This window comes from Heterodontus francisci, unplaced genomic scaffold (assembly GCF_036365525.1).
Source record: "Heterodontus francisci isolate sHetFra1 unplaced genomic scaffold, sHetFra1.hap1 HAP1_SCAFFOLD_91, whole genome shotgun sequence".
NCBI classification, from domain to species: Eukaryota; Metazoa; Chordata; class Chondrichthyes; order Heterodontiformes; family Heterodontidae; genus Heterodontus; species Heterodontus francisci.
Genome location: NW_027140989.1, coordinates 3,652,155 through 3,724,243, shown reverse-complemented (window position 1 = coordinate 3,724,243; position 72,089 = coordinate 3,652,155). Strand labels below are relative to the sequence as shown.

At 45.2% G+C, this 72,089-nt stretch overlaps 3 protein-coding genes and 1 pseudogene across 3 annotated transcripts; 3 read left to right on the top strand and 1 right to left on the bottom strand.

Annotated features, from left to right (window-relative positions):
* The first annotated feature begins 9,799 nt into the window (after positions 1–9,799).
* Positions 9,800–11,189, top strand: LOC137361685 (histone H2B 1/2-like). Its single transcript, XM_068026388.1, has 2 exons — positions 9,800–9,823; positions 10,803–11,189. Exons 1-2 carry the CDS (start codon positions 9,800–9,802, stop codon positions 11,169–11,171), a joined length of 393 nt encoding a protein of 130 aa, XP_067882489.1. The 3' UTR covers positions 11,172–11,189.
* Positions 11,190–12,070: 881 nt separating this feature from the next.
* On the top strand, positions 12,071–13,209 carry LOC137361684 (histone H2A-like; annotated as a pseudogene).
* A 391-nt stretch (positions 13,210–13,600) lies between these two features.
* Positions 13,601–13,912, bottom strand: LOC137361677 (histone H4-like). The gene has a single exon (XM_068026382.1). It carries the CDS (start codon positions 13,910–13,912, stop codon positions 13,601–13,603), a length of 312 nt encoding a protein of 103 aa, XP_067882483.1.
* Positions 13,913–42,875: 28,963 nt separating this feature from the next.
* On the top strand, positions 42,876–43,253 carry LOC137361683 (histone H2B 1/2-like). The gene has a single exon (XM_068026387.1). It carries the CDS (start codon positions 42,876–42,878, stop codon positions 43,251–43,253), a length of 378 nt encoding a protein of 125 aa, XP_067882488.1.
* The last annotated feature ends 28,836 nt before the right edge of the window (positions 43,254–72,089 follow it).

Below are 72,089 nucleotides of genomic sequence, written 5' to 3'. Positions count from 1 at the left end.
AACCCAAAGATGTTTTATCAATACATTGAGAGTAAAAGGATAAATAAGGAAAGAATAGGGCACAGAAAAGACCAAAAAGGTAACCTATGTGTAGAGCAGAAGATGCTGGCATTGTTCTGAATAAATACTTTGCATCTGTCATCACAAAAGAGGGGGAAGATGCATATATTGTAGATAAGGAAGATGGGTGTGAAGTATGGATGTGATCCATACAGAGGGAGAGAGGACATATTAATGGGATTAGTGTATATGAAAGTTGATAAATCACGAGCGCCGGATGGAATGCACCTCAGGCTGTTAAAAAGAAGCAAGAGAGGAAATCGCAGAAGAGCTGATCATCATTTTCCAGACCTCACTGGATACAGGTGTGGTGATGGAGGATTGGAGGACTGCTAACGTTGCACCTTTGTTTAAAAAGGGAGTGAGGGAGACCAAATAATTACAGGACAGTCAGTCTAACATTAGTAGTGGGCAAATTATTGGAATCTATTCTGAGAGACAGGATAAAATGTTACTTCGAAAGGCACAGATTAATCAAGGATAGTCAGCATGGATTTGTTAAGGGAAGATCTTGGCTAACCAACTTGATCGAAATTTTGAAGAATTAAGAAGGAAGATAGATGAGGGTAGTGCAGTTGATGTAGTCTACATGGATGTAAATGTAGGGGGTATGAGTTTGCAGATGGCACAAAGATTGGCTGTGTGGTAAATAGCAAGGAGGATAGCTGTAGGCTGCAGGAAGATCTTCATGGTCTGGTCAGATGGACAGAAAAATGGCAAATGGAATTCAATTCAGAAGTGTGAGTTGATGCACTTTGGGAGGTTGAACAAGGCAAAGGAATACACAATTAATTGGAGAAGACTGAGAGGTGTAGAGGAAGTGAGGGACCTTGGAGTAAATGTCCACAGATCCCTGAAGGTAGCAGGACAGGTCGTTAAGGTGGTAAGAAGGCATATGGAATTATTTCCTTTATTAGCCGAGGTATAGATTTAAGAGCAGGGAGGTTATGCTGGAACTGTATAAATCATTAGTCAGGCCACAACGAATACTGTATGCAGTTCTGATCACCTTATTACAGAAAGGATGTAATTGCACGAGAGAGAGTACAGAGGAGATTCACGAGGATGTTGCCGGGATTGGAAAAATGCAGCTATGAGGAAAGACTGGATAGGCTGGGGCTGTTCTCCTTGGCACAGAGAAGGATGAGGGGAAAACTTATTGAGACATACAAAATTTTGAGGTGCCTGGATAGAGTTGAAGTGAAGGGCCTATTTACCTTAGCAGAGTGGTCTGTGACTGGGGGAAACAGATTTAAAGTGATTCGTAGAAAGATTACGGGGGAGATAAGGAAAAGTTTTTTTCAGCCAGAGGGTGGTGGGGGTCTGGAACTCACTGCCTCAATTCATTCAAAACAAGTCTGGATATACACTTCAAGTGCTGTAATCTTCAGGTCTACAGACCAAATGCTGGAAGGTGGAATTAGAATGGGTGGAAAGTTTTTCATCTGGCACAGACACGGGGTGGGCCAAGTGGCCTCTTTCTGTGCCTTCAACTTTCTTTGATTCTATGATACTATAATTACCCAGCTGTTGTAATGGAATTTGAACTTGTTTCTCTGGACCATTAGTGGAGACTTCATGATTACTCGTCCTGTAATGTCACCACAAAACCACCATACCGCTGTACGAGATTTTTTACTGGTTTGTTCTGTGGATTTCAATCTACACAAATGGAATTGATAATCTATTTCACACTGATAATGTTTGAGATGTTTTTGGCTGGTAAATAATGTGTATCTCAGTCGACTGTATTTTTAAATTCCGCTGTCTGGGTGAGTTCAGGCATCTAATTTACATCACAGTTTGCACTTTCTATCAGCATTACTTAATCTAATACTGTTTTATTTTTGGACTGGCAATGTTTAGATCAATCTGCACTCATGGAATTGATACTGTATTTCAGTTTGATATTGTATGAGTTTTTAGAATGGTATATAATATTTAGATCAATCTGCACTAATGGAATTGATTCTGTATCTTTCCATTTCACAGTGTGGGTGAGTTCTGAACTGGTATCTAATTTGTGTCTCAGGTTACAATATCTTTCAGCACCTTTGAAACTTTCTCTGTAATGAATGTTGAACTTGTATGTAACTTGTATCTCAGGGTACACTATGGGGATGTTTAAACATCCTTTATCATGAATGGATGTGAACTTTGAGTATGGTATTTAATTTAAATCTCAGGGTACAGCATTACGTTAGATTCTGTGCCATTCAATCAATACTGTGTGCCAATTCTATCTGATATTTAATTGATAGCTAAGTCTGCATTATATTTAGATTGACACATTGTATTTCAATCTGTTAATGAGGGTGACTTTGACCTGGGATTGAGGTATCTGACTGTCAATGGGACTGAATTGGGGTGAAATGGAAACAACTTATTTCTCTCCTGCTTTGTTTGATTGTTGGATTGAAAATGTGACTCTGGAATTCGGGATCATTGTGGGCCTGACTACTTCTGCAGTCTGAGACTAGGGAACTGATGAACTGTCTGTCCCTCTGTACTCTGAGTGATAATGTACCTACTGTGTGTGAGAGGAGCTGGCTGCACTGTTCCTTGTGCCTCGAGTGCAGCAACCATCACATTCATCACAATACCTTCAAGTATTTGCCTGTATGAAGAAAAAATAAGTCTTAACTCAAGAACCGGGGAGGTGCAAAATATCAAAGAGGTGAATTTAATTTCGCAATTAATAATCATTAAAAACACCCACAAATGAAAACCAGTGTCAGTATCAGCCTCCACTGAAGTACTGAAGCTCCCAGCTCCTGCATCACAAGTGTTCTGGGCAGATCCATCCAGACAAAACACTGCACTGGGATCGTCCCAACTGCTCGGTGCTCTACACATATTTCCAGCCATCCTGCTTCCTATGCACAAATAAAAAAAAATAAAGCCTCAATTCCTTTCTTCCCATACAGTTGTTCCACCTCCCCTTAAATGCATCGATATTATCGCCTCGACCTCTCCCTGTGGTTGCAAATTCCAGATTCTAACCACTCACTACATAAATACATTTTTCATGAATTCCTCATTGGTTTTATGAATGTCGATTTTATATTTTTGGCTCTTGTTTCAGACACCACCACAAGAGGAAACATATCTGCATGTATTCTATAGAAGCCCTTCACTATTTCCTCACTTTTTTCATTTGTTCATGTGATGTAGGCATCACTGGCTATGCCAGCATTTATTGCCCATTCCAAATTGCCCTTGACAAAATGGTGGTGAGCTGCCTTCTTGAGCTGCTGCAGTCCTTGAGATGTAGGAATTCTAACGGTGCTGTTTGGAAGGGAGTTCCAGGATTTTGACCCAGCGACAGTGCAGGAATGGTGATATAGTTCCAAGTCAGGATGGTGTGTGGCTTGGAGGGGAACTTGCAGGTGGTAGTGTTCCCATGCATCTGCTGCCCTTGTCCTTGTTGGTGGTAGAGGTTCCAGGTTTGGAAGGTACTGTCGAAGAAGCCTTGGTGTGTTGCTGCAGTGCATCTTTTAGCTGGTACGCACTGCTGCCACTGTCCATCAGTGGTGAATGGAGTGAATATTGAAGGTGGTGGATGTGGGCAATCAAACAGGCTACTTGAGTGTTGTTGGAGCTGCACTCATCCAGGCAAGTGGGCAGTATTCCATCACACTCCTGACTTGTGCCTTGTGAATGGTGGACGGGTGTGGGGAAACAGGAGGTCAGTTACTCGCTGCAGAATTCCTAGCCTCTGACCTTGCTCTTGCAGTTACAGCATTTATATGGCTGGTCCAGTTCAGTTTCTGGTCAATGGTCACCAATGGTCAATGTTAATGGTGGGGCATTCAGTGATGGTAATGCCATTGAACTTCAAGGGTAGATGATTAGATTCTCTCTTGTTTGAGATGGTCATTGCCTGGCACTTATCTGATGCCAATGTTACTTGCCACTTATCAGCCCAAGCCTGGATGTTGTGCAGGTCTTGCTGCATCTGGACATGGGCTGCTTCAGTATTTGAGGAGTCATGAATGGTGCTGAACATTGGGCAATCATCAGAAAACATCCACACTTCTGGCCTTGTGATGGAGGGAAGGTCGTTGATGAAGCTGCTGAAGATGGTTGGGCCGAGAACACGAGCCTAAGGAATTCCAGCTGTAATGTCCTGAGACTGAGATGATTGACCTGAACAACCAATAGGTAGGTGGTAGGGAAATATAGGGACAGGTGGAGATGTTTGGTAGGAATATGGGATTCGTGTAGGATTAGTATAAATGGGTGGTTGATGGTCGGCACAGACTCGGTGGGCCGAAGGGCCTGTTTCAATGCTGTACCTCTAATCTAATCAAACCACAGCCATCTTCCTTAGTGCTAGGTATGACTGCAAACAGCAGAGCATTTTGCCCTGATTTCTATTTGCACTGGTTTTGCTAGGGCTGCCTTGTTGCCATACATGTCAAAGGCTGCCTTGATGTCAAGGGCAGTCACTCTCACCTCACAATGCAATGTTTCTTTAACTCTAAAATAAAAGCAAAAGTCTGCAGATGCTGGAAATATGAAATTTAAAAAAACAAAAGTGCTGGAAATACTCAGCAGTTCAGGCAACATTTGTGGAGGGAGAAACACAATTAACATTTCAGGTCTGTGTCCTTTCATTTTACAATATGTTTTATGTCCTGGTAGATAACAGTGCATTCAGTTTGCAGTAATGAAATTAATACTGTATCCTCCAGTCTGACCACTTGTGAGATTTGTGGAGTGGTGTGTAACATGTAGCTCAGTCTGCAGTCTGGTTACATTATTGAGATTAATTCTGTACTTTACAATCAGGTACTGTCTGTCTGTTCTATCTGACATTGAATTTGTAGTTAAGGCTGCTCTCTGGTGAGAGTGACACAGTGCCTTGCAATCTGATAGTGGGTGTGATTTTGGACTGGGATTGATGTATCTACCTGTCAGTGGGACGGAGTTGGGGTGAAATGGAAACAACTTCAGTCTGTCATGCTCTGTGTGACTGTTGGATTGACTGTTAGTCTCTGGAACTTGGGATCAGTGCCGGTCTGACGAGTACTGCTGGCAGTGATTGTGGAACTGATGTCTCTTTTCTCTCTGAATGATACTGTCCTTACTGTGCGTGAGAAGCCGGCTGCACTTCCCCTTGTGCTGAGGCATCATTACATTTATTCTGCTTCCTTCAAGTATTTGCCTGTAGAAAGAAAAAGTATTTATTCTAATTCAGGAAGAGGTGTGGTGGAAGTTACAAGAGAGACCAAAACAATTTTTCAATGAATAATCATTGTGAACAATCACAAAGGAAACCCAGCAATGCAAACAGAGTCAGTGTCTGATTCCATTGCAGACCTGCAGCCCCCAGCTACTGCATACCAGGGGCTTTGGCCGTTTTACAACAATTAAATGACATCCAGACATAATCCGCTGGGACATGAATGGGACTGACCGACGGAGCAGGGACTTTTACACAGGTCAGATTTCCAGTTCCCGCTTCCATGGTCTAACCGTCCAGACGAAACCAAACAGCCGCTGTTTAAAATGTGTCCTTCATACTTCTCACCTGGTGCCTATAATAGATTCTCTTTTTGTAACTCCCCACATTCTGACTGTCCGCTTCTGTTTCCACACTTCACTGTCCAACAACAATACACTGTGGGAACAGGCTGGATCGCTCTCATTGCGCTGGCACGGACATGTTGGGCCGAATGGCCTCATTCTGCGCCGGAAATTTTCTATGTTTCTGTTTGCTGATTTGTTGCCTGAATCTGCGCCTGCACTCCCCTCCCCAGCACTGCCTGTGAGCGGAAGAAGATGGTTTGAAACAGTCGCGAATGGAGAGATCCCGTTCCCGGGGGAAGGAAGCAAACAGCAGCCTCCTTCCAGCAGCACATCGCTTTGGGAGCGTGTCCGCAGATAGACTCAGAGATCAGCATCGAGTCTGGGTTAGTTCAGGGGCAGGCGGGGGCTGTTTGTTAGAGGCGGAGTGGAGAATCAACTGGTCCCGGAACATGGGGTGAGTGGGGGAAGGGAGAGGCCATTCTCAGGCTGTGTGTCGACGGGGAAAGGAGACAGAATGGGAAGAACCTATTACTGCAGTGCAGTCAAACAATGATAATATTTGTATGACTGGGCTTCCTTTGTGGGGGCTCATTATTATTCGAGAGATTAAATTCATTAAAATCCTGTATCTTCTATCTCACCTGTATTTTAGTTATAAACATACTTTTGTTCAAACAGACAAATAATTGAATGAACCAGAATAAATGTGATGTTTCCTCCACCCAGGTTACAAGGAAGAGTGTCACCAGCTCCTTCTCACACACAGTCCGTACATTATCACTCACAGAGTGCAGAGACACAGACAGGTCATCAGTTCCACAGTCTCAGACTGCAGAACCAGATCCAGAGACACATTTTCAATCCATCAATCAAACAGAACAGGAGAGACGGACGTTGTTTCCATGTCACCCCAACTCAGTACCACTGACAGGTAGATTCATAAATCCCAGTCCAAATTCTCACCCACTATCAAATTATCAGTGTGTCAATCCCACAATGGAGCAACCTCTGCTACAAATTAAATACACATAGAACTGACACATGGTTCCCTTTTCAAAGTTATAGAATTAAGGGCGGTGCAGTGGTTAGCACCGCAGCCTCACAGCTCCAGCGACCCGGGTTCAATTCTGGGTGCTGCCGGTGTGGAGTTTGCAAGTTCTCCCTTTGTCTGCGTGGGTTTCCTCCAGGTGCTCCGGTTTCCTCCCACATGACCAAAAGATTTACAGGTTGATAGGTAAATTGGCCATTATAAATTGCCCCTAGTATAGGTAGGTGGTAGGGAAATATAGGGACAGGTGGGGATGTGGTAGGAATATGGACTTAGTGTAGGATTAGTATAAATGGGTGGTTGATGGTCGGCACAGACTCGGTGCCCGAAGGGCCTGTTTCAATGCTGTATCTCTAAACTAAACTAATATAATCTGAGATTCAAGTTAAATACCAGCCCACTATTTACACATGTTATCAGTTTATTATCAGTATTAATTCCCATAATGTGTCCAGACATATACATTAGATACAAGTCCAAATCTCAAGGGCATAATCAGATTGAGAGATTCTGAAATATCGTATAACCTGAGATACAAACTCAGATTCCAGTTTAAAACTCATCCGGATTGTGAAACTAAAAGATACATTATAAATTTGATGAGTTTAGTCTGAGCTATCAATTACATACCAGTCCTAAAACCTCATAGTGTCAGATGGAAGATACTGTACGATTCCAGACTGAGCTCATTTTACACACAAGTCCAAGATTCTCCCTCAGAGTCAGACTGAATGGCATTGATCAAATTGATTAGTACAGCCTGAGTTACACTTGCACATCAATCCTGTATCAGATTGAAAGATACATTATCTTTCGCTATTATGTTCACAGTGACAGATATTTAATACTTGGCAAAACTTCAAGCATATTGTCTGCTTAAAACCAACCACATCTGTTGCCTGTTGCTGTGCTTACATTTTATGCAGAATGAATCCAGACTTGCAAACAGACCCAGGGACGGAAGGTTATATAATGAATCCCCCACTCACACAGAGTACCAGATACTGACAGATAAAGTGATGCTGATACACATGCTCAGTGCCAGATGCTGAAAAGTATAGGTTGATTATTGGACTCACTCACAGTACCTCAGCCTGAGTCATCTAAAGCAACCTAACACACAAATAGTAGCACTGAGAGATTGAGAAAGAGTCCAAAACTCACATAGAGTACCAGACACTGACAGATACAAACTGAAAACTACACGCACATGGATATAGGATTGGCTAACTCACAGAAAACAGAGAGTGGGGATAAATGGAGCATTTTCAGATTGGCAAACTGTAACTAATGGAGTGCCACAGGTACAGTGCTGGGGCCTCAACTATTTATGGTCTATATTAATAACTTGCATGAAGGGACCAAGTATATTGTTGCCAAATTTGTAGATGGTACAAAGATAGGTAGGAAAGCAAGTTGTGAGGAGGACACAATGTGTCTGCGAAGAGATATAGATAGGTTAAGTCAGTGGGAAAATATTTGGCAGATGGAGTATAATATGGGAAATGTGAGATTGTCTACTTTGGCAGGTAGAATAGAAAAACAGAATATTATTTACATAGAGAGAGACTGCAGAATGCTGCTGTACTGAGGGATCTGGGTGTCCAGGTACATGAATTACAAAAATGTTAGCATGAAGGTATAGCAAGTAATTAGGAAGGCAAATGGAATGTTGGCATTTTTAGCAAGGGGAATGGAGTTTAAAAGTAAGGAAGTTTTGCTATAACTTTACAGGGCATTAGTGACATCCCAACTCCACACAGTTTTGGTCTCCTTACATAAGGAGGAATATACTTGCATTGGAATCAGTTCAAAGAAGGTTCACTCGACTGATTGCTGGGATGTTGGATTGTCTTATGAGAAAATGTTGAGCAGGTTGGGTCTATACTCACTGGAGTTTAGAAGATTGAGTGGTGATCTTATTGAAACCATTAAGATTCTCAGTGGGCTGGACAGGTAGATGCTGAGAGGACGTTTCTCCTTGTGGGGGATTATAGAATTAGGGGCCAGAGTTTAAGATAAGCAGTCTCCCTTTCAAGAAGGAGATGAGGAGGAATTTCCTCTCTCAGAGGGTTGTTCATCTTTGGAAATCTGCTCTCCAGAGGACTGTGGAGGCTGGGTCATTGAATATATTCAACGCAGCCATAGACAGATTTTTGATCTACAACAGAGTCAATGGTTATGGGGGCAGGCAGGAAAGTGAAGTTAAGGCCACAATCAGAACAGCCATGATCTTATTGAGTGGCAGAGCAGGCTTGATGGGCCAAATGGTCTACTCCTGTCCTATTTCGTATCTTCTTATGTTCTAACACACACACACACACACACGCACATACACAACCAATGTGTGGCGGATCTAGAATTAATCCCACTTTCATACACAATACCAGTGACTGAAAGGTACAGAATTAATCCCACAGATAGATCAGTACCACCGACAGTTACAGAATGAATCCCATGCTCAGAGTCAGCACCCGGGATAGAAAGATACACGTGATTCCTACCCTCACATAACAATATCAGACTGAGTTACAGAATGATTTCCACATTCATACTGGGCACCAATGACTGCGAATTAATTCATCCCACAATCACACACACTATCAAAGGCTGACAGATACAGAATTAGTCCCACACTCCTATGTAGTAGCAAAGACTGACACATACAAAATCATTCTCAAATACTCCTACAGTACCTGGCAGATTCAGTGACTGCCAAACTCACACAAATTACCAGAGACTGACAGATAAAGAATGAACTCACACACACACTGAGATACTGCCAGATATAGCTTGAATTCCACACATACAGAGCCACTGACAGATTCAGACTAAGACCCAAATCACATAACATTCCAGAGACTGACAGAATGAATCAAATACTCACACCCAGTGCCACTGACAGAATGTATTCCACGCTCACATACAATACTGAAGACTGACAGATACAGAATGTGACTCACACTTGCACAAAGTACCAGCGAGTGACAGGTACAGAATGAATCCCACATTCACACATGACGTTAGAGATGGACAGCCAAAAAACAATAAGACTGCCAGAATAGATAGAATTCACATAAAAATTCTAAAATATGGCAGAGAAGCACTCTTGACACAAATACATGTCTCATTTCCCTCATCTGGAAGGAGGAGAGCATGACAGGGGATCGCCGTGGTGCGGTAATTGTGATCATCTTTTAAAAAAGTTGACAAGACCGACTGTGTTAACGATAGAGGGGTATCCCTGCTGTCCACCACAGGGAGGGTCATCACAAGAGTCCTTCTCAACTGCCCCCTCCCCGTGGCTGAAGAGCTCCTACTGGAATCACAATGTGGATTCTGTCCATCAACAGGCACAGTGAACATAATCTTCAGAGCAAGACAACTTCAAGAAAATGTAGGGAGCAGCAGCAACCTTTATACATAGCCTTCTCTGACCTGACAAAGGCCTTCGACTTTACCAACCGAGAGGGATTATGGAATGTCCTCCTCAAACATACTGCACTACTACATGCAAGCTGTAATCCTTGCCAACGGATCTATCACTGACCCAATCCGAGTGCAAACTACGTCAAGTAAGGCTCTGTCATCGGCACCAATGCTCTTTTCCATCTTCCCTGCCGCAACACTCCACCTCATCTCCTCACACTCAAACACAGTACCTGACAGAGACAGAATGAATCCATACAGCACCAGAGACTGAGAGTTCCCAAATTACATAAAACACTCAAACACAGTAGCCTAGACTAAAAAGGAAATTAATTGCACACTCACATGCAATAGCAGAGACACAACGACACAGAATCAGTCAATAAGTGTCCTCCCAACAACAGCCAGGACATTTCCAGGAAGCTCTCCACAGGGAGCAGCTCTTCCAATAGAAACTGGGGCTGGAGAGAGTCTTTGTGAAATATACTTCCTGATTGCAGTAAGGGGATTTGTGATTGGTTGCAAATATTTAATCTGATTGGATGGCGAAAGAGACCAAATGTCGAATTACAATATTAAATCGTTGGGACGTCATTCCAAATCACCCAATCACAATCTTTACTTTCCCCATCCCTCATTAGCATAGAGCTGTGGGATTGTCTATTTAATCCGCACTCGGAAGGGGTTTGGTTTATTTCTGTGTCTGAAATTGAAACTAAAGATGGTTGAGGAGAAGAAGAAAGCAGCTGCTAAGAAGGGCGCCAAGAAAACCTTAAATAAACCGTCAGCAAAGGGTGGCAAGAGGCGGAGAAAGTCGAGGAAGGAGAGTTACTCCATCTACATCTACAAAGTGATGAAGCAGGTTCACCCCGACACCGGCATCTCCTCCAAGGCCATGAGCATCATGAACTCGTTTGTGAACGATATTTTCGAGCGCATCGAGGGTGAGGCTTCCCGCCTGGCCCATTACAACAAGCGCAGCACCATCAGCTCCCGGGAGATCCAGACCGCCGTGCGCCTGCTGCTGCCCGGGGAGCTGGCCAAGCACGCCGTGTCGGAAGGGACAAAGGCGGTGACCAAGTACACCAGCTCCAAGTAAAACTGCACAATGGACTGAAAAACATCCCAAACACAACGGCTCTTTTAAGAGCCACCCATAATCTCTCTGAAAAAGCTGCATCCGAACATCTCTATGAAATCATTTTAAGACAATGTGTAACATAATAAATGTCCCACTGCTGTGTTTTTGTCTGCTGTGCCATAAACCGAACTCAAACCCATAATCCGCTCATCCGCCTTTACTTTTTTGCTTAAAGCTGTTATTGTGGTTTTGCACAGCCACTGAATGACCGCATTAACAGCTGCTTTCAGCGGTAAGAGTCAGACCTCAGTCCCTTCATTCTATTCCTGAAATGTGAACTGATTCATCATTTTATTGACAGCAACTCTCCGCACTGTAACAGCACGGAATGGGATTATTACACAGCAGACTACGGGCAGTTTGAGGACTCGATCCTGCTTCCTCTTTTCAGAGAAGGACACTGGGCTCTGTTTGAAGATAAACTGAATGTTTCCCCTCAGGGAAATGCTGTGAACAGGGATTTAGTACCTCCCGGGACAGTTTGAAAGCAATTGTAGAAAGATCCACAATTTAAATAACATTTTCAACCCGCGTCTGTAATTCGTGACGGAAAAAGTTGAATAAAACAAAATAAAGAGAAGGGATTTTAAATATTTGTTTAAGGATGACATTTATTTAAATCCGCTCCTTTCTGACAATGAAATTGGCGGTCTTTTTGAAATTAACAAATTTTCTGCTTCTGATGTTTTGGCGGTAAATCCCGCCCACTTCTGTTTGTCAGTTACCTGATTGGTGAAGAATATAGGCAAATGAGGTCAATTAAGTACCGGCCAATGGGGAGAGTTTTCAGTCGATAAGTAAAGTAAATGCGGCGGAAAATATCCATTCTTTGTGAAAGTCGTTGCGAGATTGTGGAAATGTCTGGAAGAGGAAAGACCAGCGGCAAAGCTCGGGCCAAGGCCAAGTCTCGATCCTACCAGGCTGGACTGCAGTTACCGGTGGGCCGTGTTCACAGGCTCCTGAGAAAGGGCAACTATGCTGAGCGTGTGGGTGCCGGAGCCCCGGTCTATCTGGCTGCTGTGCTTGAGTATCTGACCGCTGAAAACCTCGAGCTGGCCGGTAATGCGGCCCGGGACAACAAGAAGCGCCGCATCATCCCCAGACACCTGCAGTTGGCCGTCCGCAACGATGAGAGCTCAACAAGTTGCAGGGGGGAGTGACTATTGCTCAGGGCGGGGTGCTGCCACATATCCAGGCCGTGCTGTTGCCTAAGAAAACCAGCGCTTCGAGCTCCCAGAAAAAGTAAAGCGGCCAAAATGTCACCTAATAAACCAAAGGCTCTTTTCAGAGCCACCCACAGTCTCTGTGAAAGGGCCTTTTACTGTTTGATTCCAAAATGTCAGTAACAGGACCGAATGAGAACTATTTCAAATGTTTAAGCATCTGTTTCAGTGATTTCCCACTGTCACCCCAAAGCCTGTCTAATTTATTACTTCCACACTGAGTGAGTTATTTGTCCCGTTACAGATTGCTGAATAGAGTCTGACTGCCATGTACAGATAAGTAGACAAAAAAATTACAGATTAAAACTTCGTAATATATATAATCCATCAAAAGATTTTTTTTTCCCGCTTTTATCAGCACAAAGTCCTGGCCCGATTTTCCAAACAGCTTTAAACTAATGCCAGATTTACCATTAATTCGCTTCTTTCCGACACTGAAATTGACGGCCTTTTCGAATTCAAACTTTCTGCCAATTTAAGCCAGTGATTTGCTGCATTTTCTAGTTCGAGGCTCTGCGATTGGTTAAGACATGTGAATGAGACGTGGGTGACCAATCAGAAGTGGGCTCTGGATAGCGCGGGCTCAAACTGTGGGAATTCCAGGTCCCTGAATGATTGAGCTGAAACTGATCAGTTTCACATACCCTGTCAGTTTCAGTGCAGGAAACACCGTCTCGGGGGAAATAACATCACAAGTGGGTCTGGTTCCAGTGACCGATTCAACGGCTGCTGCAAAACTCCTGGATTCCCTCATGGCAGCGAAATCATTTTGAAATTCTATGAAAACAATGAGTGATTCTGGAGGAGTGATGTGGCTTTTCACTGAGGGCATGTGTCGACTGGGGAAATAACTAAGTGTAGAGCCTCGGGCACTGTTTACACAGCCTGTTTAGAAATTCGAATCCACTGCACATCCTTGCTGCAAATGAAATGTAAAATTCGGGGATTCCAGTATTTTTTTATCCCGAACACAGCAGATTGATTGAACAAAGAATTAAAAGCAAACTACTGCGGATGCTGGAAATCTGAAATATTTCAGATTGATTGAACTGTTCTGAACAGCCTATCCCAGCTCCCATTTCTCGGTCACTGCTCTCTCTGTGAGGCGGTGGGTGGCTCTCAGAAGTGCCTTTGTTGTGTGTTTGCTGGAAAGGGTCAAATTGTTCAACCGCCGAATCCGCAGAGAGTGCGGCCCTGCCGTTTCAGAGCATACACCGCATCCATGACAGTGACCATCTTGCGCTTGGCGTGCTCAGTGTAGGTGACTGCATCCATGATCACATTCTCCAGGAAAATCTTCAACACCGCGCCAGTCTCCTCATAGATCAAACCCAAGATCCGCTTGACCCCGCCACGGCGAGCCAGGCGGCGGATTGCTGGTTTGGTGATACCCTGGATATTATCATGAAGCACTTTGCGGTGCCGCTTTGCTCCGCCTTTGCCCAGTCCTTTGCCTCCTTTACCTCTGCCAGACATGATGATTCTTCACTCAGATCACTTCACAATATAAGAAGCAGACTCTTGCAGGCTCTACTTTACACAGACAGCCCGGACCTGCCTGAGAATGGCAGAGAGAGCAGGAAGGGGAGGAGACAGAGTGAAGATTGAACAGAGAGCAGATGGGGAGGAGACACCCAGAGTGACAGACAGAGAGAGAACGGCCCCTCATCTTTCAGATCCACCTCCAGTTTCCTCTGGTTCGCCAATTTCAAACCCTTTATTAACAGTGGAACCGAAACCCAGCTCTCCACACAAACCCTTCCAGACTCGGCCTTCATAGTCAAGGCTTTCCAGAAAGCCGGAGCATTTAAATATGGTTCCGCTACAATTAACACTCAGTAATATTCCCACCAAAACACAGTCCATTCTATAACAAATAACCTACTCAGTAACATCACCATTTCCACAAACATCCGCTTCCAGTAGGTAACAAACACCTTATTGCAGCTGTTTGGGGAATCTCCTGTGTTAAGATTGGAGTTGGAAAGCGGCCTTTACCCGGCAGTGTTACCGTCTCACACTGAATCTGCCAGACATCCTGTTGATCTGCCTCGTTCCCCACTGTCTCTCTTGACTATTACATGGCACGGGTAGTATTTCAGAAAGTACTGCAATGGAGGGAGTGCTGGGAACTCCAGGCCAATCCTGGAGGGATGGGGGAAATATCTTTAGAAATTCCCTGAAGAGAATCGTGATATGACAGGTCTCCAGGGACAGACCAAGGAGAGAGTGTGGACATTGAATGGAAACATGGCAAAATGAGTTGGGGATTCAGGAACACAATCCTCTCTGATAGGTTACAGCCTCCCCTCTGCTCCTGCTCTTTACGAGACACTTTTCCAGTTTAAATTTATGGACAAGGTGGGTTAGTTGCTCTCAGGGTGGGTGGAGGGAGAGGAGCCTCAGTGGCCATGGGTGGGACAGGGAAAATGGAGACAGAGAACCAGAACTCCGGTCACTCCCCAGCGATGTCTGCTGGAAAGTATCTGTGGATCGGATGATGCCGGGGGCCCATGGAGAGGGGAAGGGGGTGGGGTGATGGAGTGAGGAGGTGGAGAGGGAGTGTTCGTGGTGTCACAGCCAACCCCCTGCCCAAACCAAACTCCCACATCCCAGCATTATATTGTCCAATTCCTGGAGGCGGAGGATGGCCATTCCCGTTGGATGAATTTCTAATTTTAGGCATCTTATCCTGATAAAATCACCAGTTCTGAAGGAGGCCATTCTGTACTTATTCTCAGGTCATCGAGGGGTCATCTTTCCCTTTTCAGCTCCTGACTGCTGGTATTTTTGCTGTTAAATATGAAATGCAACGTATGTTCGCAGCTGTTTCTGCCCTGTTGCAGCCAAAGGACCATAGAAATGGGGGTCAGCCATTTAGCCCCTCGAGCCTGCTGCACCTTTCAATTAGATCCTGGCTCACCTGTATCTTAACTCCAGCTACCTGCTGTAATTTCATAAACCCTCAGACCGTCACTGGATAAACATCTCTCAATCTCAGTTTGGAAAGTGTCAAAGATAGAACAAAGATAATTACAGCACAGGAACAGGCCCTTCGGCCCTCCAAGCCTGCACCGATCCAGATCCTCTCTCTAAACATGTCGCCTATTTTCTAAGCTTCTGTATCTCTTTTCTTCCTGCCCATTCATGTATCTGTCTAGATACATCTTAAAAGACTCCATCGTGCCCGCATCTACCACCTCTGCTGGCAATGCGTTCCAGGTGCCCACCACCCTCTGCGTAAAGAACTTTCCACGCATATCCCCCCTAAACTTTTCCCCTTTCACTTTGAACTCGTGTCCTCTGGTAATTGAAACCCCCACTCTGGGAAAAAGCTTCTTGCTATCCACCCTGTCGAGACCTCTCATAATTTTGTACACCTCAATCAGGTCCCCCCTCAACCTCCGTCTTTCTAATGAAAATAATCCTAATCTACTCAACCTCTCTTCATAGCTAGCGCCCTCCATACCAGGCAACATCCTGGTGAACCTCCTCTGCACCCTTTCCAAAGCATCCACATCCTTTTGATAATGTGGCGACCAGAACTGTACGCAGTATTCCAAATGTGGCCGAACCAAAGTCCTATACAACTGTAACATGACCTGCCAACTCTTGTACTCAATGCCCCGTCCGATGAAGGAAAGCATGCCGTATGCCTTCTTGACCACTTTATTTACCTGCGTTGCCACCTTCAGGGAACAGTGGACCTGAACACCCAAATCTCTCTGGACATCAATTTTCCCCAGGACTTTTCCATTTACTGTATAGTTCACTCTTGAATTGGATCTTCCAAAATGCATCACCTCGCATTTGCCCTGATTGAACTCCATCTGCCATTTCTCTGCCCAACTCTCCAATCTATCTATATTCTGCTGTATTCTCTGACAGTCCCCTTCACTATCTGCTACTCCACCAATCTTAGTGTCGTCTGCAAATTTGCTAATCAGTCCACCTATACTTTCCTCCAAATCATTAATGTATATCACAAACAACAGTGGTCCCAGCACGGATCCCTGTGGAACACCACTGGTCACACGTCTCCATTTTGAGAAACTCCCTTCTACTGCTACTCTCTGTCTCCTGTTGCCCAGCCAGTTCTTTATCCATCTAGCTAGTACACCTTGGACCCCAAGCGCCTTCACTTTCTCCATCAGCCTGCCATGGGGAACCTTATCAAACGCCTTACTGAAGTCCATGTATATGACATCGACAGCCCTTCCATCATCAATCAACTTTGTCACTTCCTCAAAGAATTCTATTAAGTTGGTTAGACATGACCTTCCCTGCACAAAACCATGTTGCCTATCACTGATGAGCCCATTTTCTTCCAAATGGGAATAGATCCTATCCCTCAGTATCTTCTCCAGCAGCTTCCCTACCACTGACGTCAGACTCACCGGTCTATAATTTCCTGGATTATCCCTGCTACCCTTCTTAAACAAGGGGACAACATTAGCAATTCTCCAGTCCTCCGGGACCTCACCCGTGTTTAAGGATGCTGCAAAGATATCTGTTAAGGCCCCAGCTATTTCCTCTCTCGCTTCCCTCAGTACCCTGGGATAGATCCCATCCGGACCTGGGGACTTGTCCACCTTAATGCCCTTTAGAATACCCAACACTTCCTCCCTCCTTATGCCGACTTGACCTAGAGTAATCAAACATCTGTTCCTAACCTCAACATCCGTCATGTCCCTCTCCTCGGTGAATACCGATGCAAAGTACTCGTTTAGAATCTCACCCATTTTCTCTGAGTCCAAGCATAACATTCCTCCTTTGTCCTTTAGTGGGCCAATCCTTTCTCTGGTTACCCTCTTTCTCCTTATATATGAATACAAGGCTTTGGGATTTTCCTTAACCCTGTTTGCTAAAGATATTTCATGACCCCTTTTAGCCCTCTTAATTCCTCGTTTCAGATTGGTCCTACATTCCCGATATTCTTTCAAAGCTTCGTCTTTCATCAGCCGCCTAGACCTTATGTATGCTTCCTTTTTCCTCTTAGCTAGTCTCACAATTTCACCTGTCATCCATGTTTCCCTAATCTTGCCATTTCTATCCCTCATTTTCACAGGAACATGTCTCTCCTGCACGCTAATCAACCTCTCTTTAAAAGCCTCCCACATATCACATGTGGATTTACCTTCAAACAGCTGCTCCCAATCTACATTTCCCAGCTCCTGCCGAATTTTGGTATAGTTGGCCTTCCCCCAATTTAGCACTCTTCCTTTAGGACCACTCTCGTCTTTGTCCATGAGTATTTTAAAGCTTACGGAATTGTGATCACTATTCCCAAAGTAGTCCCCTACTGAAACTTCAACAACCTGGCCGGGCTCATTCCCCAACACCAGGTCCAGTATGGCCCCTTCCCGAGTTGGACTATTTACATACTGCTCTAGAAAACCCTCCTGGATGCTCCTTACAAATTCTGCTCCATCTGGACCTCTAACATTAAGCGAATCCCAGTCAATGTTGGGAAAATTAAAATCTCCTATCACCACCACCCTGTTGCTCCTATATCTTTCCATAATCTGTTTACATATTTGTACCTCTATCTCACGCTCGCTGTTGGGAGGCCTGTAGTACAGCCCCAACATTGTTACCGCACCCTTCCTATTTCTGAGTTCTGTCCATATTGCCTCACTGCTCGAGTCCTCCATAGTGCCCTCCTTCAGCACAGCTGTGATATCCTCTTTGACCAGTAATGCAACTCCTCCACCCCTTTTACCTCCCTCTCTATCCCGCCTGAAGCATCGATATCCTGGGATATTTAGTTGCCAATCATGCCCTTCCCTCAACCAAGTCTCAGTAATAGCAATAACATCATACTCCCAGGTACTAATCGAAGCCCTAAGTTCATCTGCCTTACCAACTACACTTCTTGCATTAAAACAAATGCACCTCAGACCACCAGTCCCTTTATATTCATCATCTGCTCCCTGCCTGCTCTTCCCCTTCGTCACACTGACTTCATGATCTAGTTTCTTACAGGCTTTTGTTACTACCTCCTCACTGCCAACTGACCTCAATTGGTTCCCATCCCCCTGCCACATTAGTTTAAACCCTCCCCAACAGCGTTAGCAAAAGCACCTCCAAGGACATTGGTTCCAGTCCGGCCCAGGTGTAGACCGTCCAATTTGTAATAGTCCCACCTCCCCCAGAACCGGTCCCAATGTCCCAAAAATCTGAACCCCTCCTTCCTGCACCATCTCTCAAGCCACGCATTCATCCTGACTATTCTTTCATTTTTACTCTGACTATCACGTGGCACTGGTAGTAATCCTGAGATTACTACCTCTGAGGTCCTACTTTTTAACTTGGCTCCTAACTCCCTGCACTCTGCTTGTTGGACCTCATCCCGTTTTTTACCTATATCATTAGTGCCTATGTGCACAATGACAACTGGCTGTTCACCCTCCCCCTTTAGAATGTTCTGCAGCCGATCTGAGACATCCCTGACCCGTGCACCTGGGAAGCAACATACCATTCGGGAGCCTCGTTTTCGACCACAGAACCGCCTGTCTACTCCCCTGACAATCGAATCCCCTACTACTATAGCCCTTCCACTCTTTTTCCCGCCCTTCTGAGCAGCAGAGCCAGCCACGGTGCCATGGACCTGGCTACTGCTGCCTTCCCCTGGTGAGCCATCTCCCTCAACAGTATCCAAAACGGTATACTTGTTTTGGAGGGAGATGACCGCAGGGGACTCCTGCGCTGCCTTCCTGCTCTTTCTCTGCCTTTTGGTCACCCATTCCCTTTCTCCCTCAGCAATCCTAATCTGTGGTGTGACCAATTCACTAAACGTGCTATCCACGACCTCCTCAGCATCGCGCATGCTCCAAAGTGAGTCCATCCGCAGCTCGAGAGCCGTCATGCGGTCTAACAAGAGCTGCAGCTGGACACACTTCCTGCACGTGAAGGAGACAGGGTCATCAGCCATGTCCCTGAGCTCCCACATTGAGCAAGAGGAGCATGATATGGGTCTGAGATCTCCTGCCATTTTTAATCTTAAGTTTAAACTTAGTTAAATGAAAAAGGAACGAAAAGTTTTTACCAATCACAATAAAACCAGAGAAATCGAAAAAGCCTTACCTTATAAACACCCCACCGAGTCCTTTTTTTTTTTGGTTAGAGGAGGAGGGCGGGTGGGAGACACTACAAGTGTGGTGTCTCGGGTTCAGAAACCGCCCAAATATATAGTGTTTTACTTACCCAGCAGCCCCCTGGCCTCCGCCGAAAAACAAAAGGAAATTAAATTTATTTTCAAACTGACTTTCCCAGCTGCTCACTCGCTCACACGCTGCTCCCGAAAAAGCTGCTGCACTGAAAGGAAAGTTATTTTAAACCGCCCAAATATATAGTGTTTTACTTACCCAGCAGCCCCCTGGCCTCCGCCGAAAAACAAAAGGAAATTAAATTTACTTTCAAAATGACTTTCCCAGCTGCTCACACGCTGCTCCCGAAAAAGCTGCTGCACTGAAATTGACCCTCAGGTTTATCTGATTTTTCGGAGAGAATTCCAGGTTCCCACTACCCTTTGTGTGAAAAAGTGCTTCCCGACAATATTCCTGAAAGGCAGAACTCTAATTTTTGAGTTCTCTCCCTTTGTTGTGGAACTGCTTGTTTACAGATCAGACCGAAGTCCACACTGCAGAACAAACAGCTGTTCCTCTGATCCTGTCACTTCAGCTTTGGATTTGAAGCTCATGCCTCTTTCCATGATGATTCTTTGTGCCCTATCTCTGTAAATGGTTATGCCTGTCTTTTTGTGGGGTATGTCAAACATTCTTTTTTCCAGTCCTACTCAGGACCCCACCCCCAGCTCTTTTTCCGGTACAATGATGACTGGATCAGTGTCATTTCCTGCTCCCGCTCCGAACTGGAAAATTTCATCAACTTCGTTTCCGATTTCCCCCTCACTGTGGTTGACAGGGCTCTCAACCCTTTTTATTATTTTATTTTATCTTTTTTTTTAACCATGTGCCTGCCTTAAACTTGGTTTTTCAAGTATGTGCTTTTGGACAGAACTATTGATTATTCTGTCATTAACACTCACTCTGCGTGAATATTTTGTCTTTCACTACACCATTAGCACACTCCCTTTGCCTTTGCCCCATGACCTCCTTGTCAGTTAATCTCTCCTGCCCTCTGCCCTATTACACACCTTCCCTTTTGTTCTCTTCCCCACCTCCCCCCACCCCCGCTTCACTTGATTAAAACCTATTACATTGAGTGCGGGACAAATTCAATCCATCGTTTGTACTGTATGAGATTAATTTTGACACACTTTCTGGTACATTATGTGACAGTGAGTTTAATTCTACATCTATCTGTCTGTGGTACTGTGTCTGAGTGTGAGATTATTTCAGTGTCAGTCTATGAAACTAAATGTGATTGTGTGATTCATTCTGCATGTCAATCATGAGTATTGTATGTGAATGTGTGGCAGCTTCTGTATCTAGCTGCTACTGTGGGTGAATGTGGATATCATTCTGTATCTGTCTGTGTCTGGAACTAAATGTGAGTGTGAGATTCATTGTGTATGCATCAATCTTACAGTCAGAATGTGACTGTGTGATTCATTCTCTATGTGTCAGTCTCAGGTTCTATAGATGCCAGTGGTTTTAATTATGTGTCTGTCATTGTATGTGAGTCATTTTATAGTCTCACTGTATATCTGTCAATCTCTGGTTCTTTCTGTGAGAGTGAGATTAATTCTCTATCTGCTGGTCTCTGAAATTAATTGATTTTGTGACTCACTCTGTGCCTGTCAGTCTATGATACTGTGAATAAGAGGCGAATATATATGGTGTCTATCTGAAGTTGGTATCGAGTATGATTGTCGGATTCATTGTGCATCTATCAGTATCCAGACTGAATGAGAAATAAGGTTCATTCTGTACGTGAAAAGCTCTGGTATTCTATGCAAGTGAACTCGAATGTACCTGTCAGTCTTTGACACTGTATCTGATTATGGGATTGACTCAAGACCTTTCAGACTTTGGTACTATGCATATGTGTGGTTTAGGTTCTGCATGTCAGTCTCTGTTACTCCATGTGAGTGTGGATATCCTTTATGTATCTGTCAGTCTCTCGCAATGAATGCAAGTGTGGGATTAACTCTCTTTTCAACAGTATCTGGTACTGACTGTGAGCATGTGACTCCGACAGTATCTGTCAGTGTTTTCTATTGTATGTGAATATGCAATTCCTCCTATGTCTTTCAGTGCCTAGTACAGTGTGTATGGCATTCATTCTGTACCTGTCAGTATCTGGTACTGAATGAGATTGTGGGATTCATTCTGTTGTCTGTCAATCTCTGCTAATGTACATGAGTGATATCTGTTATGCATATATTATTTTCTGGTACTGGAAGTGTATATTGTATTTATTCTTTACTTGTTAACCTCTGGTACCGCGTATGAGTATGGGTCTCATTCTGTATCAGTCATTTTCTGGTACAGTCTGCGTGTGCATATCCAGGGCTCATTTTGCATTTGGCAGTCTCTGGTACGAAATATGCGTTGCAATTCATTTTTTATGTGTCTGTCTCTTGGACAGTCCATTACAGTAGGAATAATTTTCTACCTCTCAGCTGCTGGTTGTGTCTGCAAGTGGACATTCTGTATCTATGTGACGCTGGTGCTGTATGAGTGTGGAATTCTTCTGTACCTGTACTTAATATGTATCTACGGGATGGTATTGAGAACTATTTGTTTAATGCCATAATGTATCACCATTTTCTTGTCTCACTAGTATTTTAAAATATAGATCACTGCACATTTTAACTGTGTGTATTACTGAGTTGTGGTTTGAGCTTTTTGGACGAGTATTTAGTCTGGAACTGTATGAACACATTTGTGAATGACAACATATATTTCAAACTCAAACATGGCATGCTCAGTATTATCAGAATCATTCAATTGATATGATCTCATTCAGTAAAGCTCTTCGAGAGATTATTGATCCTTGAATAAGCTCCACATTTCGATTGTTCCCATCCCCTGCAGTTTCCTTCCCCATCCTACACATCCTAAATCTTGCCTAATCGCATCATAATTTCCTTTTCCCCAGCTATAATTCTTGCCCTGCGGTATATACCTGTCCCTGCCCATCTCTAAGGTAAACCTAACCGAATTGTGATCACTATCACCAAACTGCTCACCAACTTCTAAATCTAACACCTGGCCGGGTTCATTACCCAGTACCAAATCCAATGTGGCATCGCCCCTGGTTGGCCTGTCTACATACTGTGTCAGAAAACCCTCCTGCACACACTGGACAAAAACAGACCCATCTAAAGTACTCGAACTATAGTATTTCCAGTCAATATTTGGAACGTTAAAGCCCCCATAACCACTACACTGTTACTCTCGGTCCTGTCAAGAATCATCTTTGCTATCCTTTCCTCTGCATCTCTGGAACTATTTGGTGGTCCATAGAAAACTCCCAACAGGGTGACCTCTCCTCTCCTGTTCATAACCTCGGCCCAGACTACCTCAGTAGACGAGTCCTCAAACGTCCTTTCTGTCACTGTAATACTCTCCTTGATTAACAATGCCACACCCCCCCCCCTTTTACCATCTTCTCTGTTCCTCGTGAAACATCTAAATCACGGAACCCGCAACATCCATTCCTGTCCCTGCTCTACCCATGTCTCTGAAATGGCCACAACATCGAGATCCCAGGTACCAACCCATGCTGCAAGCTCACCCACCTTATTCCAGATGCTCCTGGCGTTGAAGTGGACACATTTTAAACCAAACTCTTGCTTGCCAGTGCCCTCTTGTGTCCTTATAACCTTATCCCTGACCTCACTACTCTCAACGTCCTGCACACTAGAACTACAATTTAGGTTCCCATTCCCCTGCTGAATTAGTTAAACCCCTCCGAAGAGCACTAGCAAATCTCCCCCCCCCCCCCCCCCCCCCCCCCCAAGGACATTGGTACCCCTCTGGTTCAGGTGAAGACCATCCTGTTTGTAGAGGTCCCACCTACCCCAGAAAGAGCCCCAATTATCCAGGAAACCAAAACCCTCCCTCCTACACCATCCCTGCAGCCACGTGTTCAACTCCCCTCTCTTCCAATTCCTCACTTCGCCAGCACGAGGCACGGGCAACAACCCAGAGATAACAACTCTGTTTGTTCTCGCTCTAAGCTTCCACCCTAGCTCCCTGAATTTCTGCCTTAAATCCCCATCTCTCTTCCTACCTATGTCGTTGGTGCCTATGTGGACCACGACTTGGGGCTGCTCCCCCTCCCCCTTGAGGATCCCAAAAACACGATCCGAGACATCACGTACCCTGGCACCTGGGAGGCAACACACCAACCGTGAGTCTCTCTCGTTCCCACAAAACCTCCTATCAGTTCCCCTAACTATGGAGTCCCCAATGACTAATGCTCTGCTCCTCTTACCCCTTCCCTTCTGAGCAACAGGGACAGACTCTGCGCCAGAGACCTGTATCCCATTGCCTCCCCCTGGTAAGTCGTCTCCCCCAACAGTATCCAAAACGGTATACCTGTTGTTGAGGGAAACGGCCACAGGGGATCCCTGCACTGCCTGCTGGTTCCCTCTCCTTCCTCTGACGGTAACCCATCTACCTTCTTCTTTTACCTGAGGTTCATAGATGTGGTCACCCCACAGCTTAAGAGTATGCAGGGAGAGAGGGAATGGGTGACCACAAGGCAGTCAAAAAGAATCAGGCAAGTAATGCAGGACACACTGAGCGCATCTCACTCTCCAACAGGTATTCAGTTCTGAATACGGAGGGCAGTGATGCTTCACCTGGGGAGTGCAGCCAAATCCAAGTCCATGGCACCATGGGTGACTCAGCTGCAAAGGTGGGTACAGGGAAGATTGGAAAACCCATAGTGATAGATGATTCAATAGTGAAGGGAACAATCAGCTGTTTCTGTGGCCACAGACGTGAATCCAGGAATGGTGTGTTGCCTCCCTGGTGCCAGGGTCAAGGATGTCATTGAGCAGTTACGAAGCATCCTGAAGGGGGAGGGTGAACAGCCAGCATTTGTGGTCCACATCGGAACCAACAACATAGGTAGAAATAAGGATGTTGTCCTGCAGTCAGAATTTATCAAGCGTGGTAAGAAATTAGCAAGCAGGGCATCAAAAGTAGTAATCTCCGGATTATTCCCAGTGCCACGCGCAAGTGAGTACAGGAATAAAAGGATAAGACAGATGAACGTGTGTCTGGAAAGATGGTGCAGGAGGGAGGGCTTTAGATTCTTGGGACAGGTCGCACGGATTGCAGTTGAACAGAACCTGGACAGAGTTCCTTGCGGGACATTTTGCTAGTGCTGTTGGCGAGGGTTTAAACTCATTTAGCAGGGGGATGGGAACCGGAAGGTAGAGTCAGATGGGACAAAATCAGAAATGAAAATAGAAGGCAGAAAATTAATGGATGAGTCTGGAAGAAAGAGGAAACAAAGGTTAGAAAATTTAAAAAGAGTTTGGCAGTGCTCAAGCATATCTATTTCAATGCAAGGAGTATAGAAAATAAAGCAGATGAGCTGAGGGCACAAATAGACATGTGGCAGTATGATATCACAGCTATTACAGAAACATGGCTTAAGGAGGGACAGGAATAGCAGCTCAACATTCCTGGTTACAGGGTTTTCAGATGTGATAGGGAGGGGGATAAGAAAGGAGGGGGGGGGTGGCAGTTTTGCTCAAAGTAACTATTACAGCTGTGAAGACGGATGATATGTTGGAAGGTTTATCAAATGAGGCCGTATAGATTGAGCTGAGGAACAAAAAAGGGGCAATCACACTGCTGAGAGTGTGCTATAGACCCCCAAACAGGAGATAGAAGAGCAGATATGTAGGCAAATCTCTGAGAAGTGCAAGAACAATAGGACAGTAATAGTAGGGGATGTTAACCACCCCAAAATGAACTGGGATACTTTTAGTGTGAAAGAAATTGAGGGAGCAGAATTCTTGAGGTGCATTCAGGAGAACTTTTTTAGCCAATATGTAGCAAGTCCAACAAGAGAGGGTGCAGTTTCAGATGTAGTTTTAGAAAATGAAGATAGGCAGGTGGAAGGAGTGGAAGTGGGAGAGCATTTTGGTGGTAGTGATCATAATTCAGTCAGTTTTAACATAACTTTGTAAAGGACAAGGATAGAACAGGAGTTAAAGTTTTCAGTTGGGGCAAGGACAACTTTACTAAGCTGAGGAGTGAGTTAACAAAAGTGAACTGGAAACAACTACTTGAAGGTAAATCAATGTCAGAGCAGTGGGAAGCACTCAAAGGGGAGATTCCAGGGGTTCAGAGTCAATATGTTCCCAAAGAAAAAGGGTGGGAAGGCCAAATCTAGAGCCCCATGGATTTTATAAGGTAGTATTATTAGGCAGTAACGGAAAGCTTATGCCCGACTCAGAGAACTCAATACTACTGAAAGCCGAGAGGTGTATAGAATGTGGAGGGGGGGAAATCAACATTGAAATTAGGAAAGCTAAGAGAGGGCATGAAAGAATATTGGCAATCAAAATCAAGGTTCGCACAAAGATGTTTTATCAATACATTTACAGAAAAAGGATAACTAAGGAAAGAGTAGGGCCCATAAAAGATCATGAAGGTAACCTATGTGTAGGGGCAGAAGATGTTGGCACTGCTCTTAATAAATACTTTGCATCTGTCTTCACAAAAGAGGGTGATGATGCAGATATTGGAGTTAAGGAAGAAGGGTATGAAGTATTGGATGTGATCAATAGAGGGAGAGAGGACATATTAGTGACAGGACATACAAATAGCATATTTGTAAGTTGATAAATCACTAGGGATGGATGAAATGTACCCCACGCTGTTAAAAGAAGCAAGAGAGGAAACAGCGGAAGGTTTGACCATCGTTTTCCAGACCTCACTGGATACAGGTGTGATGCTGGAGGATTGGAAGACTGTGAACATTGTACCTCTGTTTAAAAAGGGAGTGAGGGATCGACCGAATAATTACAGGACAGTCAGTCTAACCTCAGTAGTGGGCAAATTATTGGAATCTATTCTGAGTGACAGGATAAAATGTCACTTCGAAAGGCGATTAATCAAGGATAGTCAGCATGGATTTGTTAAGGGAAGATCTTGTCTGCCCAACTTGATTGAAATTTTGAAGAATTAACAAGGAAAATAGATGAGGGTAGTGCAGTTGATGTAGTCACATGGATGTAAACGTCGGAGGCATGATCAAGAAGTTTGCAGATGACACAAAGATTGGCTGTGTGGTAAATAGCAAGGAGGATAGCTGTAGGCTGCAGGAAGATCTTCATGTTCTGGTCAGATGCACAGAAAAATGACAAATGGAATTCAATCCAGAGAAGTGTGAGGTGATGCATTTGGGGAGGTCAAACAAGGCAAAGGAATACATGATTAAGAGGAAAATGCTGAGAGGTGTAGAGAAAGTGAGGTACCTTGAAGTAAATGTCCACAGATCCCTGAAGGTAGCTGGACAGGTCGATGAGGTGGTTAGAAGGCATATGGAATCCTTTCCTTTATTAGCCGAGGTATAGAATATATGAACAGGGAGGTTATGCTGGAACTGTATAAATCATTAGTTAGGCCACAACTTGAGTACTGTGTGCAGTTCTGATCACCTCATTGCAGAAAGGATGTAATTGCACTAGAGAGGGTACAGAGGAGATTTACGAGGATGTTGCCGGGACTGGAAAAAGGCAGCTTTGAGGAAAGATTGGATAGGCTGGAGCTATTCTCCTTGGCACAGAGAAGGCTGAGGGGAAATCTGACTGGAATGTACAAAATTTGTGGAGTCTGGATAGAATTGAAGTGAATGGCCTGTTTACCTGAGCAAAGAGATCAGTGACTAGGGAAATAGATTCAAAGTGATTGGCAGAAAGATTACAGGGGAGATGAGGAAAAGATTTTTTAGCCAGAGGATGGTGGGGGTCTGGTGGAATTGATACTGTATTTTAGTTTGATATTGTATCACTTTTTAGAATGGTATGTAATGTTTATATCAATCTACACTGATGGAATTGATTCTGTCTCTTTCAATATCACAGTGGGGGCGAGGTCTGAACTGGTATTTAATTTGTGTCTCAGCTTACAATATCTTTCAGCACCTTTGAAACATTCACTGCAATGAATGTTGGACTTGTATGTAACTTGTATCTCAGGGTACACTATGGGGATGTTTAAACATCCTTTATAATGAATGGGTGTGAGCTTTGGGTATGATATTTAATTTAAATCTCAGGGTACATCACTAGGTTAGATTCTGTGCCATTCAATCAGTAGCTTGTGCCAATTCTATCTGATATTTAATTGCTAGCTCAGTCTGCATTATATTAGACATGCAGAGAGATCTGGGCGGACAGGTCCACAGGTCACTGAAAGTGGCAACGCAGGTGGATAAGGTAGTCAAGAACGCATATGGCATGCTTTCCTTCATCGGTCGGGGCATAGAGTATAAAAATAGGCAAGTCATATTGCAGCTGTGCAGAACTTTAGTTCGGCCACACTTAGAATATTGCATGCAATTCTGGTCGCGACACAACCAGAAGGACGTGGAGGCTTTGGAGAGGGTACAGAAGAGGTTTACCAGGATGTTGCCTGGTCTGGAAGGCATTAGCTATGAGGAGAGGTTGGATAAACTCGGATTGTTTTCACTGGAACGATGGAGGTGGAGGGGCGACATGATAGAGGTTTACAAAGTTATGATAGGCATGGACAGAGTGGATAGTCAGAATCTTTCTCCCTGGGTGGAAGAGTCAGTTACTAGGGGACATAGGTTTAAGGTGAGAGGGGCAAAGTTTAGAGGGGATGTGCGAGGCAAGTTCTTTACACAGAGGGTGGTGAGTGCCTGGAACTTGCTGCCGGGTGAAGTGGTGGAAGCAGGTACGATAGCGACGTTTAAGAGGCATCTTGACAAATACATGAATAGGATGGGAAAAGAGGGATATGGACCCCGGAACTGCAGAAGCTTTTAGTTTAGGCAGGCAGGCTTGGAGGGCTGAATGGCCTGTTCCTGTGCTGTACTGCTCTTTGTTCTTTGTCAGATTGACACATTGCATTTCAATCTGCTAGTGGGTGTGATTTTGACCTGGGATTGAAGTATCTGACTGCCAGTGGGACTCAATCGGGGTGAAATGGAAAAAACTTCTTTCTCTCCTGCTTTGTTTGGTTGTTGGATTGAAAATGTGTCTCTGGAACTTGGGATCAATGTGAGTCTGACTATTTCTGCAGTCTGAGACCAGGGAACTGATGAACTATCTGTACCTCTGCACTCTGAGTGATAATGTACCTACTGTGTGTGAGTGGAGCTGGCTGCACTGTTCCTTGTGCCTCGAGTGCAGCAACCATCACATTCATCACAATATCTTCAAGTATTTGCCTGTATGAAGAAAAAGATATATCTGATAACTCAAGAACAGATGCGGTGCATAATATCAAAGAGGTCAATTTAATTTCTCAATCAATAATCATTAAGAACATCCACAAATGAAAACCGGTGTCATTATCTGCCTCCACTGAAGTACTGAAGCTCCCAGCTCCTGCATTGCAAGTGTTCTGGGCAGATCCATCCAGACAAAACACTGCACTGGGATCGTCCCAACTGCTCTCTGCTCTACATATATTTCCAGCCATCCTGCTTCACATGCAAATTTTTTTTTAAATGAAGCCCGATATGTATATCCCTCGAGTCCTTTCTCCACATACAATTGTTCATTTGTTCCACCTCCCCTTCAGTGCATCGATACTATTCACCGCAACCTCTCCCTGTGATAACAAATTCCAGATTCGAACCATTCACTGCGTAAATACATTTTTCATGAATTCCTCATTGGTTTTATGAATGACGATTTTATATTTTGGCTCTTGTTTCAGACGCCACCACAAGTGGAAGCATGTCTCCATGTACTCTATAAAAGCCCTTCACTATTTCCTTACTTTTTTCATTTGTTTGTGGAATGTAGGCATCACTGGCTATGCTAGCATTTATTGCCCAATCCAAATTGCCCTTGACAAAGTGGTGGTGAGCTGCCTTCTTGAGCTGCTGCAATTCTTGAGATGTAGGAACACCAACAGTGCTGTTTGGAAGGGAGTTCCAGGATTTTTAGAAGGAATGGCGATATAGTTCCAAGTCAGGATGTTGTGTGGCTTGGAGGGGAATTTGCAAGTGGTAGTGTTCCCTTGCAACTGCTGCCCTTGTCCTCCTCAGTAGTAGAAGTTCCAGGTTTGGAAGGTACTGTCAAAGGAGCTATTGTGTGTTGCTGCAGTGCACCTTGTAGATGGTACGCACAGCTGCCACTGTGCATCAATGGTGAATGGGGTGATTGTTGAAGGTGGTGCTTGGGGGCAATCAAGCAGGCTACTTGGGTGTTGTTGGAGCTGCACTCATTCAGGCAAGTGGAGAGTATGCCATCGTACTCCTGACTTGTGTCTTGTGAATGGTGGATAGGTTTGGGGTGACAGGAGGTAAGTTACTCACCACAGAGTTCCTAGCCTCTGACCTGCTCTTGTAGCCACGGCATTTATGTGGCTGGTCCAGTTCAGTTTATGGTCAATGGTAACCCCCCCCCCCCCACCCCCCCAATGTTGATGGTGGGGGATTCAGTGATGGTAATGCCATTGAACATCAAGAGGAGATGATTAGATTCTCTCTTGTTTGAGATGGTCATTGCCTGGCACTTATCTGACGCGAATGTTACTTGCCACTTATCAGCCCAAGCCTGGATGTTGTCCAGGTCTTGCTGCACCTGGGCATGGGCTGCTTCAGTAGCTGAAGAGTCATCAATGGTGCTGAACATTGCGCAATCATCAGTGAACATCCCCACTTTCGGCCTTGTGATGGAGGGAAGGTCATTGATGAAGCAGCTGAAGATGGTTGGGCCTAGAACACGAGCCTAAGGAATTCCAGCTGTAATGTCCTCAGGCTGAGATGATTGACCTGAACAACCACAGCCATCTTCCTTCGTGCTAGGTATGACTCCAACCAGCAGAGAGTTTTGCCATGATTCCCATTTACACTAGTTTTGCTGGGGCTCCTTGGTGCCATTAATGGTCAAAGGTTGCCTTGATGTCAAGTGCAGTCACTCTCACCTCACAATGCAATGTTTCTTTAACTCTAAAATAAAAGCAAAATTCTGCAGATTCTGGAAATATGAAATTAAAAAAAACAAAAATGCTCAAAATACTCAACAGTTCAGGCAGCATTTGTGGAGAGAGAAACAGAATTAACATTTCAGGTCTGTGTCCTTTCATCTTACAATATGTTTTATGTCCTGGTATGGAATGGTCAGGTTCATTCAGTTTGCAGTAATGGAATTAATACTGTGTCTTCCACTCTGACTACTTGTGAGATTTGTGGAGTGGTGTGTAACATGTAGCTCAGTCTGCAGTCTGGGTACATTATTGAGATTAATTCTGTATTTTACAATCAGGTGCTGTTTGTCTGTTCCATCTGACATTGAATTTGTAGTTCAGGATGCTCTCTTGTGAGAGTGACACAGTATCTTGCAATCTGATAGTGGGTGTGATTTTGGACTGGGATTGATGTATCTACCTGTCAGTGGGACTGAGTTGGGGTGAAATGGAAACAAGTTCAATCTTTCCTGCTCTGTGTGACTGTTGGATTGACTGTTGGTCTCTGGAACGTGGGATCAGTGCCAGTCTGACTACTTCTGCTGGCGGTGATTGTGGAATTGATGTCTCTGCTCTCTGTGAGTGATACTGTACTTACTGTGTGTGAGGAGCTGGCTGCACTTCCTCTTGTGTCGAGGAATCACTACATTTATTCTGCTTCCATCAAGTATTTGCCTGCAGAAAGGAAATGTATTTATTATAATTCAGGAAGAGATGTGGTAGAAGATACAAAAGTGAACAAAACAATTTTTCAATTAATAATCATTGTGAACAATCACAAAGGAAACCCAGCAACACAAACAGAGCCAGTGTCTGATTCCACTGCAGTCCTGCAGCCCCCAGCTACTGCATACCAGGGGCTTTGGCCATTTTACAACAATTTAATGACATCCAGAAACAATCCACTGGGCCAGGAATGGGACTGACCGACGGAACAGGGACTTTTACACAGGTCAGATTTCCAGTTCCCGCTCCCATGGTCTAACCGTTCAAGCGAAACCAAACAGACGCTGTTTAAAATGTCCTTCACACTTCTCACCTGGTGCCGATAATAGATTCTCTTTGTGTAAATTTCCACATCCTGACTGTCCGTTTCAGTTTCCACACTTCACTGTCCAATAACAAGAAACTGTGGGATCAGGCTGGATCGCTCTCTTTGCGCTGGCACGGACATGATGGGCCGAATGGCCTCATTCTGTGCCGGAATTTTTCCATGTTTCTGTTTGCAGAATTGTTGCAGAAATCTGCGCCTGCGCTCCCCTCCCCCAGCACTGCCTGTGAGTGGAAGAAGATGGTTTAAAACAGCCGGCAATGGAGAGATCCCGGTCCCAGTGGAAGGGAGCAAACAGCAGCTTCCTTGCAGCAGCACATCGCTTTGGGAGCGTGTCCGCAGATGGACTGAGAGATCAGCATCGAGTACGGGGCAAGTTCAGGGGCAGGCGGGGGCTGTTTTTTTGAGGCGGAGTGGAGCAGGAACTGGTCCCGGAACATGGAGTGAGTGGGGGAAGGGAGAGGCCATTCTCGGGTTGTGTGTGGATAAGGGGATGGAGACAGAATGGGTAGAAACTGTTACTGCAGTGCAGTCAAACAACGATAATATTTGTATGGCTGGGCTTCCTTTGTGGGCGTTTATAATTATTATGGGAGATTATATTCATTAAAATCCTGTATCTTCTACCTCACCAGTATTTGAATTATAAACATTCTTTTGTTCAAACAGGCAAATAATTGAATGAACCAAACTAAATATGATGTTTCCTCCACCAAGTTACATGGAAGAGTGTCACCAGCTCCTTCTCACACACAGTCCGTACATTATCACTCACAGAGTGCAGAGACACAGACAGGTCATCAGTTCCACAGTCTCAGACAGCAGAAACAGATCCAGAGACACATTTTCAATCCATCAATCAAATGGAGCAGGAGAGACGCACATTGTTTTCATGTCACCCCAACTCAGTACCACTGACAGGTCGATACACAAATCCCAGTCCAAATTCTCACCCACCATCAAATTATCAGTGTGTCAATCCCACAATAGAGCAACCTCAGCTACAAATTAAATACACATAGAACTGACACATGGTTGCTGTTTCAAAGTTACAGAAATAATCTCAATGAAGTGCTCCGAGATTCAAGTTAAATGCCAGCCTAATATTTACACGGGTTTTGACTTTATTATCAGTATTAATTCCCATAATGTGTCCAGACATATACATTAGATACAAACTCAGATTCCACTTTAAAACTCATCCGGATTGTGAAACTAAAAGATACAATATAAATTTGATTAGTATAGTTTGAGCTCTTAGTTACGTACCAGTCCTAAAACCTCATATAGTGTCAGATGGAAGATACTGTACAATTCCAGACTGAGCTCATTTCACATGCAGGTCCAAGATTCTCACTCAGAGTTAGACTGAATGGCACTGATCAAATTGATGAGTACCGCCTGAGTTACACTTGCACACCAATCCTGTGTCAGATTGTAGGATACATTATATTTCACTATTGTGTTCACAGTGACAGATACTATTTAATGCTAGGCAAAACCTCAAACAGGATTTATGTATCTACCTGTCTGCTTAAAACCTACCACATCAGTGGCCTGTTGCTGTGCTGAATTTTTATGTAGAATAAATCCAGACTTGCACCAGTCCCAGGGATGGAAGGTTATATAATGAATCCCACAATCACACAGAGTACCAGACACTGACAGTTAGAGAGTGATTTTGAAACACATGCTCAGTGCCAGATGCTGAAAGGTATAGGTTGATTACTGCACTCACTGACAGTACCTCAGCAGAGTCATCTAAAGCAATCTAACACACAAATAGTAGCACTGAGAGATTGAGAAAGAGTCCAAAACTCAGAGTAACAGACACTGATAGACACAATCTAAAAACTGCACGCACATGGATAGAGTATTGGCTAACTCACAAGAAACAGAGTGGGGATAATTGGGGAATTTTCAAATTGGCAAACTGTAACTAATGGAGTGCCACAGAGATCAGTGCTTGTGCCTCAATCTTTATAGTCTTTATTAATAACTTGCATGAAGGGACCGAGTGTAAATCCAAATTTATGGATTGTACAAAGATAGGGAGGAAAGAAAGTTGTGAGAAGGACACAAAGTGTCTGCAAAGAGATATAGATAGGTTAAATCAGTGGGCACAAGTTTGGCAGATGGAGTATAATGTGGGAAAATGTGAGATTGTCTACTTTGGCAGGAAGAATAGAAAAACAGAATATTACTTACATCGAGAGAGACTGCAGAATGCTGCTGTACCAAGGGATCTGTGTGTCCAGATACATGAATTACAAAAAAGTTAGCATGCAGCTAGAGCAAGTAATTAGGAAGGCAACTGGAATGTTGGCATTTTTAGCGTGGGGAATGGAGTTTAAAAGTAGGGAAGATTTGCTGTAACTGCACAGGGCATTAATGACATCCCAACTAAAGTATTCCACACAGTTGTGGTCTCCTTACTTTCTTTTGGGCCTCCTTATCTCGAGAGACAATGGATACGCGCCTGGAGGTGGTCAGTGGTTTGTGAAGCAGCGCCTGGAGTGGCTATAAAGGCCAATTCTGGAGTGACAGGCTCTTCCACAGGTGCTGCAGAGAAATTTGTTTGTTGGGGCTGTTGCACAGTTGGCTCTCCCCTTGCGCCTCTGTCTTTTTTCCTGCCAACTACTAAGTCTCTTCGACTCGCCACAATTTAGCCCTGTCTTTATGGCTGCCCGCCAGCTCTGGCGAATGCTGGCAACTGACTCCCACGACTTGTGATCAATGTCACACGATTTCATGTCGCGTTTGCAGACGTCTTTATAACGGAGACATGGACGGCCGGTGGGTCTGATACCAGTGGCGAGCTCGCTGTACAATGTGTCTTTGGGGATCCTGCCATCTTCCATGCGGCTCACATGGCCAAGCCATCTCAAGCGCCGCTGACTCAGTAGTGTGTATAAGCTGGGGATGTTGGCCGCTTCAAGGACTTCTGTGTTGGAGATATAGTCCTGCCACCTGATGCCAAGTATTCTCCGAAGGCAGCGAAGATGGAATGAATTGAGACGTCGCTCTTGGCTGGCATACGTTGTCCAGGCCTCGCTGCCGTAGAGCAAGGTACTGAGGACACAGGCCTGATACACTCGGACTTTTGTGTTCCGTGTCAGTGCGCCATTTTCCCACACTCTCTTGGCCAGTCTGAACATAGCAGTGGAAGCCTTACCCATGCGCTTGTTGATTTCTGCATCTAGAGACAGGTTACTGGTGATAGTTGAGCCTAGGTAGGTGAACTCTTGAACCACTTCCAGAGCGTGGTCGCAAATATTGATGGATGGAGCATTTCTGACATCCTGCCCCATGATGTTCGTTTTCTTGAGGCTGATGGTTAGGCCAAATTCATTGCAGGCAGACGCAAACCTGTCGATGAGACTCTGCAGGCATTCTTCAGTGTAAGATGTTAAAGCAGCATCGTCAGCAAAGAGGAGTTCTCTGATGAGGGCTTTCCGTACTTTGGACTTCGCTCTTAGACGGGCAAGGTTGAACAACCTGCCCCCTGATCTTGTGTGGAGGAAAATTCCTTCTTCAGAGGATTTGAACGCATGTGAAATCAGCAGGGAGAAGAAAATCCCAAAAAGTGTGGGTGCGAGAACACAGCCCTGTTTCACACCACTCAGGATAGGAAAGGGCTCTGATGAGGAGCCACCATGTTGAATTGTGCCTTTCATATTGTCATGGAATGAGGTGATGATACTTAGTAGCTTTGGTGGACATCCGATCTTTTCTAGTAGTCTGAAGAGACCACGTCTGCTGACGAGGTCAAAGGCTTTGGTGAGATCAATGAAAGCAATGTAGAGGGGCATCTGTTGTTCACGACATTTCTCCTGTATCTGACGAAGGGAGAACAGCATGTCAATAGTCGATCTCTCTGCACGAAAGCCACACTGTGCCTCAGGGTAGACGCGCTCGGCCAGCTTCTGGAGCCTGTTCAGAGCGACTCGAGCAAAGACTTTCCCCACTATGCTGAGCAGGGAGATTCCACGGTAGTTGTTGCAGTCACCGCGGTCACCTTTGTTTTTATAGAGGGTGATGATGTTGGCATCGCGCATGTCCTGGGGTACTGCTCCCTCGTCCCAGCACAGGCATAGCAGTTCATGTAGTGCTGAGAGTATAGCAGGCTTGGCACTCTTGATTATTTCAGGGGTAATGCTGTCCTTCCCAGGGGCTTTTCCGCTGGCTAGGGAATCAATGGCATCACTGAGTTCCGATTTGGTTGGCTGTATGTCCAGCTCATCCATGACTGGTAGAGGCTGTGCTGCATTGAGGGCAGTCTCAGTGACAGCATTCTCCCTGGAGTACAGTTCTAGGTAGTGCTCAACCCAGCGGTCCATCTGTTTGCGTTGGTCAGTGATTATGTCCCCCGATTTAGATTTGATGGTTGGCCCAAGAGCTCTCTTCATGCCATCATACATTCCTCTGATGTTTCCGGTGTCTGAGGCCAGCTGAATATGACTGCATAGGTGTTGCCAGTAGTCGTTTGCGCAACGCCTAGCTGTTCTTTGTGCAGTACTTCTGGCTGCTTTAAGTGCTGCGGATGTTAAATCGCTGGGGGCTTTCTTGCAGTTCAAAAGTGCAATGCGCTTAGCGGCTATGACAGGTTCCAGCTCTTCATTATGAGATTGAAACCAGTCTGCATTTCTCTTCGCACTTTTGCCGTAGGTGGTCAAAGCTGACTCATAGATGGCGTCTCTGATGTGGGCCCACTTGGTCTCAGCATCCCCTGTGGGAGTGTTTTGAAGGGCTGTTACAAGTGAATTTAGAAATTTTTGTAACAGCTGTGGGTGAGAAATTCTGCTCGTGTTGATGCGCGGGTGGCCCTTCTGCTTGGAATGATGCAACTTCTTTGGTCTGAGTCTAACCTTGCTGCACTCCAGGGAGTGGTCGGTGTCGCAGTCCGCACTGTGGAAGCTGCGTGTGATTTGAACACTGTTTAAGGCGGCTCGCCTTGTGACAATGAGGTCTAGCTGGTGCCAACGACGTGATCTTGGGTGCCTCCATGAAACCTGGTGACAGGGTTTAGTGTGAAAGAACGAGTTGGTGATGCAGAGGTTATGATAGGTACACAACTCAAGCAGTCTCTGCCCGTTCTCATTCATCCTTCCAACGCCATAGCGCCCAAGGCAGGAAGGCCATGAGTCATGGTCGGCCCCAACCCTGGCATTAAAGTCCCCCAGCAGGAATAGGTGTTCGGTGTTGGGGATGCTGCTAATGATGTTATGGAGTTGTTCATAGAACTGGTCTTTAGCTTCAGGTGCGGAACAGAGTGTTGGAGCATAGATGCTGAGTAGGTGTACTGGACCAGAGGTGGTGAGCAGTCGGATGGACAGTATGCGTTCTGAGCCATTTGAGGGAGGCTCTATCATGCTGAGCAAGGAGTTTCTGATGGCGAAGCCCACTCCATGCTGTCTTGGTTCTTCAGGATCCCTGCCCTGCCAGAAGAAGGTGTAGTCTTGCTCTGCTAGAGAGCCACTCGCGGGGAGGCGAGTCTCCTGAAGTGCTGCAATGTCCACATTGAGTCTACTGAGCTCGTTGTTAATGATGGCGGTCTTCCGAGAATCGTTGATTTGTGTAAGGTCTTCCGACAGGCCAGGACACATAGTTCTGACGTTCCAGCTTGCAAAGCGAAGGGCTGGTACCTTCTTTCCTTTTTTCATGTTGTTTGGTGCGGTGTATCAGTCCACCTTTCGGGCAATGACCCTGAGCTCCAAGCACCCATTGAAGCAGGCAGACTGTGGCGGGACAGAACCTTATTGACCGGGGGCTGGCCGGTTTGAGGCGGGCAGTAGCTGTCCAGTGAGGTGCAATGACCTCTCCCACCGACAAAGGCAACCCGTGGCGCCCAGTTTCTACGCCAATTTATCTGGACTTATAACCCGTAACTGCTGCCTTCCGTGTTGTTTCAGTCGCTGTGAGGCAACTATGGAGTGACCTCTCCATGGCGCATGCCTGGGCAAATTTATGGAGGTTGAGAGTTGCCCAGTCGTCAAAACCCCCCTCTCGGCCTTTCTGGTGGGGTCCAAAGGAGTGCAGGACACGACGTTTGGCACCAGTATGGCTGCAGGAACTGCCGGAAACATGCCAAAGGTGACACATGACCGCCTACACATGATCTCCTTACTTAAGGAGGGCTATACTTGCATTGGAATCAGTTCAGAGAAGGTTCACTCGGCTGATACTTGGGAAGTTGGATTGCCTTATGAGAAAAAGTTGAGTAGGTTGGGCCTATACTCACTGGAGTTTAGGAGATTGAGAGGTGATCTTATTGAAACCTATAAGATTCTCAGTGTGGCTGGACAGGGAGATGCTGAGAGGATGTTTCTCCTTGTGGGGGAATGTAGAATTAGGGGCCAGAGTTTCAAGATAAGTGGTCTCCCATTCAAGAAGGAGATGAGGAGGAATTTCTTCGCTCAGAGGGTTGTTCATCTTTGGAATTCTGTTCTCCAGAGGACTGTGGAGACTGGGTCATTGAATCTATTCAAGGCTGTGATAGACAGATTTTTGATCTAAAAGGCAGTCAATGGTCATGGGCGCAGGCAGGAAAGTGGAGTTAAGGCCACTATCAGAACAGCCCCGATCTTATTGAATGGTGGAGCAGGCTCGATGGGCCAAATAGCCATCTCCTGCTCCTATTTTGTATCTTTTTATCTTCTTGCACACACACACACTCAACCAGTGTGTGGCAGTGGATCTAGAATTAATCCCACTTTCGTACAAAATACCAGCGACTGAAAGGTACAGAATAAATCCCACAGATACATACAGTATGACTGACAGGTACAGAATGAATCCCATGCTCACACACAGCACCAGGGATTGAATGATACATGTGATTCCCACCCTCACAGAACAATATCAGACTGAGTTACAGAATGATTTCCACATTCACATTGATACCACACATATACGCAATACCAGAGATGGAGCATACAGAATGAATCACACACACACAACAGGAAGAGAGCTAGAGTTATACAGAATGAATCTCACACTCATGCACAGTACAACAGATTAACAAGTAAACGATCAACCTCAAACACGCATACATTTCCAAGGGTCAGTTCAGAATGACTGCAAAACTCAAATAATGTGTTAGAGGTTGAAAGATGCAGATGAATACAAAACTCACACACAAGATACTAATAGATACAGCCTGAAAACTGCACTCAAACACAGTACAAGGGACTGACAGATACTGAATGAATCCCACACTCATATTCAAAACCAGAGACTGACAGATGCAGAATGGATGTCACACTAAACTTCTTCTTCGGAACTCCCTCGGGAATGAGGATGACTTTCATCCACTCCAGGGTTGTGGTTCCTTAGGTAACTGAATAGTCCAATTCTTGATCCACACACTCGGCCACAGGTGGGGCAGATGGTGCTTGGTGAAGTGGATGAATGGGATTCTCCAATTTCCAAATACTCCTTCCACTGTTTGCATTTGGTTGCTTCCTGGGCATGTTGACGAATTTCAAACTGGCTGGCACCTTCGCGGATGCTTCTTCTCCATTTTGGGTGGTCTCAGGCAAGAGATGCCCATGAATCAGTGCAAATGTCACGTTTTTTCAGGATGTCTTGAAGGAAATTCTTGTAATGTTTCCTCTGCCCTCCTGGTAGCTTCTTGCCCTGATGGAGTTCAGAGGAGAAAGCTTGTTTTGGGACTCTGGCGTCAGGCATGGGGATGATGTGGCCCATCCAACATAACTGACTAGCCATGACCAGTGTCTGGATACTGGGGATGTTGGCCTGAGAGAGGACACTGATATTGCAGCGCCTGTCCTGCAACTGAATTTGCAGGATCTTGTGGAATCACCACCGGTGATATCTCTCCAGGGCTTTGAGATGTCTGCTGTACAGTATCCATGTTTCTGACACATACAGGAGGGCAGGTAACACTGCAGCCATGTCAACCATGAGCTTGGTGGCTGATTTGAGTTCTTTGCCATCAAACATTCTTTTCCTCAGATGACTGAAGGCTACGCTGGCACGCTAGATGTGATGCTGCGTGTCATCGTCGATATCTGCCCTTGGTGACAGGAGGTTCCCAAGGTATAAGCAGTGATCCACATTGCCCAGTGGTTCACCGTGGATCTTGATAGTAGAGGGGCAGTGTCGTGGAGCAGGCTGGTAGAGGACCTTTGTCTTCTGGATGTTTTGCTTAAGGCCAATTATTTCATACACCTCCGTGAATGCATTGATCAGGGTTTGACGCTTGGCCTCTGAGTGTGCGCATACGCAGGCGTCGTCAGCATACTGCAGCTTGATGACAGAGGTTGGAGTGGCCTTACATCTGGACTGGAGGCAACATAGGTTAAATAGTTTCCCACTCGTCCTGTCGAGTAGATATACACATGCGACCTAAAGAACAGCTGATGGGCTGAACAAACACTGGAACTACAAAAATTAGCTGACAGCCACGACATGTGTGGATTCTTTAGTACAGTCAAGACCATTCACGGCCCACGTACCCAAGGACCAACTCCACTGAGAGCAAAATAATGGAGTGACACTGATCAAGGACAGATAGGCAGTCTGCAATCGTTGCAAGGAGCACTTTGAAGATCTCCTCAATTGTGACTCAGTCCTTGATGCGAGTGCCCTTGACCGCATTCCACAGCCTGCTACCCACCGTGCTGTCAGCACAATCCCAGGCTGACAGAGGTTGAAAAGGCCATCTGACAGCTAAAAAACAATAAGGCCGCTGGCATAGATGGAATTCCCATCAAAATTCTAAAATCTGGCCGAGAAGCACTCTTGACACAAATACATGGTCTCATTTCCCTCATTTGGAAGGAGGAGAGCATGACAGGGGATCTCCGAGACACTGTAATAGTGATCATCTTTAAAGAAGGTGACAAGACTGACTGTGGTAACTGCTGTCCGCCACAGGGAAGGCCATCACAAGAGTCCTTCTCAACTGCCTCCTCCCCGTGGCTGAAGAGTTCCAACTGGAATCACAATGTTGATTCTGTCCATCAAGAAGCACAATGGACATGATCTTCACAGCAAGACAACTCCAAGAAAATGTAGGGAGCAGCAACAACCTTTCTACCTGGTCTTCTCTGACCTGACAAAGGCCTTCGACTCCACCAACCAGGAGGGATTATGGAACGTCCTCAAATTTGGCTGCCCAGAGAAATTCATCATCATCCTCTGACGACTGCCTGATGACATGCAAGCTGTAATCCTTCCCAATGGACCTACCACTGACCCAATCCCAATGCAAACTGGGGTCGAGCAAGGCTGTGTCATCGCACCAATGCTCTTTTCCATCATCCTTGCCGCAACACTCCACCTCATCTCCTCATACTCACAGTCCTAGAGTCTGATAGATACAGAATGGATGTCACACTCACAGTACCAGAGTCTGACAGGCACAGAATGGATGTCACACTCACAGTACCAGAGACTGACAGATACAGAATGGATGTCACACTCACAGTACCAGAGTCTGGCAGATACAGAATGGATGTCACACTCACAGTACCAGAGACTGACAGATACAGAATGGATGTCACACTCACAGTCCGAGAGTCTGATAGATACAGAATGAATCCACACAGCACCGGAGACTTCTTTTCTTCTTCTTTTCTTTGGCCTCCTTGTCTCGAGAGACAATGGGTAAGCGCCTGGAGCTTGTCAGTGGTTTGTGAAGCAGCGTCTGGAATGGCTATAAAGGCAAATTCTAGAGCGACAGACTCTTCCACAGGTGCTGCAGATAAAATTGGTTGTCGGGGCTGTTACACAGTTGTCTCTCCCCTTGAGCTTCTGTCTTTTTTCCTGCCAACTGCTAAGTCTCTTCGACTCACCACACTTTAGCTCCGCATTTATGGCTGTCCGCCAGCTCTGGCGATCACTGGCAACTGACTCCCATGACTTGTGATCAATGTCACAGGACTTCATGTCGTGTTTGCAAACGACTTTAAAGCAGAGACATGGATGGCCGGTGGTTCTGATACCAGTGACGAGGTTGCTGTACAATGTGTCCTTGGGGATCCTGCCATCTTCCATGCGGCTCAGATGGCCAAGCCATCTCAAGCGCCGCTGGCTCCGTAGGGTGTATATGCCGGGGATGTTGACCGCCTCAAGGACTTCTGTGTTGGAGATATGGTCCTGCAACTTGATGCCAAGGATTCTCCAGAGGCAGCAAAGATGGAATGTGTTGAGACGTCGCTCTTGGCTGACATACGTGGTCCAGGCCTCGCTGCCGTAGAGCAAAGTACTGAGGACTCAGGCTTGATACACTTGGACTTTTGTGTTCCGTGTCAGTGTGCCATTTCCCCACACTCACTTGGCCAGTCTGGACATAGCAGTGTTCTCGAACCTACACTGTTTGGGATCTTCTTCTCCCTGCTGCTCTCACATGCGTTCAAGTCTTGAGAAGAAGGAATTTTCCTCCACACAAGATCAGATGGCAGTTTGTTCAACCTTGCCCGTCTAAGAGCGAAGAGCAAAGTACAGAAAGTCCGCATCAGGGAACTCCTCTTTGCTGACGATGCTGCATTAACATCCCACACTGAAGAGTGTCTGCAGAGACTCACTGACAGCATTGCGGCTGCCTGCAGCGAATTTGGCCAAACCATCAGCCTCAAGAAAACGAACATCATGGGACAGGACATTATAAATACTCCATCCATCAATATGGGCGAACACGCTCTGGAAGTGGTTCAAGAGTTCACCTATCCAGGCTCAACTATCACCAGTAACCTGTCTCCCGATGCAGAAGTCAACAAGCACATGGGAAAGGCTTCCACTGCTATGTCCAGACTGGCCAAGAGAGTGTGGGAAAATGGTGCACTGACACGGAACCAGAGACTGAGAGCTACCAAATTACATAAAACAGTCAAACACAGTAGCATAGAGTAAAATAAACGGAATTAACTGCACACTCACATGCAATAGCAGAGACACAACGACACAGAATCAGTCAAAAAGTGTCCTCCCAACAACAGTCAGGACATTTCCAGGGATCTTTTCACAGGGAGCGGCTGTTTTACGAAAACTGTGACTGGAGAGAGTCTTTGTGAAATATACTTACGGATTGCAGTAAGGGTGTTTGTGATTGGTTGCAAATATTTATTCTGATTGGATGGCGGAAGACACCAATTAGATAATTACAATATAAAACCGTTTTGACATCACTCCCAATCACCCAATCACAATCTTAACTTTCCCCCATCCCTCATTAGCATAGAGCTGTGGGATTGTCTATTTAATCCGCACTCGGAAGGGGTTTGGTTTATTTCTGTGTCTGCAATTGGATCTGAAGATGGTTGAGGAGAAGAAGAAAGCAGCTGCGAAGAAGGGCGCCTGGAAAAGTGTGAGTAAACCGTCAGCAAAGGGAGGCAAAAGGCAGAGAAAGTCGAGGAAGGAGAGTTACTCCATCTACATCTACAAAGTGATGAAGCAGGTTCACCCCGACACCGGCATCTCCTCCAAGGCCAAGAGTATCATGAACTCCTTTGTGAACGATATTTCCGAGCGCATCGCGGGTGAGGCTTCCCGCCTGGCCCATTGCAACAAGCGCAGCACCATCAGCTCCCGGGAGATCCAGACCACCATGCGCCTGCTGCTGCCCGGGGTGCTGGCCAAGCACACCATGTCGGAAGGGACAAAGGCGGTGACCAAGTACACCAGCTCCATGTAAAACTGCACAATGGACTGAAAAACATCCCAAACACAACGGCTCTTTTAAGAGCCACCCACAATCTCTCTGAAAAAGCTACAACATCATCACGAAAGTATCAATTTGTTTTTTTTTATACAAAGGTTCTGGAACTTTCTAATTGCCTTTATGATATCTGTTTTAACCCCATGGATTCTGGTTGATTCACGTTCACTTGAGATCTTTGTGTCTCTACTTAATAATGCCGTGTAAATTAATTACTGATCACTGTCCCCATGTGCGCGTTCATTTTCGCTCTTGTACTATTTCGTCAATAAGCTGACAGATCAGTTCTCAGTCACTTGTTTCCCTTGTTCAAGCTCGGCCTCAATGATAAGTACATTTACTAGAAACCCCGCTGTTGTAGGAAACCTCAGTCTCTCATTTCAACTCCTGACAGTAAAACACTTCTGTCCGCTTTTGTCTCCCACAAATAGGTTCAATCCAGAATCAGTGATGCGGTATCTTGACAAAGATTGATCTGAAATGTGTCCGCTTCCAGAATGCTTTGAATGAGACTTTCTGCCGCCGCTTACAGACTCTTTCAAAAAGGACGGAGAATAGTCCGAGATCAAAGCGCACATGGGCTCAGTGATCAGTAATTAATTTAAGCAGCATTATTAAGTAGAGACACAAAGATCTCACAGACAGTGAAACTGAATCACCCAGAATCCATGGGGTTAAAAAAGATCAGAAAGGCAATTAGAAAATGCCAGACTCTTCGTATAAAAAAACGAAACAAATAAAAACCAGGGAGATGATGCAGCTTTTGCAGAGAGATTGTGGGTGGCTCTTAAAAGAGCCGTTGTGTTTGGGATGTTTTTCAGTCCATTGTGCAGTTTTACTTGGAGCTGGTGTACTTGGTCACCGCCTTTGTCCCTTCCGACACGGCGTGCTTGGCCAGCTCCCCGGGCAGCAGCAGGCGCATGGCGGTCTGGATCTCCCGGGAGCTGATGGTGCTGCGCTTGTTGTAATGGGCCAGGCGGGAAGCCTCCCCCGGGATGCGCTCGAAAATATCGTTCAGAAACGAGTTTATGATGCTCATGGCCTTGGAGGAGATGCCGGTGTCGGGGTGAACCTGCTTCATCACTTTGTAGATGTAGTAACTCTCCTTCCTCGACTTTCTCCGCTTCTTACCGCCCTTTTCTGACGGTTTACTCACAGTTTTCTTGGCGCCCTTCTTAGGAGCTGCTTTCATCTTCTCCCCAACCATCTTCAGTTTCAATTTCAGACTCAGAAATAAACCAAACCCCTTCCGAGTCCGGATTAAATAGACAATCCCACAGCTCGATGCTCATGAGGGATGGCGGAAAGTAAAGATTGTGATTGGGTGATTGGGAGTGATGTCACAATGGGTTTATATTGTAATACTATAATTGGTGTCCTTCACCGTCCAATCACATTCAAACTTTGCAGCCAATCACAAGCATTCGTACTGCAATCAGGAAGTATGTTTCACAAAGAATCTCTCCAGCTGCAGTTGACATTGAAAGAGCCACTCCCTGTGTCAAGCTCTCTGGAAATGTTCTGCATGTTGTTGAGAGGACGGTTATTGATGATTCTGTGTCGTTGCTATTGCATGTGAGTGTGCAATTAATTCCATTACTTTTATTCTCTGCTCCTGTGTTTGATTGTGTTCTGTCATTCAGCAGTTCTCAGTCTCTGGTGCTGTTTGGATTTATTCCGTATTTATTTATTTCGAGATATAGCACTGAAACAGGCCCTTCGGCCCACCGAGTCTGTGCCGACCAACAATCACCCATTTATACTAACTCTGCAGTCATCCCAACCTACACTGGGGGCAATTTACAATGACCAATTTACCTACCAACCTGCAAGTCTTTGGCGGTGGGAGGAAACCGGAGCACCCAGCGAAAACCCACGCGGTCACAGGGAGAACTTGCTAATTCCGCACAGGCAGCACCCAGAATCGAACCCGGATCCCTGGAGCTGTGAGGCTGCAGTGCTAACCACTGCACCACTGTATCTGTCAGACTCTGGTACTGTGTTTGAGTATGACATCCATTCTGTATCTGTCAGTCTCTGTTGCTGTGTTTGAGTGTGAGGAGTTGAGGCGGAGTGTTGCGGCGAGGAAGATGGAAAAGAGCGTTGGTGCGATGACACAGACTGAGTTGACCCAAGTTTGCATTGGGATTGGGTCAGTGTTAGGTCCGTTGGGAAGGATTACAGCTTGCATGTCATCATGCAGTCGTTGGAGGTTGGTGACGAATTTTTCCGCCAGCCAAATTTGAGGAAGACGTTCCATAATCCCTCCTGGTTGGTAGAGTCGAAGGCCTTTGTCAGGTCAGAGAAGACCAGGTAGAAAGGTTGCTGCTGCTCCCTACATTTTCTTGGCGTTGTCTTGCTGTGAAGATCATGTCCACTGTGTCTCTTGATGGACAGAATCCACACTGTGATTCCAGTAGGAGATCTTCAGCCACGGGGAACAGACAGATGAGAAGGACTCTTGTGATGACCTTCCCTGTAGTGAACAGCTGGGATACCCCTCTGTCATTACCACAGTCGGTCGTGTCACCATTTTTGGTGATGATCACAATAACAGCATCTCAGAGATCCCTGGCGTTCTCTCGTCCTTCCAGCTGAGGGAAATGAGACCATGTATTTGTGTTAAGTGTTCTTCTCTGTCGTATTTTAGATTTTCAGAGGGAATTCCATCGATGCCGGTGGCCTTCATTTTTTTTTACCTGTTAGATTGCCTTTTCAATTTCTGTTGGGCTGGGATTGTGCTGACGTCATGGTGGGTAACATGCTGTGGAATGTGGCACTTGCATCACGGACTGAGTTGCGATTGAGGAGATCTTCAAAGTGCTACTTCCAACGAGTGCTGACTGCCTCTCTGACCTTGATCAGTGTCACTCCATTCTTTACTCTCAGTAGGGTAGGACCTTGGTAATTTGGGCAATAAATGGTCTTGATGGTGCTGAAGAATCCACACATGTCGTGGCTGTCAGCAAGTTGCTGTATTTCCTGCACTCTTTCAGCCCATCAGCTGTTCTTTAGTTCGTGTAAGCAGATCTACTCTACAGGACGAGTGGGAAACTATTGAAACTACATTGCCTGCAGTCCTGAAGCAAGGCCACTCCAACATCTGTCATCGGGCTGCAGTATGCTGACAATGCTTGCATGTGCGCACACTCAGAGGCCAAGCTTCAAACCCTCATCGATGCATTCATGGAGGCGTATGAAAGAATTGGCTTGAAGCAAAACATCCGGAAAGCTAAGGTCCTCTGCCAGCCTGCTCCCCGACACTGCCCCCGACTATTAAGACACACGGCGAATCACTGGACAATGTGGATCACTGCTCATACCTTGGGAACCTCCTGTCACCAAGGGCAGATATCGACAATGACACTCAGGATCGCTTCCAGAAGGCCATGTGGCCCATAAATCCTGCTCTGCCATTCAATAAGATCATGCCTGTTCTGATTGAGGCCTTAATTCCACTTTCCTGCCTGTGCCCATTGACCAATGACTCCCTTGTACATCAAACAATCTGTCTGTCACAGCCTTGAATATATTCAATGACCCAGCCTCCACAGTCCTCTGGAGAACAGAATTCCAAAGATGAGCAACCCTCTGACAGAAGAAATTCCTCCTCATCTCTTTCTTGAATGGGAGACCACTTATCTTGAAACTGTGGCCCATAATTCGACATAACCCCACAAGGAGAAACATCTTCCCAGCATCTACCTGCCCAGCCCACTGAGAACCTTATAGGTTTCAATAGGATCACCTCTCAATCTTCTAAACTCCAGTGAGTGGAGGCCCAATCTGCTCAACCTTTTCTCACAAGTCAACCCTTCATCCCAGGAATCAGCCAAGTGAACATTCTTTGAACTGATTCCAATACAAGTATATCCCTCCTTAAGTAAGGAGACCAAAACTGTATGGAGTACTTTAGTTGGGATGCCACTAATGCCCTGTACAGTTACAGCAAAACTTCCCTACTTTTATACTCCATTCCCCTTGCTAAAAATTCTAACATTCCATTTGCATTCCTAATTACTTGCTATACCTTCATGCTAACTTTTCTGTAATTCATGTACCTGGCACCCAGATCCCTCAGTACAGCATCATTCTGCAGTCTGTCTCTATGTAAGTAATATTCTGTTTTTCTATTCTTCCTGCCAAAGTAGACAATCTCACATTTTCCTATATTATACTCCATCTGCCAAACTTTTGCCCACTGACTTAACCTATCTATATCTCTTTGCAGACACTTTATGTCCTCCTCACAACTTTCTTTCCTACCTATCTTTGTACCATCCATAAATTTGGCAACAGTACATTCAGTCCCTTCATGCAATTATTAATATAGACCATAAATAGTTGAGGCACCAGCACTGGTCCCTGTGACAATCCATTAGTTACAGTTTGCCAATCTGAAAATGCCCCATTTGTCCCCACTCTCTGTTTCCTGCGAGTTAGCCAATCCTATATCCATGTGTGTGTAGTTTTCAGTTTGTATCTATCAGTGTCTGGTACTCTATGTGAGTTTTGGACTCTTTCTTACTCTCTCACTGCTATTTTTTGTGTGTTAGGTTGCTTTAGATGACTCAGGCTGAAGTACTGTGAGTGAGTGCAATAATCAACCTATATCTTTCAGCATCTGGCACTGAGCATGTGTTTCAGCATCACTCTCTATCTGTCAGTATCTGGTACTCTGTGTGAGTGTGGGATTCATTATATAATCTTCCGTCCCTGGGACTGATGGCAAGTCTGGATTTATTCTCCATAAAATGTCAGCACAGCAACAGGCCACAGATGTGGTAGGTTTTAAGCAGACAATATATTTGAGGTTTTGCTTAGTATTAAATATCTGTCACTGTGAACACAATAGTGAAAGATAATGTATCCTACAATCTGATACAGGATTGGTGTGCAAGTGTAACTCAGGCTGTACTGATCAATTTGATCAGTGCCATTCAGTCTGAGGGAGAATCTTGGACTTGCATGTAAAATGAGCTCAGTCTGGAATTGTACAGTATCTTCCATCTGCCACTGTCCGAGATTTCAGGACTGGTATGTAATTTAGAGCTCAGACTATACTGATCAAATTTATATTCTATTTTTTAGTTTCAGAATCCGGATGAGTTTTAAACTGGAATCTGAGTTTGGATCTCAGGTTATACGATATTTCAGAATCTCTCAATCTGATTATGGACTTGAGTCTAATGTATATGTCTGGAAACATGATGGGAATTAATACTGATAATAAACTCATAACCTGTGTAAATATTGGGCTAGTATTTAACTTAAATCTCAGAGTACATTATTGAGGTTAATTCTGTAACTTTGAAACAGGAACCACGTGTCAATTCTCTGTGTGTATTTAATTTGTAGCTGAGGTTGCACTATTGTGGGATTGACACACTGACAATTTGATTGTGGGTGAGAAGTTGGACTGGGATGTATGTATCTACCTGTCAGTGATACTGAGTTGGGGTGACATGGAAACAACGTCTGTCTTTCCTGCTCTATTTGATTGATGGATTGAAAATGTGTCTCTGGAACTATTTCTGCTGTCTGAGACTGTGGCACTGATGACCTGTCTGTGTCTCTGCGCTCTGTGAGTGATAATGTACGTATTGTGTGTGAGAAGGAGCTGGTGGCACTCTTCCTTGTAACTTGGGTGGAGGAAATAGCCCATTTATTCTGGTTCATTCAATCATTTGTCTGTTTGAACAAAAGTATGTTTGTAACGAACATACAGGTGAGATCAAAGATATAGAGTTTTATTGAATTTAATCTCTCAAATAATAATCATTATGGATACCCGCAAAAGAACCAACACAACACAAATATTGTCACTGTTTCACTCCACTACAATAAGTTTCTTCCCATTCTGTCTCCATCCCCTTGTCCACACACAACCGGAGAATGGCATCTCTGCTCACTCCATGTTCCGAGACCAGTTCCAGATCCACTCCGCCTCTGACAAACAGCCCCCGCCTGCCCCTGAACTTGACCCGGACTCGATGCTGATCTCTGAGTCTATCTGCGGACATGCTCCCAAAGCGATGTCCTGCTGGAAGGAGGCTGCTGTTTGCTCCCTTCCCCCGGGACCGGGATCTCTCCATTCGCGGCTGTTTTAAACCATCTTCGTCCGCTCACAGGCAGTGCTGGGGGAGGGGAGCACAGGCCCAGATTTCTGCAGCACTTCAGTCAGAAACGTGGAAAACTTCCGGCACAGAATGAGTCCATTCGGCCCATCATGTCCGCCCCAGCGGAATGAGAGGGGTATAGCCTGTTCCCACAGTTTGTTGTTATTGGACTGTGAAGTGTGGAAACAGAAGAGGACAGTCAGGATGTGGGGAGTTACACAAAGTGAATCTATTATCAGCACCAGGTGAGAAGTGTGAAGGACACATTTTTAACAGCGGCTGTTTGATTTCGCCTGGACGGTTAGACCATGGGAGCGGGAACTGGAAATCTGACCTGTGTAAAAGTCCCTGCTCCGTCGGTCAGTCCCATTCCTGGCCCAGTGGATTGTTTCTGGATGTTATTTAATTGTTGTAAAATGGCCAAAGCCCCTGGTATGCAGCAGCTGGGGGCTGCAGGACTGCAGTGGAATCGGACACTGACTCTGTTTGTATTGCTGGGTTTCCTTTGTGATTGTTCACAATGATTATTCATTGAAAAATTGTTTTGGTCTCTCTTGTAACTTCCACCACATCTCTTCCTGAATTATAATAAATACTTTTTCTTTCTACAGGCAATACTTGAGGAAGCTGTATAAATGTAGTGATTCCTCGACACAAGGGGAAGTGCAGCCAGCTCCTCACACACAGTAAGTACAGTATCACTCACAGAGAGCAGAGACATCAATTCCACAATCACCGACAGCAGAAGTAGTCAGAACATAAAAACACACAAAATAGGAGCAGGAGTAGATCATGTGGCCCGTGGAGCCTGCTCCGCCATTCAGGACCATCATGGATGATCTTAGGCTTCAATTCCACTTTCCCGCCTGCTCGCCTTATCCCCTGATTCTCTGAGAGATCAATAATCTGTCCATCGCAGCTTTACATGTATTCAATGATGGATCATCCACAATCCTCTGGAGTAAACAATTCCAAAGATTCACAACCCTTTGAGTGAAGTAATTTCTCCTCATCTCAGTCCTAAATGATCAGCTCCTGATCGTGGGACTGTGTCCCCATGTTTTAGATTCTCCGACCAGCAGAAACAATCTCTCAGTGTCTCCCCTATCCAGCCCCTTTGGAATTTTGTATGTTTCAATGAGATCACCTCTCATTCTTCTAAACTCCAGAGTATAGGCCCAATTTACTCAGCCTCTCATCATAGGACAATCCCCTCATCCCAGGAACTAATTTAGTGAACATTTGCTGCACCGCCTCCAATGTCCATATATCCTTTCTTAAGTGTGCAGACCAAAACGTCACACTGTATTCCAGATGTGGTCTCACCGAAATCCTGTACAATTGTAACTCACTTCTTTATTGCTGTATTCTAATCCCCTCGCAATAAAGGCCAACACGCCATTTGCCTTCCTAATTGCTTGTTGCACCTGCATGCTAACTTTCTGTATTCCTTGTACAAGTACACCCAAGTCTCTTTGAACAGCAACAGTTACAAGTTTCACACCTTTTATCAAATATTCTACTTTTCTATTCTTATGACCAAAGTGAAGAACTTCACACTTAACTACATTATACTCCATCTACCATCTTCTTGCCCACTCACTGAACTTGTCTATATCTCTTTGCAGCCTCTCTATGTCCTCCCACAGCTTCCCTTTCCACCTACCTTTGTATCATCAGCAAACTTAGATACATTATTCTCTGTCTCTTCATTTAAGTCATTAATTTAGATTGTAAATAGCTGAGACCCCAGCACTTATCCTTGCGACACTCCATTATTCACTGCCTGCCAATCTGTTTATACCCACTCTTTGCTTCCTGTCCATTAACCAATCCTCTATCCATGCTAATATATTACCCACAATTCCATGAGTCCCTTATCTTCTCTATTAACCTTTTATGTAGCACCTTATTGAATGCCTTTTGGAAATCCAGGAATACGACTAGTTTCCCTTTACCCTGCAAGTTACATCCTCAAAAAACTCTCATAAATTTGTCAAACAAGATTTCCCTTCAGGAAAATCATGTTGACTTGTTTGAATGCTTTTCTCAGTGCATTGTTCAGACTTCCTGCATTTTCCCAAGGACTGATATTAGGTTAACTGACCTGTAGTTCACAGTTTTCTCTCTCCCTCCTTTCCTGAAAAGCAGTTTAACATCTGCCAACTTCCAATCTGATGGAAATTTTCTGACCCCCTCCCACACCCACTGCAATATTACAGGGAACGGGGGTGGGGAGAAACAGCCTATCTGCCCCAGGCCAATCAAGGCCCTTAATTGGCCAATTAACAGCCACTTATGGGCCTCCTCTCTCTGCTGCAGGTATTTTATCCTCGGTTGGGTTAGGGGCGGGGAGGCAGTGTGGCAAAGGCACCAAGAACTCTGCCTGATAAAACCAGACGTCTTTCCTGCGGGATGCGGGGGGGTCCTCCTGATTAGGCACCCTGATCCCCATGGATGGCCACCCTCAAAGCTCCAACCGCCCCCATTGGGCACCCCCGGACCCTGTACCTGACCCCCCATTGCCTCAGACTTAAAGGTAACATTATATATTCTATCAGAACAGACTGAATGACAGATAACATAGCACTCCACAAAACTATAGTGTTAGAGTGACAGATATTGTCTCAGTTATTTATTGCAGCCTGAGCTACACATTATATGCCAATCTAAAATCACATACAGTTTCAGACTGAGATACAGTATTTATTCCATAAATGCAAACCGAACTATATGTTCCACAGGAGTTCATACTATTGAACAAGCCTGGGCTCTTTTCTCTGAGTGGTCACCTAATAGAAGCATTGAATAATATGAAGGGTTTTGTTAGGGGAGAGGTAGAGATGTTTCCCACTTGTGGCGGAGTCCAAAGCTGTCGATATGAAATAGTCAGTAATAAATTAAGTAAATAACTCAGGGGAAACTTCTTTACCCTGCTTTGACAGCACTTGAGCTGCTGAACATTGTTACATTTAACGTCAAGCTAAATGATTAAATGAGGCAGAAACAATTTGAGAGATTTGCTGATAGGATTAGATGAAGTCGGGTTGGAGTAACCTCATTGGACTTGGGCAGAAAAGCCTGTCTCTGTGCTGTAAATGCTATGTGATTCTGTGTAGAGTGAATCCAGAATGACAAACTAACCCGGAGATTAATGGCTACTGAATGCATCCCACACACAGGCAGTACCAGAGACTGACAGCTACTGAACAAAACCCACACTCACAGGCAGTTCCAGAGACTGACAGATACTGAACAAAACCACACACACAGGAAGTACCAGAGACTGACAGATACTGAACAAAACCCACACTCACAGGCAGTACCAGAGACTGACAGATACTGAACATAACCTACACTCACAGGCAGCACCAGAGACTGACAGATACTGAACAAAACCCACACTCACAGGAAGTACCAGAGACTGACAGATACTGAACATAACCTACACTCACAGGCAGTGCCAGAGACTGACTGACATTGAACATAACCTACACTCACAGGCAGTACCAGAAACTGAAAATATTGAACAAAAAGTACACACGCGGACAGTACCTGAGACTGACAGATATTGAACAAAACACACACTCACAGGCAGTACCAGAGGCTGACAGATGTTATGTCCATCCCAAGTTCACAACAGATACTAATAACTGAGAGATCCAACAGAAATCCAACACTTACATATAATACCAGTGACTTAAAGGTACAGAATTAATCGCACTCTCAAATATAGTGCATGTGACTGGGATACAGAATGAGTCTATACTGACACATAATACCAGGGAATGACAGATACAGAATGAATCACACAGTCACATACAACAACAGGGACATTTTGGCACAGTATGAATCTGACAGTCATGTACAGAAACAGAGGCTGACAGATATCAAATGAAATCCACACACACATACAGTGACACTGAGAGCTATAACATATATGCCACATTCATATATAGTACCAGAGATTGACAGATACACAATGAATTCCACACACACAAACAGTTCTTATACATTCAGAGTGAATATCACACTTTGTACCAGAGACTGACCAATGCAGCATGAATCCCACACTCCCACTCAGTAATAGAGACTGACAGATAGCCACAATTACAGAATGATTCTCATTCTCATGTACAGGACAACAGACTGATTTGCCACAATGGTGTCTCTAATCTTTGGGCAAACTCAGTGTAATAACAACTCATCTCCATTCCCAGTATTTCTAAATCCCACCTGCCCTACATAATCTGAACAATTATTGCATGTTGTTTTGACTGTCTGATCCATAAACTGCACTGTATCACAGATTGCTGACATTTGCTAGCTGAAAGTGAGAACTACAATATAGAAGCAGAAATTGGCACAGTCTGCCAGGGTTAATAAACAGATAATGTGAGGTAATAAACTTTGTAATAAACTCATATTGCATTAAATATTTATACTGAAAATAAAAGTAATCAATTCTCAATAAAAATGTTTACTACATTGATCTGATATTTGTAAATGTGCCCTGTTATATATTACACGACATTGAGCAGTATTTCTGTCTGATTTTTCCGGATACTATTTGCATTACTTCAAATAAAGAAAACATAACTGCACAAAGAACTGAGCACAATGCTGAAAGTTTCACAGCAAACAGTCAAAAGGGAAAGAGATAACATATAGAAAGAAAAAAAGCTAAAATACTGGAAACACTCAGCCAGTCCAGAAACAACTGTGGAGAAGAGAAGCTCGGATTCATGGTCCAGTTCTGTGACCCTTCGATAGACCTGAAACATTGCTCCTCCCTTCCTCTCTCCACAGATACTGCTGGAACTGCTGAGTGTTTCCAGAATCTTCTGTTATTCAGATTTCTAGCGGCTGCAGTATTTCTCTTTTTGAAGAATAAAACAATCCCTGGGAGGGAGTGAAAGTTTACATAAGAAATAAGAGCAGGAGTGACCACTCTGCCCATCGAAATAGTTCCACCATTCAATAATATAACAGCTGTTCTCCTACCTCAACTCCATCTTACCAAACTGGCACAGCCCCCTTGATTCCCTTAGTATCCAAAAACCTATCGATCTCTCTTGAATATACACAATGATTGAGCATCCAGAGCCCTCTGGGATAGAGAATTCAAAAGATTCATAACCCTTTGACTGAAAAAAAAATCTCCTCTTCTCAGTCAAATATGACCAAGCCCTTTATACTGAGACTGTAACCCTTCATTCCAGATTGCCCAGCGAGAGGAAACATCCTCCCAGCATTTACCATGTCAAGCCTATGAGCATTTTATCTGCCAGTGAGATTACCTCTCACTCTTCTGAATTCTGGGGAATAGAGGCCTAGTTTATTCAATCTCTTCTCATAGGACAATCCCCTCATCCTGGGAAGCAGCCTAGTGGCACGTCTCTGTACTCCCTCGAAGGAAAGTATGTCCTTCCTTAGATAAGGGGACCAAAACTGCACAGCACTCCAAGGGTGATCTCACGCTGTATAATTGCAATAAATACTCATACTCTAATCTCTTTGCAATAAAGACAAACATATCATTTGCTTTCCTAATTGGTTGAGTACCTGCACGTTAACTTTCTGTGATTCCTGGACAAGGACACTCGGGTCCCTCTGAATGTAAACATTTCCCAGTCTCTCACTAATTTCAAAAATGTTCTGTATTGCTGTTTTCCTGCCAAAGTGTGTAACTTTACACTTCTCCCCATTATATGCCATCTCTCACATTCTTGCCCACATACGTAGTCTGTCTAAATCCCTTTTTTCCCCCTTTGCATCCCCCTCACAGTTTACTTTGCCACCTTACTTTATATCATCGGCAAACATTGATAACATTACATTCGGTCACCTCATCTAAGTCATTGATACAGAATGGAAATAACTGAGTCCCGAGCACCAATCCTTGCAGTATCCAACTACTTACAGCTTTCCTGCCGAAAATGACTCGGTTATTCCTGCTCTCTGTTTTTTGTCTGTTAACTACTACTCAATCTATACTAATATATTATCCCCAAATTGCATGGGACCTACATTGGTGTAATAACCACTTGTTTGATAACTTATTGAATGCTTTTTGAAAATCCAAACAGACTACATCCACTGGTTCCCCTTATCTACCCTGGTAGTTACAACATCAACAAATTCTAATAAGTTTGTCATTGACAATTTCCTTTTAATAAATCAATGTTGACTCTGCCCAACCATATTCTGATATTCCACATCACCCTTTACCATGTCTGTAATAATAGATTGTAGCATATTCCCCATTGCTGATGTCAGGCAAACTGGCCTCTAGTTCATTGCTTTCTCTGTCCTTCCTTTCTTGAATAGTGTGGATATGTTTGTTACCCTCCAATCCACAGCTTCCAGAATCCAGGAATTATTTCTTATAAGGACCGGGAATAGCTGTGGGGAAATGAATCTGAGTAATTCTATTCTGAGTCCACTGTATGATTCAGGTCAAATAATAATTATCAATAAAAAGGAGTACATTCAGAGTTCAATTTAACTGTAATTTGAAGGAAATCAGTGTTGGAAATATGTTTATTCAAATTATCCACTTCTTGGTTTGGGAAACAAAATTCCTTTGAGACAGCACCCAACTCAGTTCCTATCTTTCAGTTTCTCATCTGAGGAATTTAAGGAACGCCAAACTGTAATGGCTGGGAATCAAACCCGGGCACAGCTGCTTGGAAGGTCATTGACCTGAAACATTAACTGTGTTCTCTCTCCACAGATGCTGCCTGACCTGCTGAGTATTTCCAGCATTTTCTGTTTTTATTCCAGCTGTTTGGAAAGCAGCTATGCTCACTGCTCTAACAGTATCGCTCACATGGAGCAATACATTGAGTCTTTCTGTGGACTTTGGGACTGGGCCGCTGTCTTTTGGTCTCTGATGCTATAATCACAGCCAATAAAATACTCAGCTCAGTTCCAGGTGTTTAAAACTGATGAACTGAAAGGCGACATGATGTTTCAGGATGTGTCAGGATGTTTCTGAACAGCAATAATCACAATTTTACAACACGGAAAGAGTTCATTTGAACAATTGTGCTGCTCTTTGAAAGATCTATGCAATCAGTCCCACCTCCCTGTCATTTTCACATTGCCCTGTAATTTCCCCATCAAATAATGATCCAATTCCCTCAGGAAAGTTATTGTTGAATCTGTTTTCACCTCCCTTTTCAAGCAGTACATTTCTGATCATCAGAACGCGTGTTAAAATATCACCTGATCTTCCCCGATTCTTTTAACAATTCTGTGTCCATTGGTTACAGACCCTTCTGCCAGTGGGAACAGTTCCTCTTAAAACCATTACAATGTAGAACACAACTATTAAATATTACATTAACATCTCTGCACCAAGAAGAACGACCCTAGCTTTGCTATCCTTTCACGCATCTCTAGTGCCATTCTAGTCAATCTCCTCTGCACTCTCTCTCAGGCCTTGATATCGCTGCTAAAATGTGGAACCTAGTATTAGACACAATGCTCCAGCTGAGGCCGATAACCAGTGAGATTTATAAAGGTTCAGCATAAACTCCTTGTTTGTGACCCGTATTCCCATTTCTGGTTTCTAACCCAGTGTCGGCTCTGAGCTGTTGAAACTGCCTGAATAAATATTTCCGCCCAACAAAGCGCTCAACTTAGAGTCCGGAATGTGAGAAGCTGCTGAGAATAAGAGACCCTCGCAGCCAGGCGTCATTTCCCGGTGGATTTTTCAATAGAAACTGGGGCTGGAGAGAGTCTTTGGGAAATGGAATTCCTGAATGCAGTTTGTGATTGGTTGCAGATATAAAACTATTGTGACATCACTGCCAATCACCCAATCACAATCTTTACTTTCTCCCATCCCTCATTAGCATAGAGCTGTGGGATTGTCTATTTTATCCGCACTCGGAAGGGGTTTGGTTTATTTCTGTATCTGAAACTGAAAATGGTAAGGTCCCCCCACCAAGCTGAACTGAGGGGCTGGACCCCTGGGAAACCCCTCGAACTGTATCTGGAAAATTTTCATATGCTGTAAATGTAAAAATGTAATTGGCATGACAAATGTGAAATGGAAGGGTTGTGAAGCAACTCATGATTGTGCTGAAGGAAACTGATCTCCCTTGCAATGTTTGTATTTTTTGGTGCTGTTTGAAACTGTTTGGCAATGTATTTTTAACAGATTTTTATGAATAAAGTCTATTTTGGAAATAAAAAAAAGAGAAGAAAGCAGCTCCTAAGAAGGGCGCCAAGAAAACCTTGAATAAACCGTCAACAAAGGGCGGCAAGAAGCGCAGGAAGGAGAGTTACTCCATCTACATCTACAAAGTGATGAAGCAGGTTCACCCCGAGACCGGCATCTCCTCCAAGGCCATGAGCATCATGAACTCGGTAGTGAACGATGTTTTCGAGCGCATCGCGGGTGATGCTTCTCGCCTGGCCCATTACAACAACCATCAGCTCCGGGAGATCCAGACCGCCGTGCGCCTGCTGCTGCCCAGGGAGCAGGCCAAGCACGCCGTGTCGGAAGGGACCAAGTACATCAGCTCCAAGTAAAACTGCACAATGGACTGAAAAACAGATCAAACACAACGGCTCTTTTAAGAGCCACCAACAATCTCTGAAAAAGCTGCATCCGACATCTCTATGAAATCACTTTAAGACAATGTATAATATAATAACGATCCCACTGCTGTGTTTGTATCTCCTGTTATTAACCGAACACGAACCCATAATCTGATCACCCGCCTTCACTTTTTTTGCTTAAAGCTGCTCTTATTCTGGTTTTTCACAGCCCCTGAATGACCGCATTAACAGCTGATTTCAGCGGTAAGGATTAGACCTTCATCCCTTCACTGATTAATCATTTTATTAACAGCGACTCTCCGCAGTGTAACAGCCTGGGATGGGATTATTGCAGAGCAAGTTAAGGGCCGTTTGAGGACTTGATCCGGCTCCCTCTTTTCAGAGAAGGACACTGGGCTCTGATTCAAAGCTAAACTGAGTATTTCACTTCAGGCCAATGCAGGCCCCACCCGGGACAGTTTGAAAGTGATTGTAGAATGAGTCACAATTTAAGTAACATCTTACAAGTTGAATAAAACAAAATCAAGAGAAGGGACTTTAAATCTTTGACTAAGGATGACATTTATTTTAATCCACTCCTTTCCGACGATGAAATTGGCGGGCTTTTTGAAATTGACAAATTCTCTGCTTCTGATGTCGTGGCGGGTAAATCCCGCCCTCTTCTGTTGGTCAGTGACCTGATTGGTGAAGAATATAGGCAAATGAGGTGAATGAAGTACCGACCATTGAGGAGAGTTCTCAGTCTTTAAGTAAAGTAAATGCTGCGGAAATTATCCATTTATGAAAGTATTTGTGAGATTGTGGAAATGTCTGGAAGAGGAAAGACCGGCAGGAAAGCTCGGTCCAAGGCTAAGTCTCGCTCCTCCCGGGCTGGACTGCAGTTCCCGGTGGGCCGTGTTCACAGGCTCCTGAGAAAGGGCAACTATGCTGAGCATGTGGGTGCCGGAGCCCCGGTCGATCTGTCTGCTGTGCTCGAGTATCTGACAGCTGAAATCCTCGAGCTGGCCGGTAACGCGGCCCGGGACAACAAGAAGACCCGCATCATCCCCAGACACCTGCAGCTGGCTGTCCGCAACGACGAGGAGCTCAACAAGCTGCTGGGAGGGTGACCATCGCTCAGGGCGGGGTGCTGCCCAGGAAAACCAGCGCTCAGAGCTCCCAGAAAAAGCAAAGCAGACAAAATGTCATCTAATAAAACAAAGACTCTTTTCAGAGCCACCCACAGTCTCTGTGAAAGGGCTTATTACTGTCTGATTCCAGCATGTCAGTAACAGAACAGAATAGGAACTATTTAAAATGTTTATGAGCAACTATTTCAGTGGCTTCTCACTGTTCCCCTGATCTCTGTGTGAAGGGGAATTACCAATAGTATAATTTATTCCTTTCCACACCGAGTTTGAGTTATTGGTCCCTGAAGGATTGCTGAATGGAGTCTTTTACCGCCGGTTACAGATAAGAAGTGAGGGGGGAAATGACAGGTTAAAGCTGTGCGGAAAATAGCGCCAGGAATTTGTGGCGATAATAGCGGAATAAAGAAAGGTTTTTAAAGGTTGGTGGAAAATATTTTACGAACATCTTTAAATAGATTTTCCAGTAATTCGTTTTTTGCTGACACTGAAATTGGCGCCTTTTTCGAATTCAAACGTTCTGCAAATTTCGACAATTTAAGCCAATGATTTGCTGCATTTTCCCTAATTCGAGGCTCTGCGATTGGTTAAGAAATGCGAATGGGAAGAGGGTGACCAATCAGAAGTGGGCACGGTTTCGCGCGGGCTCAAACTGCGGGAATTCCAGGTCCCTGAATGAATGAGCCGAAACTGATCAGTTTCACAAACCCTGTCAGTTTCAGTGCAGGAAACATCGTCTCGTGAAAAGTAACATCACAAGTGGGTCTGGTTCCAGTGACCGATTCAACGGCTGCTGTAAAACTCCCGGATTCCCTCATTGCAGCGAAATCATTTTGAAATTCTATGAAAACAATGAGTGATTCTGGAGGAGTGATGTGGCTTTTCACTGAGGGCATGTGTGGACGTGGGAAATAACTAACTGCAGAGCCTCGGGCACTGTTTACACAGCCCGTTTAGAAAATCAAATCCACTGCACATCCTTGCTGCAAATGAAATGTCAATTTCGGGGATTCCAGTTTTATACCCGAATACAGCACAGATTTATTCCAGACAGTTCTGAACAGCCTATCCCAGCTCCCGTTTCCTGGTCACTGCTCTCTCTGTGAGACGGTGGGTGGCTCTTCGAAGAGCCTTTGTTGTGTGTTTGCTGGAAAGGGTCGAGTTGTGCGGCCCTGCCGTTTCAGAGCGAACACCACATCCATGGCAGTGACCGTCTTGCGCTTGGCGGGCTCAGTGTAGGTGACCGCATCCCTGATCACATTCTCCAGGAAAATCTTCAACACCCCGCCAGTCTCCTCACAGATCAAACCCGAGATCCGCTTGACCCCGCCACGGCGAGCTGGGCGGCGGATTGCTGGTTTGGTGATGCCTTGGATATTATCACGAAGCACTTTGCGGTGCCGCTTTGCTCCGCCTTTGCCTAGTCCTTTGCCTCCTTTACCTCTGCCAGACTTTCTTTTATTAATTTCCAAAATATACTTTCTTCATAAAAATCTGAAAAAAAAATACATTACAAAACAGTTCCAAAAAGCACCAAGTCAAACAATACAAAGAGTGGAAAGGAGATCAGTTTCCTTCAATACAGTAGTGAGTTGCCTCACAACCCTTCGATTTCATTTCTCATGCCATGTACATTTTAGAGCAGACAAATAATTTCTGGCTACAGTTCGAGGGGTTTCCCATGGATCCAGCCCCTCAGTTCACTATGGTGGGGGGACCTTACACAGTGGTCTTTCCCCATTGAGCCTTTGCTGCAACTGCCCCAAGCTTTAGTGCGTCCCTCAGCACGTAGTCCTGGACCTTGGAATGTGCCAGTCTGCAACATTCGGTCGTGGACAACTCTTTGCGCTGGAAGACCAGCAAGTTTCGGGCAGAGCAAAGAGCATCTTTCAACGAATTGATAGTCTTCCAGCAGCAGTTGATGTTTATCTCGGTGTGCGGCCCTGGGAACAGCCCGGAGAGCACAGACCACTGTGCTACAGAGCTGCTTGGGATGAACCTCGACAAAAACCATTGCATCTATTTCCACACCTGCTTTGCAAAGACACATTCCAGAAAGAGGTGGGCAACCGTCTCTTCCCCACCACAGCCACCTCGAGGTCATTGTGCAGAGGGGGTGAGACTTCGGGCATGCAGGAAGGATCTAACGGGGAGGGCTCTTCTCACCATCAGCCAAGCTAAATCTTGGAGCTTGTTTGAAAGTTCTGGTCATGGGGCATTCCGCCAAATGACTTTGGAAGTCTGCTCGGGAAACCATCCGACAGGATCCACCATCTTCTTTTCCCATAGGGCCTTGAGAACATTCTGTGCAGACCAGTGCCTGATGGATTGGTGGTCAAAGGTGTTTTTCCGCAGAAACTTTTCCATGAAGGATAGGTGTTACGTACGGCACAGTCCAACTGGATGGAGCGTTCCACGGCAATATGACCAGGCCCATCCTTCGCAACACCGGGGACAGATAGAACCTCAGCACGGAGTGACACTTGGAGTTTGCGTACTGGATGTCTACACACAGCTTGATGCAGCCGCACACAAAGGTAGCCATCAGGATGAGGGCGATGTTGGGTACATTTTTCCCGCCCTTCTCCAGAGGTTTGAACATCGTGTCCCTCGGGACCTGGTCCATTTTGGATCCCCAGATGAAACGGAAAATGGCTCAGGTGATCACCACAGTGTAGGAGTGCAGTGTGAGCCAGACCTGCACCACGGACAGTAACCTGACACAATGGAGAGAGATCGCTGCTCCCACATGTTCAGCTTATGTTGTACCCTGGCTACTCGTTCCTCCCAGGTTTTGGTGCACGCCCCAGCCCTTCCGAACCATACCCCAGCACCTTCAGGTAGTCTGACCTAATGGTGAAGGGGACAAAGGATCGGTCAGCTGAGTTCCCAAAGAACATGGCCTCGCTCTTGCCATGTTTAACATTGGCTCCCGAGGCCAGTTCGAGCTGTTCGCAGATGCTCATCAGTCTGCGCACAGGCAGCGGTTCAAGCAGAAAACGGCGACGTCATTCATGTACAGGGAGGTTTTAACCTAAGTGCCTCCACTGCCTGGGATTTTTACCCTTCTGATACTCGTATTCTTCCGAATAGACTCAGAAAAGGGTTCAATACAGCAAACAAACAAGACAGGGGAGAGAGGACAGCCCTGCCTGACTCCAGATTGGATCGAGAAACTTTCTGATTCCCACCCATTGATTGAGACTGCGCTACTGATGTTTGTGTGGAGCAGTTTGATCCAATTGCAGATTCCCTCCCCAAACCCCATATTGGAAAGTACGTCCATCATGTAGGTGTGCAATATCCTATCAAAAGCCTTCTCCTGGTCTAGGCTGATGAGGCAGGTGTCCACCCTCCTGTCCCATACGTAGGTGATCGTATCCCTGAGTTGCGCGAGACTATCAGAGATCTTCCTGCCTGATATAGTACAGGTCTGATCAGGGTCAATCACCAACTCCAGAGCAGACTTGACTCGACTGGCTATGACTTTTGACAGAATCTTGTAGTCGATGTTAAGCAGTGAGATGGGCCGCCAATTTCTGATTTCTGCCCCCTCCCCCTTCCGCTTGTAGATGAGGGTGATGATGCCTTTCCTCATGGATTCTAATATGCTGCCGACCAGGACCATACTCTGGTATACTGCCAGACTTTTTTTTTAAATTTCCAAAATATACTTTATTCATAAAAATCTGTAAAAATTACATTCCCAAACAGTTTAAAACAGCATCAAGTCAAAAAATACAAACAGTGCAAAGGTGATCAGTTTCCTTCTATACAATCACGAGTTGCCTCACAACTCTTCCATTTCATTGTCATGCCATATACATTTCTACATTTACAGCACACAAAATTTTCCCGATAGGTTCGAGGGGTTTTCCATGGATCCAGCCCCTCCGCTCAGCTTGGTGGGTGTACCTTACACAGTGGTCTTTCCCCATTGAGCCTTTGCAGTGGTTGCCCCACGCTTTAGTGCGTCCCTCACCACGTAGTCCTGGACCTTGGAATGTGCCAGTCTGCAACATTCGGTGGTGGACAACTCTTTGCGCTGGAAGACCAGCAAGTTTCGGGCAGACCAAAGGGCGTCTTTCACCGAATTGATAGTCCTCCAGCAGCAGTTGATGTTTGTCTCGGTGTGCGTCCCTGGGAACAGCCCGTAGGGCACAGACTCCTGTGTTATAGAGCTGCTTGGGATGAACCTCGACAAAAACCACCGCATCCCTTTCCACACCTGCTTTGCAAAGACACATTACAGTAAGAGGTGGGCGACCGTCTCTTCCCCACAACAGCCACCCTGATAATTCTTGCCTCAAATCAGTGCGCAATAAAAGAGACTGATTCCGTCAGCCTCCTTTTTTTTACAGGCCGCCCGGACCTGGCTGAGAAAGGCAGAGTGAGAGCAGGGAGGGGAGGAGACATGAGTGAAGATTAAACAGAGAGCGAGAGGGAAGGAGACACCCAGAGTGACAGACAGAGAGAGAACGGCCCCTTATCTTTCAGCTCCACCTCCAGTTTCCTCTGGGCTGCCAATTTCAAACCCTTTATTAACAGTAGAACCGAAACCCAGCTCTCCACGCAAACCCTTCCAGACTCGACCTTTCAAGGCTTTCCAGAAAGACAGAGTTTTTAAATATGGTCCCGCTACAATTAACACTCAGTAATATTCCCACCTAAACACAATCCATTCTATACTAAGAAACCTCCTCAGTAACATCACCATTTCCACACACATCCGCTTCCAGCAGTTTACAGCACCTTACTGCAGCTGTTTGGGGAATCTCCTGTGTTAAGATTGGAGTGTTATCATCTCACACTGAATCTGCCAGACATCCTGTTCTCTTATTGCAAGAGAGAAAACACGGATTTAGGAAATGTTCATTTGAAATGATCTCTATTGAGAACGGGCCCGGCCGTGGGACAGGTATTCCAGTGCAAAGAGCTGTCTATGACCGAGTGTTGCAGACTGGCACATTCCATCATATGTGCTGTGGGATGGCATTAAAGCTTGGAGAAGCCACCATGGAGCCTCAATGGAAAGGCGACAGACTAAGGCCCCAGAACAGCGAGGAGCTGGAACCTGTGTAAAACCCCTCGGGCTGTGTGCACCAGAGAATGTTTGATGTGTAATGTAAATACTGTAAATATAACCTGTGCAGGCAGGGATAGTGAGATACCTCATGTACTTTATTGAAGGAAACTGATCTGTATTGTACCTTATGTAATATTAAAATTGAACTGCTTTGCAATATAATTGCACAAATTATATGAATAAATTACATTTTGTGCAAAAGAAAGCAGCTTTCCTGTCAACACACACCTTGTCTCAGGGCACAACTTTCCTGTGATCTTGTCATACCCAACTTCGCTCTATGTCTTCTGACACACACACTTTACAGTCTGTCATTTCCAAAAACAAGCATTCTAAAATCAAAAGTTCTTTTGTTTATTTCTCCTTTCTTTTCATTTCTCCTCTATTCTTCTCAATCACTCCCTTCCACAGTCCTATTCAGATCAAGGTGGAATGTGAATAGTGTCACAACTCACCTCTGACACTATTATTACCCTTCTCTTCTCTTGTCTTATTCAATGGGAAAGTTTTATTCACCAGTCTGTTGCTGTTTTACACTCTTGCCATACCATCTGGTATTGCATCCATCTGAATTCTGTGCTTTCATGACCTTATACATCTTTTCCTCTTCTGGATGATTTGTTTGCTTCAGCTCCATTCAACCAGGCTGGACCACAGGGAAGCTTAGAACAAAGAACAGTACAGCACAGGAACAGGCCATTCGGCCCTCCAAGCCTGCGCTGATCTTGATGCCTGCCTAAACTAACACCTTCTGCACTTCCGTGGCCTATATCCCTCTATTCCCTTCCTATTCATGTATTTGTCAAGACGTCTCTTAAACGTGGCTATTGTATCTGCTTCCACCACCTCCCCTGGCAGCAAGTTCCAGGCACTCACCACCCTCTGTGTAAAAAACTTGCCTCGCACATCCCCTCTAAACATTGCCCCTCGCACCTTAAACCTATGTCCCCTAGTAACTGACTCTTCCACCCTGGGAAAAAGCTTCTGACTATCCACTCTGTCCATGACGCTCATAACTTTGTAAATCTCTATCATGTCGCCCCTCCACCTCCGTCGTTCCAGTGAAAACAATCTGAGTTTTTCCAACCTCTCCTCATAGCTAATGCCCTCCAGACCAGGCAACATCCTGGTAAACCTCCTCTGTACCCTCTCCAAAGCCTCCACGTCCTTCTGGTAGTGTGGCGACCAGAATTGCACGCAATATTCCAAGTGTGGCCTAACTAAGGTTCTGTACAGCTGCAACATGACTTGCCAATTTTTATACTCGAAACCCCGACCGATGAAGGCAAGCATGCCGTATGCCTTCTTGACTACCTTATCCACCTGCGTTGCCACTTTCAGTGACCTTTGCCTTGGGTGGGTCCACGTTGATCATTCAGAATCACCTCCTTGAAATAACTCCATAGTACAACGACAGTAACCACACAGAATCTGCTTCAAACACTCCTCCACATTTTATCTGTTCTGACTGTCAACACCTCCAGCTCTTTTGTTTAACTGGAACCCATCAGGTTTGTATAGGCTCCTTCTATTCTGAAAGCTGTAGCACTGGTTCAGGGAATTCAGCCCTGTTTCTCTACTCTAAAGGCTCAGCCATGCTTGATCTGCCTCGTATTTTGCTTTTATTGCAACGTTACAAGACCTCCAATCCTCTGGAAAACGATGGTCAGACCTTCCACTATTTCTTCCCTGGCTTCATTCAACAGCCTGGGGTACATTTCATCTGGTCCTGGTGATTTATCCACATTCAAGGATGCTCATCCCATTAAGACTTCCTCGCTCCTTAAGTTATCACGTCCAATACTTCACACTCCTCCTCCTTCATAACAATATCTGCATCACCCCCTCATTTGAGAAGACAGTAATGTATTCATTAAGGATATTGGCAACATCTTCCACCCCGATACAAAGGTTACATTTTTGATCTTTTCTGTGCTCTGCTGTTTGCTCAGTTGCCTCTGACTCTAATGTTTTGATGCAACATCTTTGGGTCCATTGTTATTTTGCTTGTCCATGTTCTTTCCTGTTCTCTCTTTGCTCTTCACCGCTGCTCCCAAACGCCTCCAGTGCAGTCAAAACACAAGGTGTCAGAAGTGGGATGTGAACCCACGCCTCCAATGGAGACTGCAACCTAAACGCAACGCCTTAGACCGGGAAAGCTCGGGCCAAGGCCAAGTCTCACTCCTCCCGGGCTGGACTGCAGTTGCCGGTGGGCCGTGTTCACAGGCTGCTGAGAAAGGGCAGCTATGCTGAGCGTGTGGGTGCCGGAGCCCCGGTCTATCTGGCTGCTGTGCTCTAGTATCTGACCGCTGAAATCCTCGAGCTGGCCGGTAACGCGGCCCGGGACAACAAGAAGACCCGCATCATCCCCAGACACCTGCAGCTGGCCGTCCGCAACGACGAGGAGCTCAACAAGCTGCTGGGAGGGGTGACTATCGCTCAGGGAGGGGTGCTGCCTAATATCCAGGCCGTGCTGCTGCCCAAGAAAACCAGCACTCAAGAGCTCCCAGAAAAAGTAAAGCGGCCAAAATGTCATCTCATAAACCAAAGGCTCTTTGCAGAGCCACCCACAGTCTCTGTGAAAGGGCTGGTTACTGTCAGGAGGGAATCAGAGATGGAGTTATTGTCACAGTGGATTGACCTGTTTCACATCTGTCCAGTTGTCTTTTCAGTTCCCTCTCTGGATTTCGCTCTGTTTCTCTGCTCACACATCTTCCCCTCCAGTTAAGTGAAGAACTGAACTACAGGGTGTCAGAATCAACAATTTAATAAATCCCGCTGCCTTCGATTTTATAAATCCCGAGACCATCCCGGTACATTAACGGGAACTGGTTCGGAGCTGATGAATTAATTTAATAATGGAAGTGTCCGGGTTAATTCTCTGTTTTTCATTTGGACAGTTTGAATTGTGTTTTTTTTTTCTCTCCGTTGATCTGAGCGCCACTTCTCAATGAGAATCTGCACCCAGAACAGAGTAAATGCAGGAAGAAAGAGGCCATTCTCGGGCTGTGTGTTTCTCTCCTAACCTGATCTGTTTCGACCGCACTGTTCCCAGAGGACGGAATCAGTGAGAGTTGTGCACACACAGGAGCTGAGTCCACTGCAGCGCTTCAATATGTGCCTTCTCCCCGGCTCTCCCTATTCTCCGGACACAAAGTTGTTTGTTCCCCCGGCGGCGGGGTAGAGTCGGGGATTCTCTCCCCGCAGTGTCAGTGGCTGCAGCCCCGGGGAACTGGCGGTTTCAGTCAGAGTGACCGAGCTACCTTACAGGACTCTCCCCCTGAATTTGTGAACTGAGACTACACCGAACACATCTCCAGTTAGAGTGAGGGCCGGACATCCTTCAGTTTTATTACAGAGAGTGGGGAAAGGGCTGGGTGGAGGGGATCTCAGCGAGTCACCAGGGATCCTGGATTTACTCCAAATCATTTCCATGTGGAATCTGCAGGCGGGGCCGGGACAGGGATCATTTGATCAGGGGATCAGCTCTTTCCTGAGAGATGTGGGTGGCTCTGAGAAGCGCCTTTGTGTTCAGATGTTTACAAGTTTCCCGCGCTCTTTCACTTCTTTCCAGACCCTGCTTTCTGAGCCTTCGCTGTTTTTGGCTTGACCTTGCTCGTCCATGTCTGCACTTTCTTCAGCGCCTTTCCGCCCGCCGCATTCTTGCCTTTTTTGACCTTCTTCGCAGGAGACTTTTTCTGAAGCGCTGCTTTCTTCACCGCCTTATTTGGCGTTGCCGCCGCCTTGCTGCTCGTTTTCTTGGCTGTTACTTTCTTTGTTGTCACTTTCTTGGCTGCTGGTTTCTTCACCAATGATTTCTTGTCTGCTGGTTTCTAACGAAGGATTTATTGTCTGCTGGTTTCTTCACTAAAGATTTCTTGTCTGCTGGTGTCTTCACTAAAGATTTCTTAGCTGCTGGTTTCTTCACTAAAGATTTCTTGTATGCTGGTTTCTTCATGAAAGATTTCTTGTCTGCTCGTTTCTTCATGAAAGATTTCTTGTCTGCTGGTTTCTTCACTGAAGATTTCTTATCTGCTGGTTTCTTCACTAAAGATTTCTTGGTTACTGGTTTCTTCATGAAAGATTTCGTGTCTGCTGGTTTCTTCACTAAAGATTTCTTGTCTGCTGGTTTCTTCACCAAAGATTTCTTGTCTGCTGGTTTCTTCACCTTCTTTCCCACTTTTCCCTGGGTTTTCCTTCTTGCTGATTTTGAAGGAGCCGGAGGTTCCCTGTCCCTTGCTCTGCACCAGGGAGCCTTTGTTCACATTCCTCTTGATACTTTGCTTGATCTGGGTCCTGAGCTTCTCCACGTCGACACCGCTGCTACCCAGAGCCTTCTTTATGGTGGCCACGGACATCCCCTTGCGATCGCTGAAAGCCGGCACAATCTTAAGGATCTGTTCGCCCAACAGGTGACCGGCTGGTTTGTTCCAGGGAGCCACCTTCTTCTTCTTGGGGGTCTTGACTTGGGCGGCGGCGGCGGCTGGAGGAGCCGTTTGGGCGGCTGCACGATCGGCCCTGTCCAGGACTCTGCACAAATTCTCTCTGTCAATGTGAACTGGGTCAGAAATGAAGCCGGTGGTGGCGGCACAGAGCACCTTAAAGGCAGAGAGAGGACGGGGCGGAGACAAGCTGCTGTCAGCTCCAGGCTCCTGCTGTCTCTCTGTGTTTCTCTCTCCTCACAAACTCTCCAATTCCATTGAAATTCAGAGACTCCAGACTTCCAGACTAGATCCTTCCTGTCTCTCACTCCAGTATGTTTGCTGTTGAAAAGCTTTCACTCGGATTGAGGACTCCATTTTCCATTTCACCTGGTTTTATTGCTGCACTGACCGCCCTCTCTCACCCCTCGCTGACATGTTCTCTACTTTTCAACTGAAATCTTGAAATAAAAAAAAAATGATCCCGAATTCCCACTTTGGGGCTGAGCAGGGAGCAGGGCGGTTCTTTGACTGGAAAATCATTTGATTTTACACAAGAATGACTCTGAAATCCGGCGATGAGAGCGGACCCACAAACACAGTGGCTTCAGACTAACCCGCCCTCCCCTTTAATGCAATCTCTCTTCCACAATATTCACATCTGCATATTCACAGGACAAACTGTTCCCTGAATGTAGAGTTCCCAGGACAGGTTTTCCCCTCCGCTCGGTCTGTGCTGCGGATTCTCGGGGGTGAGTTGTATTTTCTCAGCTCAGTCAGTGTTAAACAGTCTGGGGCCGGCGCTCCGAATATTGTCTGTTAACCAGATTCTGCTACAGGAGCCAATCACAGTTGTGACTTTTTTTATTCGTTCATGGGATTTGGGTGTGAGTCCAGAACCAGGGGTCATAATCTAAGGATACGGGGTAAACCTTTCAGGTTGTCCTTTCTCTCTCTGCCCCTCTCTCTCTGCCGACACCCACCCCCGGTCTCCTCTCTCCCTCTTACTCTCCTCTCTCTCTCTCCCTCTTTCTGACGGTTGCAGAGAGCGAGAACTCTCAGCTTTATGGTTAGTCTATTTTAAATAATCGCAGCCGTCAGTTTCACAGCTGACAGGTGCTTTGAGCAGAGACAGCACTTCCGAAACTTGGACAAGCTCGGGGTTTTCTGGAGGGCTTTTAAATGAAATCAGAACTGCCGGAAAGCTCCGAACTTGTCCGAGGTTCTGAAACGTTGTCTCTGCTCTGCTGTGAAACTGACGGCTGCGATTTGATTGAAAGTCAGACTGGTCTGGAAGAAGAAGCCAATGGGAAATTTCTCATCCCTGAAATTATCAGTCACGGACCGAACTGTTTTAACGTGGACACTGGTGCCCACGTACAGACATGTTGCCAACCCCTGTTCTTCACACAGACTTACCAATCACACACTGATCAACGCCAACAAATAATTTGACTTTTTTATTGAAGACTGACAATACTATATACAATTTACAGGAGAGTATTACAGGCACATCTTACCGGGTATCATCCCATCTCCTACTCTGTCACATACTGTATGACATCACCTCCTGAAGTAATGATGCACACACGAGTTACCAATTCCTTGAAACAAAGAGTAGGCATAAATGGGCCATTTTCTCATTGGCAGGATGTGACTGGTGGAGTGCCACAAGGATCAGTGCTTGGGGTTCAATTATTTACTATCTATATTAATGACATGGAGGAGGGGGCAGAGTGTAATATATCCAAATTTGCTGATGATACAAAAATAGGTAGGGCATGTTGTCATGAAGTCATAAGGAATCTGCAAGGGGATATAGATAGGTTGAGTGAGTGGGCAAAAACTTGGCAGATGGAGTTTAATGTAGGAAAGTGTGAGGTCATACACTTTGGCAGGAAGAATCAAAATGCAGACTATTATATAAATAGACAGAGACTCCAAAAAAGAGGGATCTGGGTGTTCTTGTGATTGAAGCACAAAAAGTTAGCATGCAGGTGCAGCAAGTAATTAAGAGGGCAAATGGAATTTTGGCCTTTATTGCTAGGGGGCTGGAGTTTAAAAATAGGGAAGTCTTGTTAAAGCTGCACAGGGTGTTGGTGAGGCCACACCTGGATTGCTGTGTACAGTTTTGGTCCCCGTATTTAAGAAAGGATATATTGGCATTGGATACAGTCAAAAGAGATTCACTCGGCTGATTCCTGGGAGAAAGGGGTTGACTTATCAAGAATGGCTAACAAGTTAGGCCTTTATACATTAAAGTTTAGAAGAATAAGGGTGATCTTATTGAAATGTATAAGATTCTGAGGGGGCTTGACAGGGTAGATGTTTCCACTAGTGGGGGAATCTCAAACGAGGTGACATAGTTACAGAATAAGGGGACAGTCATTTAAAACTGAGATGCAAAGGAATTTCTTCTCTCAGAGGGTAGTGAATGTCTGGAATTCTCTACCCAGAGAGTTGTGGAGGCTAAATCACTGAAAGCATTTAAAGAGGTGGTAGATAGATTTTTGAAATATTGGGGAGTTGAGGGCTATGAGGAGCTGGCACTGAAGAGGAGTTGAGGTCTGGGGCAAATCATCCCTGATCTTATTAAATGGTGGGGCAGGCTTTGGGGACTGAATGGCCTACTCCTGCTCCTATTTCTTATGTTCTTATAAGGGGGCTACAAAGAGATGTAGATCGGTTAAGTGAGTGGGCAACAACCTGGCAAATGGAGTAAAATGTGGGAAAGTGTGAAATTGTCCACTTTTGCAGGAAAAATAAAAAAGAAGCATATTATCTAAATGGTGAGAAATTGCAGAGCCGTGAGATGCAGAGGGATCTGGGTGTCCTCGTGTATGAATCGCACAAGGTTAGTATGCAGGTACAGCACGTAATTAGGAAAGCTAATAGAATGCTCGTGTTTATCGCGAGGGGAATTGAATACAAAAGGAGGGAGGTTATGCTTCAGCTATACAGGGCATTGGTAAGACCACATCTGGAGTACTGTCCACAGAACTGGTCTCCTTATTTAAGGAAGGATGCGAATGCATTGGAGGCAGTTCAGAGAAGGTTTACTGGACAAATACCTGGAATGGTGGGCTGTCTTACAAGGAAAAATTGGACAGGCTTGGCTTTTATCCACCAGATTTAAGAAGAGTAAGAGGCAACTTGATTGAAACACATAAGATCCTGAGGGTCTTGACAGGGTGGATGCAGAAAGGATATTTTCCTCTTGTGGGTGAATCTAAAATTAGGGGTCACTGTTTAAAAATATGGGGTCACCCATTTAAGACAGCGATGAGGAGAATTTTTTTCTCTTAGAGGGTTGTGAGTCTTTGCAGTTCTCTTCCTCAAAACGCAGTGGAAGCAAAGTATTTGAATATTTTTAAGGCAGATGTAGATAGATTCTTGATAAGCAAGGGGGTGGTCAGGGCTGGCTGGAAATGTGGGTCATCAGTTCAGCTATGAAATTATTGAATGGCGGAGCAGGCTGGAAGGGC

Coding starts and splice junctions, on each gene's coding strand:
- LOC137361685 (XM_068026388.1), top strand. CDS start 9,800: ATGACAGGGGATCGCCGTGGTGCG. Junction 9,824..10,802: donor CAGGGGATCGCCGTGGTGCG/GTAATTGTGATC, acceptor AAGATGGTTGAG/GAGAAGAAGAAAGCAGCTGC.
- LOC137361677 (XM_068026382.1), bottom strand. CDS start 13,912: ATGTCTGGCAGAGGTAAAGGAGGCAAAGGACTGGGCAAAGGCGGAGCA.
- LOC137361683 (XM_068026387.1), top strand. CDS start 42,876: ATGGTTGAGGAGAAGAAGAAAGCAGCTGCGAAGAAGGGCGCCTGGAAA.